At 46.2% G+C, this 70,356-nt stretch overlaps 1 protein-coding gene, 1 long non-coding RNA gene and 2 other non-coding genes across 7 annotated transcripts; 1 reads left to right on the top strand and 3 right to left on the bottom strand.

Annotated features, from left to right (window-relative positions):
• Positions 1 to 11,186: 11,186 nt before the first annotated feature.
• LOC116577752 lies at positions 11,187 to 23,634 on the bottom strand. Of its 2 annotated transcripts, none has more exons than XR_004280607.1 (3): positions 23,432 to 23,634; positions 12,015 to 12,178; positions 11,187 to 11,741 (listed from the first exon to the last, which is right to left on the bottom strand). It is a non-coding gene; the product is annotated as an uncharacterized LOC116577752 (long non-coding RNA). The 2 variants fall into 2 exon arrangements; XR_004280606.1 differs by lacking the exon at positions 23,432 to 23,634 and adding an exon at positions 21,012 to 21,099.
• Positions 22,662 to 67,661, top strand: B4GALNT2 (beta-1,4-N-acetyl-galactosaminyltransferase 2). 3 transcript variants are annotated; one of them, XM_032321406.1, is made up of 14 exons: positions 22,662 to 22,692; positions 23,548 to 23,618; positions 23,741 to 23,819; positions 44,671 to 44,702; positions 45,872 to 46,060; positions 46,615 to 46,752; positions 54,227 to 54,333; positions 55,546 to 55,583; positions 57,024 to 57,204; positions 58,343 to 58,429; positions 62,704 to 62,891; positions 63,708 to 63,848; positions 66,467 to 66,686; positions 67,176 to 67,661. In XM_032321406.1, the coding sequence occupies exons 1-14, from the start codon at positions 22,666 to 22,668 to the stop codon at positions 67,379 to 67,381; spliced, it is 1,704 nt and encodes a 567-aa protein (XP_032177297.1). In that variant the 5' UTR covers positions 22,662 to 22,665; the 3' UTR covers positions 67,382 to 67,661. The 3 variants fall into 3 exon arrangements, with proteins under 3 accessions (XP_032177297.1, XP_032177298.1, XP_032177299.1); XM_032321407.1 differs by lacking the exons at positions 22,662 to 22,692; positions 23,548 to 23,618; positions 44,671 to 44,702 and adding an exon at positions 41,027 to 41,107 and having other exon boundaries at positions 23,718 to 23,819; XM_032321408.1 differs by lacking the exons at positions 22,662 to 22,692; positions 23,548 to 23,618; positions 44,671 to 44,702 and having other exon boundaries at positions 23,720 to 23,819.
• TRNAK-CUU lies at positions 31,275 to 31,347 on the bottom strand. The gene has a single exon. It is a non-coding gene; the product is annotated as a tRNA-Lys (tRNA).
• On the bottom strand, positions 57,805 to 57,908 carry LOC116578586. Its single transcript, XR_004280955.1, has one exon. It is a non-coding gene; the product is annotated as a U6 spliceosomal RNA (small nuclear RNA).
• Positions 67,662 to 70,356: the final 2,695 nt, after the last annotated feature.

The raw sequence follows: 70,356 nt of genomic DNA, 5'->3' as shown, positions 1-70,356 counted from the left end.
GTCCTGGGATTAAATCCCGCATCAGGTTCTCTGCTCAGCAGGAAGCCTCTCTGCCTACTTGTGATCTCTGTCTGTCAAGTAAATAAATAAAATCTTAAAAAAAAAAGGAGGGGGGGGCACCTGGGTGGCTCAGTGGGTTAAAGCCTCTGCCTTTGGCTCTGGTCATGATCTCAGGGTCCTAGGATTGGGCTTTCTGCTCGGTGGGGAGCCTGCTTCCCCCTCTCTGTCTCAGCCTGCCTCTCTGCCTACTTGTGATCTCTGTCTGTCAAATAAATAAATAAATAAAAGAAGAAGAAGAAGAAAAAGAAGAAGAAGAAGAAGAAGATTCCAGAACAGGAAAGACCTGGTATAAAGGCTTCTTAGGGAAAGGAACTCAATGTGCTTGAAAAAAATTAGATAAGGCCTGTGGGCTGGAGTGGAGTGAGGTTGGAGGGAAAATAGAAATTGAAGTCTGGGGGGCTCCTGGTAGCTCAGTCACTTAGTCGTCTCACTCTTGATTTTGGCTCAGGTCATGGTGTCAGGGTCCTGGGAGGGATGGAGCACCCCCCCCCCCCCACTCCCCGTCAGGGTCCATCTCAGCGGGGAGTCGCTTCTCTCCCTCTTCCTCCGCTCCTCCCCCTGCTTGCAAAGGCATACACACTCTCTCTCTCTCCAAAATAAATACCTATTTTTTTTTTTTTAAAAGATTTAAAATAAAAAAAGAAGTTGAAGTCTGAGAAACAGCCAGAGACCAGATATCACAGGCATGGTAAGACGTCTTAACCTTATTCCGAGTCAGTGAGCGCTACTGGATGGTTTTTAAGCAGGCAAGTCTGATCATCTGATTCACCGCGGGACTTGAAGAATGGCTTGTAGGGTAGGAGCAAAAGCAAAGAGACAAGCTAGGGAACTTTTGTCAACAAGATAGTAAGCAAATGCTGGTGATTGTGGCAAGAGTGGCACCTGTGACGGTGAAGAGATGGGAACAGATGTGTCCTCTGGGCTGGGACTCGCAGCTGGATTGGACACTGGAGACTAGGGAGAGGAAGGAAAAAGTATGATCCCTAGATTTTTGTCTTAGGAAATTTTGTCTTGAGAACCTCGTGGGGGGGGAGATTGCGTCCTTTACTGAATCCAGGAAGACTGGGGGATTGTCCCATTTGGGGAAAATTCGGAAGATTTCCATACACCAAGCTCATGATGCCTTTAGTCTCTCAGATGTCAGGTAGACAATCAGCTGTGTCAAGAAGACGACTGGATAGGCAAGTGTTATATAATAAAGCATGTGGTTGGTCTTTGGCCCTGTTTCCTGGGATGTTGCCCCTAAATCCTTGAAATTTCTGGAGGAAATAGGAACCAGTCCTGAGTTAAGTGAGAGCTGACTCAGATGGGGACTGGCTGGAAAGAACAACCACGCCATCAGAGGGTTGGACCTTTGGGCAGGGGAGGCTCAATCAAGAGTTCAACTACTCGATCAGTGAGTCAGTCAGTTATGCCTGTGTAATAAGACAATGAAAATTCTGCAAACCCAAGGCTCATTGAGTTGGCTTCCTGGTTGGTAAACAGATTAATGTGCTGGGAGGGTCATGTCCTGATCCTGTGGGGGAGTGGATGCAGAAGCTCTGCATTGAAAACCTGTCCAGGCCTGGCCCTAGGGGTGTTTCCATTTGGCTGATCCTGATTTGTATATTCTTTTTTTTTTTTTAAGATTTTATTTTATTTATTTGACAGAGAGAAATCACAAGCAGGCAGACAGGCAGGCAGAGAGAGAGAGAGGAGGAAGCAGGCTTCCTGCCAAGCAGAGAGCCCGATGCCCGATCCCAGGACCCTGAGATCATGACCTGAGCCAAAGGCAGAGGCTTAACCCACGGAGCCACCCAGGTGCCCCTGATTTGTACATTCTAACAAAACTGTGATAAGTGTAGAGTTTCCTGAATTTTCTGAGTCATTCTAGGAAATTATCAACTCAGGGGAGGAGGGGCATCGTAAGCCCTGAATTTGTAACTCATTGGTGAAAAGTGTGGGTCGTTTGGATACCCGTGAACTTGGCAGGTGCAGTGAAGGTAGTTTTGAGGACCGTGCCCTTAAATCTCTGAAGTCTGTGCTAACCCGGGGTGGTGAGTGTTAGAATTGGATCTCAGTCTTACAGGAGTTTAGAGACAAGGCAGAGGTAGAGATCTGATAGTCCTTGGCATGGAGATGGTCTTTAATGCCTTGGTCTGTGGGAGATTTCCTAGGAGGAGTGTACAGTTGGAGAGAGAGTCTCAGGAATGACCTTGGGGCGGGCCAACATTTTGAGTTTGAGCAGAAAAACAGCCAGTAAAAGAGACTGGAAAGCGCCTGGCAGGGAGAGGAGGGAAACTTGAAGGATGTGATAGGGTAGAAGCCAAAAGAGGAATGGATTCCTACGAGGATGGAACGGTCCACTGTCTTAAAAGTAAGAAGGTAAAGAGAGGGAGTGCAGGAAAGGGACCAACTGTATTTGGCAATATGACCTTCTCAGTGGAGTATTTACCTCCTAAGCATCTTTCCTCTTGGATCTCCAATATTCACAAGGTCCTTCCTTTCTCACCTTCCTCCTTGGTCACAGCGGAAGAGGACATTGAAATTATGCCCCCTGTGCAGGCAAAGCAGCTTTCTTAGCCTCCTTCCTAGCTACAGAAAGTTGGGGGCAGAAAGGACATTTTATATCTCCAGACCCTTTCAGTCCAGGTGGAGGGCAGTATGCCAACATAGCTCTCTCAAAGCAGAATATTTCTTATGTATTTTATTTATTTATTTATTTAAAGATTTTATTTATTTATTTGACAGAGAGAGAGAGATCACAAGTGGCCAGAGAAGCGGGCAGAGGGAGAGTGGGAAGCAATCTCCCTGCTGAGGAGAGAGTCCGATGGGGGGCTCAATCCAAGGATCCTGGGATTATGGCCTGAGCCAAAGGCAGAGGCTTTACCCCACTGAGCCACCCAGGTGCCTCTATGTTTTTAATTATTACCCTTACATTTTTTTTATTAGTTTCAGAGGTGGAATTTAGTGATTCATTGCACACAATATCCAGTGCTTATTACATCACTTGCCCTCCAAACTGCCCATCACCCAGTGACACTGTCCCCCCACTTCCTCCCCTCCAACAACCCTCAGATTGTTCCCTATAGTTAAGAGTTTATTATGGTTTGTCTCCATCTCTTTTTTGCCTTGTTTGATTTTTCCTTTCCTTCCCCTATGGTCATCTGTTTTGTTTTAAATTCCACATATGAAATCATATGATATTTGTCTTCTCTCACTGACTTATTTGCTTAGCACAATATTTCTAGTTCCGTCCATACTCTTACATTCTTTTTTTTTTTTTTTTAAAGATTTTATTTATTTATTTGACAGAGAGAGATCACAAGTAGGCAGAGAGGCAGGCAGAGAGAGAGAGAGAGAGAGGAGGAAGCAGGCTCCCCGCTGAGCAGAGAGCCCGATGCGGGACTCGATCCCAGGACCCTGAGATCATGACCCGAGCCGAAGGCAGCGGCTCAACCCACTGAGCCACACATACTTATCCCTATATTTTTCCCATCAAAATCTAATGGTGACTGGTCAAAACACCTCTTCTCCTTTTCTGAGTGAGATAAGATTCTTGGCTTTTTTTTTTTTTTTTTTTTTACTATATTCTAAACGTTCCCTCTCCATATCTTATGCTCTTGCTTTCTGATATTTAAATTTACAAATATTTACATATCATTCAGTAGTGTTTATAACAACAATGTAGACACACCAGTATATTTTATTGATTTTTTAAAAGACTTCATTTATTTATTTGTCAGAGAGTGAGACTGAAAGAGAAAGAGACCACAAGCAAGGGAAGTGGCAGGCGGACAGAGAAGCAGGAGCCCGACATGGGACTCCATGGAAGGAACCTGGGATCATGACCTGAGCCGAAGGCAGAGGCTTTAACCCACTGAGGCACCCAGGCGCCCCTCACCTCACTTTTAAAGTTACATGTAGGATTCTAAATTGACAGTCATTTCCCCGTGGTGCTCCTTGGGTCTCCAGGTGTTTCCAAGGTACACTTGCAGAGCCTTCTGACCTCTCTTGTTGCTAATACACAGCCTGCTTCCAGTCTGGACAATATTCCCTTATTAGAAATCCCATAGTGTTTGTCTCCTTTCCTGGTATTTTTACATTTTCCACTTGAACCTTTGATCTTTCCCAGCCTCACCACAATAGGTTGATTTGTTTTTATTTTTCCTGCTCAGAACGTGGTGTGTCCTTAAAAAAAACAAAACAAACAAACAAACAGCATTTTATTTATTTATTTATTTAGAGAGAGGGGGTTGGGGAGGAGTAGGGAGAGGGAGAGAGAGAGACGCAAGCAGATTCCTCACGGAGCATGAAGTCCAGCCTCGGGGCTCGATCTCATGATTCCGAGATCATGACCTGAGCCAAAATCAAGAGGACACTTAACTGACTGAGCCACCCAGGCGCCCGCTGGCGTGTGCTTTTCAAAGGGAGGATGCATCCTCCTTTCTTCAGTCCTGGGAAATTCTTAGCCATTAACTCTTTGAATATTCCAACTCCCCACTTCTGCTCTGCTTTTTTTTTTTTTTTTTAAATTTTTTTTTAAATTTTTTTAATTTTTTTTAATTTTTTAATATATATTTTTAATTTTTTTAATTTTTTTTAAATTTATTTATTTATTTTTTATTTTAATTTTATTTAATTTTTTATTTTTTTAATTTTTTTATTTAAAAAAATTTTTTTTTTTAAGATTTTATTTATTTATTTGACAGAGAGAAATCACAAGTAGACGGAGAGGCAGGCAGAGAGAGAGGAAGGGAAGCAGGCTCCCTGCTGAGCAGAGAGCCCGATGCAGGACTCGATCCCAGGACCCTGAGATCATGACCTGAGCTGAAGGCAGCGGCTTAACCCACTGAGCCACCCAGGCGCCCCTGCTCTGCTTTTCTGATAGAATCCCCATTTGATGCCTTCTGGACTTTCTCACTTAACCTTCATGCCCCTTAACCTACTTGTCATTTTTGCCCCTAGTTCTTGAACTCTCTATACAGCATTTTGGGGAATTTCTTCAGAACTGTCTTCAGTGTTCATGGACTCTCTTTTCAGCGAAATCCAAATTGTTTTCATTTCTCCACTAGCTTTTGTTTTAATGCTTTTTTCCCACTTTATAGGCTTTCCATTGGAATCTTTGTCACATCTGCCTGTTGTTTTTTTCTATAATGTTCTGGCTTTGTTTTAAGGATTGAATGTGTCTTTATTAACTTTGGAATATGCAAACATACTCATTTTGTTATTTATTTTATTTTATTGTTTATTTTTTATTTTTAAAGATCTTATTTATTTGAGAAAGAGAGAGAGGCAGAGATAGTGAGAGAGAGCGCCAGCTGGGAGGAGAGGGAGAAGCAGGTTCTCCACTGAGCCGGGAGCCTGACACCAGACTGAATCCCAGGACCCTGGAATCATGACCTGAGCCAAAGGCAGACACTTAATTCCCTGAGCCACCCAGGTGCCCCTAGTCTGATTTTTAAGAAATCAGTAATCTCTATGCCCAACATGGGACTCAAACTCACAGAGTTCCGAGCCAGCCAGACAACACGAAAGTTATGTTTTAATTGGGTATTACAGTGTTACTGAAATGATGCTGATTTTTGCATGTGGATCTTATCCATACTCATTTTAAAGTCTGTTCCCAATTGTCTTACCATTTCTTTCTTTCTTTTTTTTTTTTAAAGATTTTATTTAGGGGCACCTGGGTAACTCAGTGGGTTAAAGCCTCTGCCTTCGGTTTAGGTCATGGTCCCAGGGTCCTGGGATTGAGCCCCGCATCAGGCTCTCTGCTCAGCAGGGAGCCTGCTTTCTCCTCTCTCTCTGCCTGCCTCTCTGCCTACTTGTGATCTCTGTCTGTCAAATAAATAAATAAATAAATAAATCCTTAAAAAAAAATTTTAAAAAATAAAGATTTTATTTATGGGGCACCTGAGTGGCTCAGTGGGTTAAGGCCTCTGCCTTCGGCTCAGGTCGTGATCCCAGGGTCCTGCGATCGAGCCCCACATCCGGCTCTCAGCTCGGCAGGGCTTCCCTTTCTCTCTCTGCCTGCCTCTCTGCCCACTGGGGATCTCGGTCTGTCAAATAAATAAATAAATAAATAGGTTATATTTATTTATTTATTTATTTGACAGACCGAGATCCCCAGTGGGCAGAGAGGCAGGCAGAGAGAGGGCTGGAGCAGGCTCCCTGCAGAGCAGAGCCTGATTTGGGACTCAATCCCAGGACCCTGGGATCACAACCTGAGCCGAAGGCAGAGGCCTTAACCCACTGAGCCACCCAGGAGCCCCTGTCTTACCATTTCTAGTTCACAATTATTTGTTGCATCTGCTAGCTATCTCTCATGGTGCTGGGTTTCCTTATACACTTTATAGTATTTATCTAGGAGTATGTTTCTGGAAGAGTATCTCTTTGGGCATTCCTTCTTGGGGGAGACTAATTATTATCCTGGCTTGTGAATATGTCATATTATAGTGGTGACTTTTAATTTTGTAAAAATTTTAATCTCTTAAGTTTATTTATTTATTTTTAGTAAACTCTACACCCAACCTGGGGCTCAAACTCACAACCCCCAAATCAAGAGTCACTTGCTCTATTGATTGAGCCACCCAGGCACCCCTCCCTTTCTTTTTTCGTAATAGACTCTCAATATATTCAGGGGTCAATAAGTTCAGACACAAGGCCACATTTCCCAGATGATCTTAAAGGTTGGGGTAGTCACGTGACATAATTCTGGCCAAGGAGATGTCAATGGCTGTCACTTGGTAAGGAGGGGCAGATGCAACCAGCCCTCTCAGCTTTTTATACTTGGTCCTTTCCCATCACCCCCCACCCTAGGAATGTGGAGTTGATGGCTCCAACTTCAGCAGTCATTCTGTAAGCATGAGGATCAGCCTCATCCTTGGGATACTAGAGAGCGGGGAGCTAGAGGAGCCTGGGGCCCTCATATTGTAAAGCTACCAGCCCAGCTCTGAATTACCCTCCTCTAGATTTCAAAATTTCTAAGATTTCTAAATTATTCATGCCACATTTCTGAGAGACTCTGTTTCTTGGAGATTTCAATTCCTAACAGCTATTCACTGTATCTCCTTCCTGTTATCCAGTATATGAACAGCTTGGCTGGGGCTCCAGCTGCTTTCTTGTAAGTGAAAGTGCCCAAAGGCTGGAAGTAGCTTAGGCTCCTGAGGTCATGTACCTAAGCCAAGGCCAGGTATACACAATGCTGAATAATGGGCAGCTTAGCCCTCATTCCCATACATTCCCATAATCTATCATAGATAAGAGTGTGGTCAGAAGCTCCCAGAGCTTTACCTGTGCTTAAATCTGAAGACCAAGGCAGAGCCCCACTTGGGTTCAGCTCCTCTGTTTGGTCCTTCTGCTGCTCCCAGGCCTGGGACCTTACAACACTGCCACCAAATAGCCAACTAAACCGTATGGTATCAGGTTACCAGAGGTTTGCATGATGCCAGCTGGCTGAAGGAAGCACCTTTATAAAATGCAAAGGTTGAAAGTACACTGACCGTGAAATGCAAACAAACTCTACAGACTGATCGCTCAGCTACCTCCGTCTTTATGGAGCCTCTGAATTAGCTACTGGGTCAACACAACTGGTAGTACTCTCCGGGGAGTCAGGTTACAGGCCAACAATGCCATGAGGGTGTCCTTGGAGCAGGAGGTCATTCTGTTCCTTGGCACAGCAGCTCTAGAGAAGTTGGGAGCCGGTGGGGGTGCCCGGGGTAAATGATGGATGGCTCTAAGCACAGATGGGAGCGTCCTATGCAGCTTTGCTGATAATTGTACTGGTTCACTTCATCCCATGATACCTGTATTTGTTCTGGAAGGTCCGGGGGATAAAAATTAAAAACAAAACAAAACAAAACAAAACAAACTACATCTACACCATCCCTGCCCTTGGTTTCTGTCTGGGCCTGTGGCACAGGGCAGAAAAGAGCATATTTAAGTGAGTCTGGGCTCTGAGAAACCAGGAGATTTTCTTAACTTGTCTGAGGGATAGGAGTAGAACCTGGGAGACAGCGGTACATGGACAGCTCAGGATTTGTGAATTGACTGGGTGCTTCGTAAGTATTCCCAGTCCAGGCAAGGACCTGAAATTCATGGGCACAATGGTATCAAGACTGTGGGTCCCTACAGCCCAGAACAGGAGGTGGGTTGAGAGCTGCAGAAACTGGTTGAGAGTGAGATCTGGTTCCCTGGGTAATGTAAGGCTACACGGTAGAGGGCACAAGGATAATCCCATTTAAAAATGGATGTGTGGGGCGCCTGGGTGGCTCAGTGGGTTAATCCTCTGCCTTTGGCTCAGGTCATGATCTCAGGGTCCTGGGATCGAGCCCCACATCGGGCTCTCTGCTAAGCAGGGGGCCTGCTTCCTCCTCTCTGCCTCCTCTCTGCCTGTGTCTCTGCCTACTTCTGATCTCTGTCTGTCAAATAAATAAATAAAATCTTAAAAAAAAATAAAAAAATAAAAATGGATGTGGCACCAGGTGCCCTGAGAGTCTATTTCTTGATTTCTCTCTCGCCCTCTTTGTGTTCCCTTTGCTCATTTGTTTTGTTTCTTAAGTTCCATGTATGAGTGAAATCATATGGCATCCGTCTTCCTCTGATCGACTTATTTTGCTTGACCTAATCCCCTTCGGGCCCACCCATGTCATTGCAAATGGCAAGGTTTCGTTCTTTTTTTTTTTTTTTTTTTAAGATTTTATTTATTTATTTGTCAGAGAGAATGAGAATGAGCACACAAGCAGGCAGAGGCGGAGAGAGAAGCAGGCTCCCTGCTGAGCAAGGAGTCCCATGTGGGACTCGATCCCATAATTTTGGGATCATGACCTGAGCCGAAGGCAGCAGCTTAACCAACTGAGTCACCCAGGTGTCCCAAGATTTCATTCTTTTTTATGGCTGAATAATATTCCACTGTAGATCTATACCATGTCATCTTTATCCATTCATCAGTTGATGGACTTGGGCTGCTTCCATATCTTGGCTATTGTAGATAATGCTGCTATGGACATAGGGGTGCATGTATCCCTCTGAATTAATGTTTTTGTCTTCCTTGGGTAAATACCTAGTAGCGCAATTAGTCAATCATAGGGTAGTTCTATTTTTAACTTTTTGAAGACCCTCCCAACTCTTTCCCCCAGTTTGTATTCCCACCAACAGTGCAAGGGAGTTCCTTTTTCTCCAAATCCTCACTGATACCTGTTGTTTTCTTTTTCTTTCTTTCTTTCTTTTTTTTTTTTTAAAGATTTTATTTATTTATTTGACAGAGGGAGAGAGAGATCACAAGTAGGTAGAGAGAGGGGGGAAAGCAGGCTCTCCCCTGAGCAGAGAGCCTGATTCGGGGCTGGATCGCATGACCCTGAGATCATGACCTGAGCTGGACAGAGGCTTAACCCACTGAGCCACCCAGGTGCACCCTGTTGTTTCTTGTGTTGTTGCAAAGCAGTCCCCTTTATTAAAGCCAGACAGTTCAAGTTCATATATACAAAGTGTACTTATTTATGGAGACAGTTCAATTCTCCCTCACACTTTTTCATGGATGAACCGCACTGATTAGAGAAAGATTGCTAAGAAACTGCATTAGCATGGCAATGTAGACATGGGATAATTTACAAATAAAATTTTTAGAGGTCACTTAGCTATGAAATATGACGAAAACTACTCCCGTTGATGAAGCTCTAGGGCCAGTGGCAGGTTCATGACTTAGAAAACAATAGAAATTGTGGAAGGGGTTTCAGACTTTAACAAGGAGCATTTTATTGTTTTCAGAAGTGAGGAAACTTTGTTCCTATTTATGGTAAAAAAATTTATGATCATAACTACTAACCAAGAAAAAATTTTTTTCTACCCATTGGTAGAAAACTGAAATGAAATTTGGTTAATTTCCAGATAGTGGTCCCTGTACCAGAATTCTGTGATATTATTTGGTCACCTCGCCTGAGGTCCAAACCCATAGATTCTCAGATTCCAAATTCTGATGTGGAAATGTCAGATCCTCATAAAATTTCCAGAGCTGACATGGCTTATTCCTAGAACCTTCCATTTTTCTTCCATTGCTAAGACATCAGAAGAGGAGAAATGCAAGAAGAGTCTGAAGACGGTGATTGGTGAATAGCTTTGATCTCTACACTGACCAGTTTTGAGGCTTATGACTGTTTTGTGGGGAGGACACAGTGGATGAAGGTACCATTGCTACAAAAAGTGCTGTGTAATAAACAGCCCCACACTCAGTGGCATAAAACAGTAAGCACTGGGGCACCTGGGAGGCTCGGTTGGCTAAGGACCTACCTTCGGCTCAGGTCATGATCTCAGGGTCCTGGGATCGAGTCCTGCATCAGGCTCACAGGGAGTCTGCTTTTCCCTCTTCCTCTACCCCTGCCCCATGCTCTCTATCTCTCTCTCAAATAAATAAATACATCTTTGGTTTTTTTTTTTTTTTATAGATTTTATTTATTTATTTGACAGATAGAGATCACAAGTAGGCAGAGAGGCAGGCAGAGAGAGTGGGGGAAGCAGGCTCTCTGGGAGCCTGGTGTGGGGCTTGATCCCAGGACCCTGGGATTATGACCTGAGCTGAAGGCAGAGGCTTAATCCACTGAGCCACCCAAGCATCCCTAAATAAATATATCTTAAAAAAAAAAACAAAACAAAAAAACCCAGTAAGCATTGTAAGGACCTGGTTGGCCAGAGGGGGACATTTTGTGTTTATGTAGTGAATTTAGATTGACCCTGCCCCTCCCAGAGGAACTTACTCGCAAAGCCTAGATACAAGGGCGGGTCAGGCCAGGTGAAGACATCCAATCAGTGGGGTGCGCATATATCTACTAGGGTAAATTGAAATTCAATTGGCCACCTGTGTGTTACCTAGCAGTTTTTTCTGTGTGTGGCAGACCTAGCATGACTGTGCAGTTTTCTCTGTGTATTGCAATCTCATTGGCCACCTGTGTATAGCCCAGCTAAACTACCTCTATAAAAGTCTGTGAGGCTGGGAGGGGTCGCCTCTTTGCAAGAGACGGCCCTGACCGGTCAGTTGGTTCTCGATGCTTGGTGCGAAATAAAGCTTTGCTTGACCTTCTCTTTGTATCAGCCTCGCTCCTTTGATTATGGACCCTAACATGCATTAATGATCGCCCCCATGTTCACAGGTCAGTGGGGCACCTGGAGCAGCTCTTCTCACATGTCTCTCGTATTTCTGGAACCAGAGCATCTTTTTCTCTTGACAATGGTAGCAGTCCAGGAATATGAGTAGACCCACGCAATGCGTCAGAAGTCCTGGGCTCATTCTGGCATGCCCTTCCTTCTGCCCCTACTCCCCTGGGCCAATCCCAACACCAGCAGAGTAGGGAAGGATACTCCACGTCCAGCAGGAGGACCCACAGGGTCCCGTCATGGAGGGCACCCATCCACGGAGGGGTGAATCACTGAGAACTATCATGCCGTCGACTCTATGTGGTCTGTCCCTCCGCAGCTGGACCTAAGGAGGTCCATATGACCCCACTCTCTAGATTTAGGACACTGCCGAGAACACACAAAAGTTGAAGACTGAAAGTGTACATTTGATTTAGTAATGCAAAGGTCACAGGGATCTTAGCAGACACCGTTCTTCTAACACTCTGGAGGGGCGTCCTTGACAGAGACATTGAGGCAGGTGTGGCTGGGGGAGGGATGAGGCCAATGAGGTCAGACAACTCTTCAGAGAAATCTGGCTGCAGAGGGAGGAAGGAGAATAGTGGCAGAAGAAAAAACTGGGGAGAAATTTTCTTTTCTTCATGAGGTGTGAACGTGTTTACATATTGCCTGAAGGGGTCCAGGAGAGAAGGAGAAACTACCAGAAGCCCGGGGAGGGGAGTCTGGCTCACAGGTGTCGCAGACTATCCAAGCTCATGCTGTTTTCCTCTTCCTCTGTCCTCTCTACTGCGGAAAGATGTGGGCAGCAGCTCCTCTCATGGGGAGAGTGGGGTAGGCCCTCTTCCTCTTACCTGTCTCATGGCTCCCAGAGCACACATCCTCCAAGTTCCTTCCCAGCGCCAGCTCCAGGGCAAGCTATAGAAGTGTGTGGTGCAGAGAGAGAAGGACCTGATGTTTCAAATCCCCTTCCTAAGAGTGGATGTTCCAAGCTGGGACTCTATGTCTGTCAGGACTCCTGGAAAAACAGAACCAGAAAACCATAGGACATGGTTTATCTCTCTGTAAGATAGAAGACTCACAACCAGGGGTTGTCTCCTGTCATGATTGATGCTGTGAAGCCTCAGGATGGGCAGTCGGCAAGCTGGAGACCCAGGAGAGCTCACAGAGGAGCTCCAGTCCAAGTCTGAAGGCCTGAGACCCAGGAGAACCGGTTGTGGGAGCTCCGGTCTGAGTCTGAGGGTGGGAGAGGACTGATGTCCCAGCCTGAAGCCAGTCAGAGAGGGGACATTCTCTCTCACTCAGCCTTTTTGTTCTCTTCAGGCCTTCAGCAGACTGAGGCCTGCCCACCTCTGCTTCCCTCAGTCCACAGATTCAACTGGGAATCTCAAACGGAAACAGCCCACCCGACACAAGTATCTGAACACCCAGGGCCCCCTGTGGAGCTGACACAGAAAAGTCAGCGCAGATTCTAAACAATCCGGGCATTCAGAGCCAAGGTTAGAACTGGCGGTGCTTGCTTTCAAGGGGAAATGGTGTTGTGGGAATTCTGGAGTCGGTCTCCCTACACATGTCTTTCTTTGTTCCTGGGGAAGACCTCATTCCTTGTTTACTCGAGAAATGAGTTACCAGTGGGAAGTCTAGAATGATGTTCTGGCGATCAGGGCCACTGAGCTCCTATGCTTTGCAGCTCAGCAAGCTCAGCGCAAGTGTGTGTTTTTTCTGTGTCGTGTAAGGGCACACACAGCCCAGGGAGGCGTATTCAGGCGCAGTTATGCCTGGAGAGAGAGCGAGAAAGTGCACAGAAGACGGCATGGAAAGATGTTCTGATGATATTTCAGAAGGGTGTGAAAGAGTGGATGAAATGGCATTAAAGAGACTTTAGAAGCTTACAGATGTTAGCGAATAAGTATGGATTAGTGGATAGTATTTACTCATGTGTCAAGCATAGAAGGTGCTTTACTTGTATGAACTTTTTATATTCTTTTTTTTTTAAAGATTTTATTTATTACTTATTTGACAGACAGAGATTACAAGTAGACAGAGAGGCAGGCAGAGAGAGGAAGGGAAGCAGGCTCCCTGATGAGCAGAGAGCCCTATGCAGGGCTCGATCCCAGGACCCTGAGATCATGACCTGAGCTGAAGGCAGAGGCTTTAACCCACTGAGCCACCCAGGTGCCCCAACTTTTCATATTCTTAACAGCTTTGTGAATGAGGTCCCATTACCATGATCACTTGATCACATGATCACCCAGTATCCGATCACAGATCATGTGATCACAGATCACGGATAAAACCCCTGAAGCACGGAGAAGTTAAAGGACTTGCCCAAGGTCGCACAGCTACAAGGTACACCCAGAATTTGGCTCCAGAATCTATGCTTTTATCCCCTTGACTACCTTAATTGACTGCTCCTTAATAAAGTGAAAGAGATGCAAATTCCTCCCAAGAAGGGAGGAAATTAGATGAAATCTTTGAGGATGAAAGGCACAACACAGGGAATACCATTGCCTTGCATGGTGACAGGTTACACTCGTGCCCTCGTGGTGAGCAGTGCATGAGGTAGAGACTTGTGGAGTCACTGTGTCATACACCTGAGACTGACACAACATTGCGTGTCAATCACACCTTAAGAAAAAGGAAAAAAAATTAGATGCAATCTTGGTGAGAGTGAAGACTTCAGTATATGCAAGTTTTTTTCTAGTTTTATCTTTTTTTAAAATTTTTCAATTCTTAATTTTTCTTTGGCGTACTCCAATTGAATGAAAGGATTAGATAATGGTGTAGTGTGGACTTAAAGGGATAGGTCCTATGAGGACTCTCTAATGATAGGATACAGGTTTGCAATCTCAGCTGGCTGAGTGTTTATTTAAATCAGGGAGTGGTGAAGTCTCAGATCCCAGTGAAAACTTGCCAGCCGGTAAACAACTCAGCCTGCTGAGATGGTAACTCTAGTTATTTCTGGGTAGAGTGAACTAGTTTTCTTAGTAATGAAGTTTAATTCCTGGATAGTTCAGAGGTAAATATAAAGATGAAATAATAAAATAAATCAAACCCATTGTATTTATATTATATTGTTGGGGCCATACTCAGGAATAATTTGTGTTTTAGTAAGTAATGGGGTTATTGATTATTGATGACTTGTTTAGTTATATATTTATTTACTTATTTATAGAGCATGAGCAGGAGGAGGGGAGAGGGAAAAGCAGGCTCTCGGGCGCCTGGGTGGCTCAGTGGGTTAAGCCGCTGCCTTCGGCTCAGGTCATGATCTCAGGTCCTGGGATCGAGTCCCACATCGGGCTCTCTGCTCAGGAGGGAGCCTGCTTCCTCCTCTCTCTCTGCCTGCCTCTCTGCCTACTTGTGATCTCTGTCTGTCAAATAAATAAATAAAATCTTTAAAAAAAAAAAAAAAAGCAGGCTCTCTGCTGAGCAGGGAGCCCGACCCAAGGCCCGAGGAACTGGGGATCATGATCTGAGCTCCAGGCAGAGGCTTAACTCACCAAGCTACCCAGGTGCTCCTAAGAATTGTGAGATTTATTTAAGAGAAATGTGTAACCCTGGATTAAGTTTATAAAGTGATGGGATTTTTTTTTTTAAGATTTTATTTATTTATTTGACAGAGAACACAAGTAGGCAGAGAGGCAGGCAGAGAGAGAGGAGGAAGCAGGCTCCCTGCTGAGCAGAGAGCCCGATGCGGGACTCGATCCCAGGACCCTGAGATCATGACCTGAGCCGAAGGCAGCGGCTTAACCCACTGAGCCACCCAGGCGCCCTGATGGGATTTGTTTTTATTCTTATTTTTAAAAAATATTTTATTTGACAGACAGAGATCACAAGTAGGCAGAGAGACAGGCAGAGAGAAGGGAAGCAGGCTCTCCACTGAGCAGAGACCCCGATGCGGGGCTCGATCCCAGGACTCTGAGATCATGACCTGAGCCGAAGGCAAAAGCTTTAACCCACTGAGCCACCCAGGCACCCCGATGGGATGTTTTAAAAAAGAACTTGAGATTTACTACATTTTATCCTGTTTAATTGATTAGGGTTTCCTGGGTAGATAAGCACTTAGAGACATTTTGCTTGTCTGATCAGAAGCGCTTGAAAGAGAGAAAAAAGTGAATAGAAATATGTTCCCCTTAAGAACGCAAGTACAGGGGCGCCTGGGGGGGCTCAGATGGTTGAGCCTTTGCTTTTGGCTTGGGTTATGGTCCCAGGGTCCTGCAATTGAGTCCTGCATCCGGCTCCCTGCTTGGTGGGAAGCCTGCTTCTCCCTCTCCCTCTGCAGCTCCCCCTGTTTATTCTCTCTCTCTCTATCAAATAAATAAATAGAATCTTTGAAGAAAAAAAAAAAAACGCAAGTACAGGCAGTCCGATGGTTTGACTTACAATTTTTTTGACTTTATGGTGGTACGAAGGAAATATGCATTCAGTAGAAACTGTGCTCCAAATTTTGAATTTTGGTCTTTGCCCCGGGCCAGCAATACATAACCCAATGTTCTCTCATGATGCTGGGTGGAGGTAGCTCCTCATCCACTACCTGATTGTCAGGGCAAACAACTGAGAACCTGTAATCATTCTGTACCTATATGGCTGTTGTGGGTTGCATTTTCAGTACAGTATTTCATAAATTACAGAAGACATTCAACACTTTGTTATAAAAGAGGATTTGTGTTAGATGATTTTGCCCAGCTGCAGGCTGACGGAAGTGCTCTGAGCACATGTCACCTAGGCTGAGCTATGATGTTCAGTAGGTGAGATATATTACGTGCATTTTTTAAAAGATTTTATTTATTTATTTGACATACAGAGATCACAAGCAGGCAGAGAGGCAGGCAGAGAGAAAGGAAGGGAAGCAGGCTCCCCGCTGTGCAGAGAGCCTGATGCGGGGCTCGATCCCAGGACCCTAGGATCATGACCTGAACCAAAGGCAGAAGCTTTAACCCACTGAGCCACCCAGGCACCCTTATTACATGCATTTTTGACTTAGGATATTGTCAGTTTATGATGGGCTTACTGGATGGAACCCCACTGAATGCTGAGGAAATTCTGTAGAAATGTTTTAGGGAATTTAATTAAATAAGATTGTTGTGGAAAAGAAGACTATCCAACCATCCAGAGAGCTGGGCTTCCCTCCTATGGTGGGAGGTCCCCCGATAGCTTGTTGCTAGGGTTGTTGCCAGGAACTGACTGCCCAGCCGGGGTCCAGATTCCCCAGGCTCCTCTGATTAGGTGGCCCAGGAGCCAGCTGTGATCAGTGGAAGGGAGTAGAAGTTATGTGTCCCTTTCGGAAGAAAGAGGACATTTATCTGGCTTATCTTTTCCATGAGTTTCTTTCTATGGCGTGGTGACTTTAGAACCCACCTGTTGGGGATGGATGCTCTCAAAGTTGGAAAGAACCCAAGTCCCTGAATCACTCTGTCACTCAACAGAACGATCCAACCAGGAACATCCACAAGTCTTTACATGAGCAAAGAATAAACTTCTACTGCATTAAGCCATCAAGATATGGGGGTTCTTTCTTCCCTCTCTTTCTTTCTTCCTTCCTTCCATTTTTAAAAAAGATTTTATTTATTTATTTATTTATTTATTTATTTGAGAGAATGACAGAGAGAACACGAGTAGAGTGAGAGGGATGTCAGATTCCTGCTGAGTGTGGAGCCAGATTGAGGTCCTGATCCCAATGACCCTGAGATCAAGGCCCAAGCTGAAGTCAGACACTTAACTGACCGAGCCACCCAGGAGTCCCATGATTTGGGGGTGGTTTCTTAACAGCTATGATGGTACACTGATTGATCCAGTTGTAAATGGGACTGTGTGCTAGCTATTCTCTTCTTCCAGATCTATCTGCCACCCTTCACTGCCTGGTCCAGTGTTCCAGGAAGACATAGTCTATACAACTTGTGCTCCCTTGTCTTCCTGCTTCCAATTGGGTTCAGCCAATGAGAGAAACTAGCAAGAGGGTAGAGCGTGGGAGTATTTATTCCTTTAGCTCCCTCCCTGTGGTTGGCAAGAGCTGTGGTTCCCTAAGGCCACTAGTTGACCGCTTCAGATTTCTCACTCCCCACCCTTAGCTTCTCAGCCCAAGGTGGTCCAGTTCCCTGCTGGTGCTAATGGCTGAGGGCTTCACCCTACCCATAGCACTGGCAGTCATTCCTTACTCAAACTCCCTTCGGCCATTTGAGTGAGTAATATCTTTGCCTGTGAAATTGACATCGACGGACATATAGCATTGTTGAAGGAAGTTTAAATATTAATCAAAGTTTCTCTTGAAACAGGATTAAAATTTACTGGATTTTTTTTTAAAGATTTTATTTATTTGTCAGAGAGAGAGAAAGCACACAAGCAGACAGAGAGGCAGGCAGAGGTGGAGAGAGAGGCGGAGAGAGAGGCAGGCTCCCCGCCGAGCAAGGAGCCCGCTGCGGGACTCTATCCCAGGACCCCAGGATCATGACCCGAGCTGAAGGCAGCGGCCTAACCCACTGAGCCACCCAGGCATCCCAAATTTACTGGATTTTTGTTAGCAATATGTCTTAGTTGACTTTTGTCCCAATAGTGCCATATAACAAGCCTTTAGTCTCAGGCTCTTTGGTTGAAAGACCAACTGTGGTTCAGCAGATCTAGGCTGGGCTCAGCTGGGGAACTCTGCTTTCGGCTGCTGGTCGTGGGTTCCAGGTGGCTCTGCTTCCTGGCTTTTCTTCTGGAGCTACAGCTGAAGGGACAATATCTGTCTGGGACAGTCTCTTCTAATGGCAGATTGCCGGAACTCAGGAGATAAAGCAGATTCACACAAACATAGTGCAGCCTTTGCTAACATCAATTTGGCCAAAACAGGTGTTATGGCCAAGCCTCAGGTGGTAGCTGGGGCCCACCAGGAGGCAGGGCAAGGGTGTGATGTGTAACTCTTACAGGGGAACAAAGCCTCAGAAGTGATCAGTCAGCAAATAATAACATCTGTTCATTGAAAACAGAGCTTGCACTTGAGACTTCACTAAATTCAATATTAATTTAAACCCTAGCAATCACAAAGAGACTTCTCAAAGCACAAAAGCTTCCCTTCAAATAATAATTGCTAACACTTACTGTGGAAATATCACTTCCTGGACACTGAAGTACTTTACATGTATCAACTCAATTCTTTTTTTTTTTTTTTTTTAAGGATTTATTTATTTATTTTAGAGAAAGAGAGAGGGGGTGAACAGGCTGGGGGGTGGTGGAGGTGTTGGAGGAGGTGGACAGGAGAGAAAGAAGAGAGAAACAGACTCCCTCCTGAGCACCAAGCTCAACCTGGGGCTCAATTCCACAATCCTGAAATCATGACCTGAGCCAAAATCAAGAGTCAGATGCTCAACCAACTAAGCCACCCAGATGCCCCATCGACTCACTTGATTCTTAAAGCAACCTCTCAAGATAGGTACTATTATCATATACATTTTTACAGCTGAAAGTACTGAGGCACAGAGATGTTCAGTAACTTGTCCAAGGTCACAGAACAGGTAGGGGGCAGGAGCAGAGCTAGGCTCTAGGGTTCATATTTTTAAATTTTTTTAAAATTATTTTTTCTAGAGTTTGTCTTCTAACCAGTATGCCATACTGCCTCTTGAAGGCATCCAGACCATTCAGAAGACATCTGAGAAGCAATCTGCAGCCTCTCAAGTCTGTGTTCCCTTTTGCCCTGGTCCGCATAAGTCAAGGTCAAGGTCAAGGTCAAGCTGAAGCCAATAGGGCAGCATCCTGTCCTGGCTTCACTGTTCCAGATGTGGCTCTGCTTCTTCCTGACTTTCTTTCTGTCTCTCACAAGACACCAGGCAGCAGGGCAGGTGGGGGGCTTCCTGGCCGACAGAGGAGGCACCAGTCCCTCTGGGTCCCCCAGCAGGGCTCTGAGATCACCTTCTTCATGTGAGAGTGAGCCAGACCAACACCCAAAGCCTACTGTTGTCCTGAGCATCGCAGGATCTGGTAAGATCCTTTCCTTCCTTTCTCCGGCAGACAGTTTTTGAGTATCAACTACGAACCAGCTCTCGTGCAAGGGGATACAACGGTGAGCAAAACAGAAGGGGTGCTGTTTTTCAGGGAACGTGGGAACCAGGCAGCAGACACACATACACGCGTGCACGTACTCACACGTGACTACACAGGCATGAGAAAATCCTGGGTGCTACAGAAACACCAAAAGAGGAACCTGACCTGGTCTGGAACAGGCCTCTCTGAGGAAGCGACATTTAACCAGAGGCTGAAAGTAAAAGCCAGGCCACAGAAGCATAGGGGGTGTGGCGGAGTTTCTGGGGGAGAGGGAAAGGCATGTGAGCCCTGGAACAGCCTTCACAGCTCCTTGAGATCCTAGCTCAGTCTGTTGAGGACCTTCCCCCTTGGAGGGTCTAAGTTCGTGCTCTCATAACTTAGTCTCAAGCAAATGATACCACTTCCTTTTCCTGTGGGATCATGACAAGTACGTGTTGGAGAAGGTAGGTGACCAAGAGGATGTGACCTTTGGTTGACCTTCAGGCTGAACCTGAGCAATTAGGGGTTCCTTCTCCCCTCTCCTGGCCCTGGAATATATGCTCTGTGCACTGCCCCCACAGCGAGGGCTGTTCCAAAGACCACCTGAACAGTGCAGGCGACCAAACACAGTTTAAGGCCCCTGTGGTATAAACTTTTTTTTTTAAGATTTTATTTATTTATTTGACAGACAGCTTGAGAGGGAACACAAGCAGGGGGAAGGGCACAGCGAGAAGCAGGCTTCCTGCTGAGCAGGGAGCCCAGTGGGATGCAGGGGCTCCATCCTAGGACCCTGAGATCATGACCTGAGCAGAAGATAGAAGCTTAACGACTGAGCCACCCAGGCCAGGCACGCACCCCGCCCCCACCCCGAACATATAAACTTTACCAGCCTGGGGAGGAGATGCACAGAGCTTCTTGCCTGCAGTGGACTGTGTTCTGCAAGTTCCCTCTTTTTAGAACTGCCACCCACCCATCTGGAATGGTCCGCTTTTTCTTCCATCTCTCCTTGTCTCCCATGTTTGGGGGACATGAAGTTTGGGAATGAAGATCAGAGTGTTTCGTCCCTATCCCTTCTGTCCCCTGAACACCTGAACTTTTTCTTCCAACACCCATTTATTGAGCATGAGCAAGGAAGGGCTGGATTTGGGGAGGAGGGCGAGGAGTGCCTTCGGGTAAGAAAACAGTCCCGGGCTCCAGGCAATCATTCACTCAGTGGACTTATTCTGAGCCACCCTGCCCCGTGTGGAGCTCTGGGAGTTCCAAAATGAATAGGACCCAGTCACCTTTCCCTGGAGCTAAGAAGTGGCTATCAATCACCAGCACTTTGAGACGGTGTCAGAAATCATCTGACTTCCTTCCTCGCTAAGCTCCCCTCCTCTTGGCCAAGAGCACTGTTTTAATTGGACCAGGATGCAGAGCTGGCTGAATCAGTCTTTCACAGAACACCTTTGAGAAGGCTTGCATAGGACACCAGGATCTGCCGGACGCAGGTGAGGTCCTTGCCAGCCACTCCAAGCTTCTTCCCCAAGGGACAAGCAGAAAAGAGCCTGATTATCAAAGATAAAGAGTTTGGCCATTGGCCAAGTGACACCAGTGGCAGAGATGTTTGTCCTGGGACCTGGGAGTGGCTGGAATGACCAAGCACAGAGGTGACTTAATTACTTAACAACCTACCAGTTTGTTCAAGTGGTAGCCTGCTCCGGGCCCACAGCCAGGGAGACGTGGAGGTCACATCCTGGTGGTAAATAGTAACCGGCCACAGTGACGAAGCCTGAGGTCACCCGCAGGGAGAGGCTATCCCCAGATCAACCCCAGGCAGCATCTGGAGTAAGATGCACACCAGCCCGACCACCTACCCATCCGTGCTCCAAGTGGTGGTCACGGGCCATCTCTCCTCTCCCCCTCAGGGCAGCAGCGAACACCAACCAGGGACCACAGCCTGCCTCCGCCACATAAAGCTTGGTGTTAGAGCTCCTGGTGGGTCGGGCTGAAACCCAGCAAACATGACCTCACTTAGCTAACTTGCCAGGCAGAAGTTATAGTTGAATGAACCCAGACCCCACTTCTGAGTCCTGAGAAAAGTCCTCCTGTTTAGGGGTGCCTGGGTGGCTCAGTCTGTTAAGTGTCTGCCTTCGGCTCAGGACCTGGGCCTTGATCCCAGGACCAGCAGGATCCAGGGAGCCTGCTGCTCCCTCTCCCTCTGGCTGCTGCTCCCTCTACTTGTGCTCTCTCTCTCTGTGTCAAATAAATAAATAAAATCTTTAAAAAAAAAGTCCTCTTGGGGCACCTGGGTGGCTCAGTGGGTTAAGCCACTGCTTTCAGCTCAGGTCATGATCCCGGGGTCCTCGGATCGAGCCCCGCATCGGGCTCTCTGCTCAGCGGGGAGCCTGCTTCCCCCTCTCTCTCTGTCTGCCTCTCTGCCTACTTGTGATTTCTGCCTGTCAAATAAATAAATAAAATCTTTAAAAAAAAATAAAAAATAAAAAAAAGTCCTCCTGTTTAGGCGAAGCTGGTGAGGCAGGGGGGTACAGCAAAGCCAACCTGGATCCCCCTTTAGAGACCCAGCTCCTGGGAGCAGGTCCTAGCTCCATCATGGGCCACAAAAGTTTGAACAAATCATGAAATCTTTCTTGGGCTGGGTTTCACATCCGAAAGGCAGCGCATGGCATTATCACAAGGGTTGAATTAAGGAGGATAATGTATGTGACAGTCTTTTGTAAGCAATGAGGTCTCTGTACTACACGCACAGGGTTAAGTAGAATTGCTTTCTTGATTAGTCTTGTCCAGGAAAGCAGAACATCTCTTCCCCAGCTGTTTCTAGAAAGCAGTCATCTGTATTGCTACCTCAGTACTCCCCTCAGGCAAGGTTGTCTTTTCTGCTGGCTGCAGAGAAGCTGGGAACTGAACTTGGGACTCACCTGTACTGAGATTGTAACTCCCTTTGGCATTTCTTTCTACTCTTTCTGGACTTACCTGGTTTGACTAATTGGAGTACCATTTTTTTTTTTTTTTTAATTTGCAGGGCCTTGTATTGTATACATCTGTCTTAAATCCCTTTTGGGACACAACAGGGTGTAATGAAGTACATCCTATATCCAAATAGAAACACCAGTCCTTTGGCAAGACTTTGCCTGCTATTGTTTTGTTTACTTAAAAAAAGGTAGGTTTTGCAATGCGGTCTGGACTTACCTGGTTTGACTAATTGGAGTACCATTTTTTTTTTTTTTTTTAATTTGCACGGCCTTGTATTGTATACATCTGTCTTAAATCCCTTTTGGGACACAACAGGGTGTAATGAAGTACATCCTATATCCAAATAGAAACACCAGTCCTTTGGCAAGACTTTGCCTGCTATTGTTTTGTTTACTTAAAAAAAGGTAGGTTTTGCAATGCGGTCTAGGTCATGGTAAAAACACAATACAAGCCCACTGGAGCTGAACCATTGCTGAACCACAGTGCCCAGCACTGCGCGTGGGTCGTGAAAAGGGTCCTGCCATATTTTCATCTGAAATGCACCGGGCACTGGTGGCCACACAGGTGTGTTAGGGGGATTCAACCCACTCCAGCTTCCCACCCCTGCGTCTCGTGCCTGAACAGTCCCTGTGGGGGTGGGGAAGGGATGGAGGCGGGGCAGAAGCAAAACCCGGCGAACGGATATGTGAGCTGTCGGCGGGGCCCCGCGACTCGGAGTTCGCCTGCACCCAGCTTCCATCGAAGGAAGAGGGAGGGGCTGCGGTGGTCGGGAGACTGGACTAGGGGACCGCACGGATTGTGTCGCTATGTGAGGGGGAGACGGAAGTCCCTTTACCAGCCTAGGAGGAGAAGAGGCCCCAGATACAGGCTGGAAGATGGCCGGAGAAGGGCGGGGGGTGGGGGGGGTGTGGGGTGGGGAGCGGCGCTGCTGCCTGGAGCCGGAGCGCTCGGCCTCGGGATGCGCAACGAGGACCCGCCCCGGCAGCCCCGGGAGGAGGGAGGAGCGAGCGACTCTGTGACCGCGCTCCTGTCCCGCCTCCTCCAGCCCCTGCCTATTCGGGGTTCGGGGTACGCGCTCCATCCGCGCGGCCCCCGGCAGAGAGGACCCCTCTGTCCACTTGGTCCCCCGACGCGTTGGAGACTGGCCGGCTCGGGACAGAAAATGCTCCACTCGCCGGGGGGGTGGGGGCGCTGCCCAGTCGCCCCGATGCGGTTCCCACCCCAGCCCCTCCACCTCCTGGCTGGTCACCCCACTTTGCGTCAGTTTCCCCGTCCTAAAAGTGGGGCTAATGACTGTACTCACTCTCCTCTTAGGGCCGTTGTGTAAGTGGCACAACGCAAAAAAAGCGTGTAGCGCTGAGAAAGTCCCTAACAAGTATCACCAGCGGGGGCTGTGGACCTTCTCCCCACCTTCTCCAGATCCCCAGGGCGTGGGCCCGTGTAGGATTCGGGGGGTCCCCAAACGACGACACCGAAGCTCTGGCGGACGGGTATCCGGCTGGGCGCACGGCGGAAGCGGGGGGTTGGCGGGGGTTGGCGGGGGTTGGCGGGGGTTGGCGGTGACGTGGGAGGGGACCGACCGGGACTCTCCTCGTTTCCTCCACCAGCCCAGTTCCCAGGAATTTGCCTGGGGCAGTCGGCGGGGTGGCCGGGCCAGCGCCAGGCGGCGGTTTCGGGATGACTTGGTGCAGGTGAGTGTCCGGGGCGCAGAGAAAAGTAGGCGGTGGGCCCTGGGCGATGGGCGCGCCACGGGGACGCCGCGGTCTCCGGACTGAGCCGGACCTGTCCTCCCACGTAGCGCGGCGGGAAGGGGACAGGACGCCGTTTCGAGCCCCTGCTCTTTCTGGATCGCCGCATCCCAGGGAACCCTGATTTTACAGTCGGAAAATTGGACATGGAGGTTGCCTCTGGTCCCGGGGAAGGTGTCGCTCGGGTGTCCCAAACGTGGGAATCGGGGGGCGCCTGGGTGGCTCAGTGGGTTAAGCCTCTGCCTTCGGCCCAAGGTCATGATCCCAGGGTCGTGGGATCGAGCCCCACGTCGGGCTCTCTCCTTGGCGGGGAGCCTGCTTCTCCCTCTCTCTACCTGCCTCTCTGCCTACTTGTGACCTCTCTGTCTCTCTCTGTCAAATAAACAAATAAAAAATCTTAAAAAACAAACAAACAAACAAACAAACAAACAAACAAAAAAACGTGGGAATCGGTCCGCGGGGCGCGGCTTGGGACGCGGGCGCTCCACCAGGGGACCGCAGGCTCCCGGCGGACGGGAAGCTGAGGTCGCTCGGAAAACAGCCGGAGCAGTGGGGGAGTTTAGAAAGTCGGATTTCAGACGCCCGGGGCGCGCAGCCTCGAGGCAGAGTGGGCTTCTGTCTGTTCCATAACCCGGGAGCAAAGGAGCCCGAGGACTAGAGGAACAGTCACGGGGGCGGAGGGGGTGGTGATGTGGCGGGCAAGGAGACATGGAAGTCTGCTTTAATTTTTACAGCCTACAAAAAAGGATCAAAATACATTCTGTGCCTTTTTACCCCCAAAGTTTATTTTCTTTGTATTTTTCAATATTAGAGCCATTATTAAACACTGACAAGGAAATCATCTTGCGAATCTTGCAAAAGAGTGTTCGTGCGATGATGAATGCTTTATAAGCATTCGCACGAAGCCGGGGTTCTACGGAGGATGTGGCGAGGGGAAGGGAGGCAGCCCCGCGTGCAGAAGTGTTCCGGCTTCCATTCCATGTTCCCTCTCCCTCCCCAGCATCCCCCACTCCTCGTTTCTTAATGTGTGACTGAGCAGTCCCGGCATCAGGCTGGGTGCCAACGAATTTAAAACTGGCAAGGCCTTGGCAGGTTTGACTTTTCCTTCACTCGTGGACAGCTGGAAGGCCCAAGAGGTCTTGGTTTTAACTGACATTGTTTGCTGTGGTTATAGCCCTGATCTTAAGGCAGCTGGCCTGCGCGGCCATGGGGGAAGCTAATCTTTCTTTCAACGAATTTTTTTTTAACTTTCGCTTGCCTTTTTATGACTCCCTTTTTTTTTTTTTTTTAAGATTTTATTTTGACAGAGAGAGATCGCAAGTAGGCAGAGAGGCAGGCAGAGAGCGAGGGGGAAACAGGTGATCCTGGCTCTATCCCCTGACCCTGAGATCATGAGCTGAGCCTGAGATCATGACCTGAGCCGAAGGCAGAGGCATAACCACTGAGCCAGCCAGGCTCTCCTTTATGATTCTTCTAAGAAGTACTCTCTACACCCAACCTGAGGCTCAAACTCAGGACCCAGAGAGCAAGAGTCCCAGTGCTCCACTTACGGAGCCAGCTAGATGCCTCTAGTTTGTCTGTTTCTTTCTTTCTTTCTCTGCCTTGTTAGTTCGTTCGTTCGTTCCTTCCCTCCTTCCTTCTTTCTCTCTCTTTTTTTTCTTCCTTTCTTTTTAAAATAAGAAAATGTGAGATTTGGGGGCACCAGGGTAGCTCAGTGGGTTAGGCACCCCAGACTTAATCTCAGCTCAGGTGGTGATCTCAGAATGAGTTTAGCCCTGTTGGGCCTGGAGCCTACTTAAAAAAAAAAAAAAAAAAAGTCTGATTTTGGAATGGGTATTTTTGTTTTTGTCCTCTAGAACAGGCTAGTCCACTTGACACATGCTGCCAACCCCAGAAATGATCGTTACAGTGTCAGGTGCTAAACTCAGTAAATTGGTGAATTCATCTCATTTCATACACTGGATCACTTTTTTTTTTTTTCAAGACATCCTTCCTGCTGAGCAGAGAGCCTGATGTGGGGCTCACTGTGGGTGGGGGGGGGGGGCTCGGTCCCAGGACCCTGAGACCATAACCTGAGTCGAAGCCAGAGGCTTAACCCACTGAGCCACTGAGGCGCCCCTGTGGATCACTTTTTGATTAGGTGTAGACCCTGTTCTAGATTGACTCTAGATTCTCCCTGTGGAGAATATTCTCTTATTATGTCCACTCTACAGTTGTGGAAATTGAGGAAAGAAGACGTCCAAGGAATGCATCGGAAGGAGCAGATTGGAATTCAGCTCCATTTGAGACTAAAGCTGATGCTTTTCAATTGCTTGGGACATTTTATTTGTAATATTTCACTCAACAAATGTTTGATAATCTGCTCTTTGCTAGGCATTGTGCTGGGTACTAGGAACACAGCTGTCCTCACCTCTTGGAGAAGTGGTAACTTCAGCATATTTCATTCCCAGCTGTTCTTCTTCTTCTTTTTTTTTTTTAAGTAGCCTTCACCCTCAGCATGGAGCCCAACGTGGGGCTTGAACTCACAACCCTGAGATCAAGAGTCCGATGCTTAAGAGTCAAATGAATAATGGACTGAGCCACCCACCTGCTCCTCTTAGCTATTTATTTTTAACACCCCCTTCCTCTACAGGACAGAATTATTTGCAGTAATAATCATGTAATAATAATATTCTCTTGCTTTTTCCATTTAAAGACAATTGAAGTAAACTGTAATTCCTAAAGATACCAAAATTGGACAAACTATTTTAGGTATGAATTAAAATGGGTGCTTATCGAACAAAATATTACACTTGGCAGTTTGTGCCGTTTGGCTGCTTTAAATCTTAAACACTAATGAAAAATCAGTGGGCACACACACATAATGACAGAATTGAGGTGACTGAAGTTTGGTTTACTCATCTTTAAATTAGATGACAGGGAGGGGTTCCTGCTGGGTGGCTCAGTGGTTAATCGTCTACCTTTGGCTCAGGTCATGATCTCAGGGTCCTGGAATCGAGTCCCGCATTGAGCTCCCCGCTCAGCGGGAAGCCTGCTTTTCCCTCTCCCACTCCTCCTGCTTGTGTTCCTTCTCTCGCTGTGTCTCTCTGTGTCAAATAAATAAATAAAATCTTTAAAAAAATACAATAAAATAGATGACAGGGAGATAGAGGAGGGATTTGCTTCGTTCATTCCACGCATGGACCTGGTATTGTGGTACCTCCGGGTCTACCCCCTAGGGGCTTAAAAAAAAAAGTGTGCTATTCATGTGTGTTTCACATCTGCTGCTTAAATGGAGGAATAGGTAAGACCACATGGTTTACAACCAAGCTGCGCCCTAAGCCAGTTTGAACTATTTCTCCATTTACCCCGGTTGCAAGCTTACCTTTGAAAGGAACGTATGGAGCTGAGTCGGGTGTGTGTTGGGAGCCAACTACATAACTGAGTTGTTTAGATCAAATTCCATGAAAAATATGATTTTTCTAAAGGATAAGCAATAAATGGTGCTGTTTTGAAGCTCATGTGTATTATTAAACTGTCATAGTAAGTGACGTAGACATAAAATAGCAGTTCTCAACCATTTTTGTCTCAGAAACTTTTACACTCTTAGAAATGATGGAGGACCCCCAGGAGCTTAAAATTAAAAAAAAAAAAAATTTACGAGAGGCAAGGGAGGGGCAGAAGGAGAGGAAGAGAGAGAATCCCAACATGGGGCTCGATCTCAAAACCCTGAGAAAAATGACCTGAGCCAAAGTCACGTGTCCAGATGTTAACAGACTGAGCCACCCAGGTACCCCAGGAGCTTTCATGGATATGAGTTGTATTTATTCCCACTATGACATGAGACATTAAAGCTGAGAAAGTTTATTTTTATTTTTTGAAAGATTTTATTTATTGGATAGAGAGAGAGAGAGAACACAAGCAGGGGGAGCGAGAGAGGGGGAAGCAGGCTCTCTGCTGAGGAGGGAGCCTGATGCAGGGCTGGATCCCAGGACCCTGGGATCATGATCTGAGCTGAAGGCAGATGCTTAACTGACTAAGCCACCCAGGTACCCCAAAGCTGAGAAAGTTAAAAAAAAAAAGTATTTGTTAAGGCATTAAAAATGACAATTCTCAACCTACCAGATGTTAGCATCGTGCATTTTATAACTTTTTTTAAAAAGATTTTTATTTATGGGACGCCTGGGTGGCTCAGTTGGTTAAGCAGCTGCCTTCGGCTCAGGTCATGATCCCAGCGTCCTGGGATCGAGTCCCACATCGGGCTCCTTGCTCTGCAGGGAGCCTGCTTCTCCCTCTGCCTCGCCTTCCACTCTGTCTGCCTGTGCTCGCTCTCACTCTCTCTCTCTCTGACAAATAAATAAATAAAATCTTAAAAAATATATATTTATTTATTTATTTGACAGAGAGACAGATCACAAGTAGGCAGAGAGGCAGGCAGAGAGAGAGAGAGGGAAGCAGGCTCACTGCTGAGCAGAGAGCCCCCAACGATCTCTACCTCTTAAGTAGTCATACCTTAGTGTACCCCCTTCCCACAGTGGCCAGGGTGACCGATATGCAAAAAGCATAGGTCACCTCTAAGGTAGGTAATAAAAGACACCGTGGCTTTCATCTTGATGGTACATCCCCTCTTAAGTCATCAGCTCTGGCGAAGCCATCTGCCCTGTTGTGAGTTGCCCACAGAGTGCCCCGTAGAGGCAAACCAAAGTCTCCAGCCAGTAACAGCTAGCAAGCACATCAACCAGTCCCGGTCAAGCCTTCAAATAATTAATTTTTCATTAAAATGCATGATGCATGGGCGCCTGGGTGACTCAGTGGGTTAAAGCCTCTGCCTGCGGCTCAGGCCATGATCCCAGGGTCCTGGGATTGAGCCCCACATTGGGCTCTCTGCTCAGCGGAGAGCCTGCTTCCTCCTCTCTCTTCCTGCCTGCCTCTCTGCCTACTTGTGATCTGTCTGTCATATAAATAAATAAAATCTTTAAAAAAAAATAAAAAGTTTATCTTAGTTAGAGTGCCCTTTGGTACATTAAAAATTGGCAAATATAGGATTATTCAGACTTTTTTCTTTTTTGGCTGTGTCTGTTTTTGTAAGTTGTATTCTGTAAGAGTTTTCTTAATTCCTTTGCGTTTTCAAGTGTATTGTCAGAAAATCATCTGCCAGTTGACAGAAAGAGATCACACATAGGCAGAGAGACAGGCGGAGAGAGAGCGGGAAGCAAGCTTCCTGCTGAGCAGAGAGCCCGATGCGGGACCCAATCCCAGGACCCTGAGATCATGGCCTGAACCAAAGGCAGAGGCTTAACCCACTGAGCCACTCAAGCACCCCTCTGGTTTTTCAGTGTTAAGTAATGACGCAGGGAACATATGGTTGCCTATATCTCTTTACCTCTATATGTCTATGTGTCTGTCTGTCTAGACATATATGTCTAATTATATGTAGTTGTTGTGTGGTTTGACAAGCCAAGATTCTCAACCTCCTTGTATTGTTTGTTTGTTTCTTTCTTTTTTTAAAGATTTATTTATTTGTTTGACAGACAGAGATCACAAGTAGGCAGAGAGGCAGGCAGAGAGAGAGGAGGAAGCAGGCTCCCTGCTGAGCAGAGAGCCCGCGATGCGGGGCTCGATCCCAAGACCCTGGGATCATGACCTGAGCCGAAGGCAGAGGCTTTAACCCGTTGAGCCACCCAGGCACCCCCTTCTATTGTTTCTCTGTGTGAACTTTTGTTAAACTTGGCAGCCTCAGGTAATTGTGTCCAGGAAAGTTCTGTGTCAGTAGATTTGCATGCTCACACGAAAGGGCTGGTCCGAGCAGGCATCTACTCCCGTGAAGTGGTTTCTGCTTTTCGGGCGTGTCCTGGAGAGGGGAAACGGATCCTTTTTTCATGTGTTCAGAGGCATTTTTAAGAGGCCTGCCTGACTGAGCAGCCTTCAACCTTGACAAGATCAAACAAACTAAACCCTTTGCAGGTTCAACAAAGATGAGAAAAGGCGCTCCCCGCGGTTGGTTGAAAACACAAGCAAGGAAATAATTCACTTCTAAAGACGATTGTTTAAAACTGTGCAGTAGCCAAGCCTTCCAAATTTGGTTCCCTTCCTATGTGACAGCCAATGACAGGCTTTATCAAAATTCAATACTGCATCGCCGGGATGAAACCAGACTTGTTTTGAATGTTAACCTTTGCCACCGTAACACATATCCATGCTGATATTTTTCTTTTTTTTAAAAAAATTATTTATTTATTTGACACAGAGAGAGAGAGAGAGACAGTGAGTACACATACAAGCAGGGAGGAGGGGAAGGGGCAGAGGGAGAAGGAGAAGCAGATTCCCCGCTGAGCAGGGAACCCGATGCAGGGCTCGATCCCAGGACCCTGGGATCATGACCTGAGCCAAAGCCAGACGCTTAATGAGTAAACCACCCAGGCACCCCAAAAAAGGAATTTCTTCTTGCGAACCAAATATTTTACAACTTTGAGGTATCTGTGATTTGGCTTTTTGTCTTTAAAATCTACCTCATTTGATATTAATATAAAGATACCAACTTTATCTTGGGTACTTAGTTTATTTATGTTCCTTTTTTAATTCTCAACATCTCTCTATATATCCATGTGTTTTAGATGTGTCTCTTGCAACACCTCATATAACTGGGCTTCTTTTTTCCATCCAGCCTGACTATCTTTGTATTTTAGCTGAAACATTTAACTCATTTACTTTGGTTTAAATCTAACTTTCTATTTGTTCCACCTGATCTATGTTCTTCTCCCTTTTCTTGCACTTTTTTTATTGCTTATTTTTTATCATTCCATTTTCCTGTGTATTAGCTTGAAAGTTATTCACTGTTTGTACTGTTTCCATGGTATTTACACTATAGGTTGTAACGTATTCTTGACCTATGAGAGTCTAAAATTACATGGTATTTTTTATCTTCCTGGGCAACGCAAAGACTTCACAACACTTTTCTGCCTTTCCTGACTTATTTTACTTTTTGTGTGTTGTTGTTCTATGACATACAAAACGGTATTACGGCTTTATGTAGACAGTAGTTACCTACATTTTCCCCACGTACTTGCCATTTGATTTCTCTTTATTCTTTTCCTTATGACCTTCTATCGGGGTTAACGTGCCTCCTGTAGCTCCTTTAGTGCAAGTACGCTAGTGACAAATTCCTCAAACCGCTATTCGTCTGAAAATGTTTTTTTTTTTTGAAGATTTTATTTATTTATTTGACAGACAGAGATCACAAGTAGGCAGAGAGGCAGGCAGAGAGAGAGAGGAGGAAGCAGGCTCCCTGCTGAGCAGAGAGCCCGCGATGCGGGGCTCAATCCCAGGACCCTGGGACCATGACCTGAGTGGAAGGCAGAGGCTTTAACCCACTGAGCCACCCAGGTGCCCCCAAGATTTTATTTTTTTAAGTAATCTCTACATCCAACGTGGGGCTTGAACCTACGACCCTGAGATCAAGAGTCTTACACTCTACCAACTGAGCCAGCCAGGTGCCCCTTTCCAGTATTTAAAGTCCTCTGTTCTTCTGCCTCTCGTGTTGGTGGTTGTCTCCTGCTCTGTCTTTAGTCTTGCCTAATTGTTTAGTGTAACCATCGAGCTGTCAATACTTGTTATTTTTTTGCTTCTTAAAATTCCATCTGGTTCTTTTTTATATTCTTCAATTCTGTGTTGAAATTCCCAAATCAGGGTGCCTGGGTGGCTCAGTGGGTTAAGCCGCTGCCTTCGGCTCAGGTCATGATCTCAGGGTCCTGGGATCGAGTCCCGCATCGGGCTCTCTGCTCGGCAAGGAGCCTGTTTCCCTCTCTCTCTCTCTCTGCCTGCCTCTCCATCTACTTGTGATCTCTCTCTGTCAAATAAATAAATAAAATCTTTAAAAAAAAAAAAAAAGAAATTCCCAAATCACTAACTTATAATTCTTCAGTGTCCTTAGTCTATTTATTTTACAGTGTGTCTGAGAACTTCAGTCTCTGAAGAGACCTTGTGATTTGGTTTGATTTTGCCTTTCTTGCCGCATTAGACAATGTAATCTCCATATGTGCTAAATATCATCTTTACAAAATACGTTGCAGAAATCATCTGAGATGTAGGCTGCTGCCAGAACCGAGGATTCGTGTTTGGCTCTGCTAGGCACTGGGAGCAGGGGCAATGTGTGGTTGCCTCAGTTCAGCTTCCAAGAGACGGTGGGCAGCCCAGCCAGCCACGCCTGAATCCGCTTTTCCTGGAGGAGTCCCTTGAAGTTCCCGCACAAAGCGACGGGCTTCACTTGGAACCCCCATCCCGACCTCTACCCATAGTGGATCTTGGACTCTAATATCTAGTCTTCTAATTCTGAAAGGCTGAGAACAGCATGCCCAGCCTCTCAGCTGCCCCCTTAGGAATCGGTAAACACAACCAGAGGGAAAAGGAACCTCATTCTTGAGCTTCCGTTACCCATCCAGTCCTGCCCCTGTAATTCATTACCTTGGTAGCCATCTGAGTGCTTCAGGCAGATGTGTTTTGGTTTGGGTTTTGGTTCAACTTTTCCAGTTATCAGCAGTAGGAAAATTGGTCCAAATTGCTCTGTCCTCTCTTGCTGGAAGCAGAACTCCTTTGCCCCTAAGGCATTAGGATGAGGGGTGCCTGCGTAGCGCAGTGGGTTGAGCCTCTGCCTTCGGCTCGGGTCGTGATCCCAAGGTTCTGGGATCGAGCTCTGCATCAGGCTCTCTGCTCAGTGGGGAGCCTGCTTCCCTTCCTCTCTCTCTCTCTCTGCCTGCCTCTCTGCCTACTTGTGATCTCTCTGTCAAATAAATAAATTAAATCTTAAAAAAAAAAAAAGTTTCTAGGTTGAGCCAGCAGGGGAGGTAAAAGCTCCATGAGACTGATTTTGGAGTCTTTTTTTTTTTTTTAAAGATTTTATTTATTCATTTGACACAGAGAGATCACAAGTAGGCAGAGAGGCAGGCAGAGAGAGAGAGAGGAGGAAGCAGGCTCCCCGCGGAGCAGAGAACCCGATGCGGGACTCGATCCCAGGACCCTGAGATCATGACCTGAGCCGAAGGCAGCGGCTTAACCCACTGAGCCACCCAGGCGCCCTGATTTTGGAGTCTTATAGCAAAGGTGGGGTATAGCTAATTTTAATTGCGTCCAAGAAAATAAAGATGATATTATTTGTACTTCTAATATGGCAAAACAATTAATAGTTATTATTATAGAATTACAGTTGATCCTGGAACAAAGTGGGGGTTAGGGGCACTGCCCCCCCACCCCCAACTTCTGCATAGTGAAAAATCCACATAGCACTTTTGACTCCCCCCAAAACTTAACTACTAGTAGTCTACTGTTGACTGGACGCCTTCCCAATGGCATACACAGTTATATGTATATGTGTTATATAATGTATTCTTAGAGAATACCTAATTTTTTCTTTTTTCTTTTTTGGTATTTCTAGGCTATATGGTTTGTCTGTGAGTTTTTCATATTGTGGCAAATCTCCCGAATATTTCCCATATCTTTACTGAGAGAAATCTGCGTATAAGTGGACCCACACAGTTCAAACCCGTGTTGTTCTAGGGTCAGTTGTGTGTAATAATTCATAGTTATTAGGTATATAATTTGAATGGGTTTCTGATACTGGCAACCCCAAATTCCTAACTACAGTACGCAGAAGCAGTGTGTATGTACCACTTTTACCTAAAATCTCACCAGAACTTTTTGGTTGTTAATTTAATATGTATAAAAAGGCTATTTCAAAGTTACTTTTAATTTCAGTACTTTTAACTTTCAAGTGAGAACAAATATTTTCCTATGTGTTTGACAGTAAATATATCTATCATTGGGTTAGTCCTTTTTTTTTCATCTTCTGTGCCCATTTATTCATTGGTATCTTGATGTCTTTTATGTAAGTGAATTGAGATTAAACCTCTGCTCCCATATTTGTTAGGAACCATTTCAATAGTCCAATAGTCCTATTTTTATTTCAGGGGTGTTTTTCACTGTATAGGTATTTTAAATACATTTTTAAAAGATTTTATTTATTTGTCAGAGAGAGAGCACAAGCAGGGGGAGCAGCAGGCAGAGGGAGAAGCAGGCTCCCCGCTGAGCAGGGAGCCCAACACAGGACTCGATCCCTGGACCCCTAGGATCATGACTTGAGTTGAAGGCAGACGCTTAACCGGCTGAGCCACCCAGGCACCGCAACACTGTGTGCGTATTTTAAAAAATTGGATGCACACTTAAGCATTTTGGTCTTTCCCCTTGTAGGTGTTTCTAGGCTGTAAAGTATTGTGGTTCACAACAAACAAACAGAAATTATGAGATTGCTTTCATAGGCAACAGGAAAATCCTGCCTAACCAGCTTCTATTGTCCGCTGAGGGGCAGGCATCTGGACCAAACCTGCTAGGGTACAAGAGCCTCTCAGGGAAATGAGTATCCCCATCTTCTGACCCGGGACTCAGGCTGCTCCTGCAGTTTCCCCCTGGTCCGAAAGTTCTGTACCTGGAATGTGAGAACTGCTTGTCGGGGTTAAGTGGCTTCACCTTGACCTTGAAGGGACAGGCTGACACCACCTAATACAGATGACTGGCTCCTGTCCTTATTTCTCACCAACTTTAGAAATTGCACGTTGGCGTTTTCTTGAATGTTTCTCAAACAGGGTCCAACCAGGATAGCAAACTCATGTGATAATTTTAACCAGTCCCCATAGCAGGACACAAACAGCGCAGACTGAACATTGTAGAACAAACACTTGTACTTCTAAAATAAAAATTGAAAAAATTTTTAATCAATTATAAAAAATTATCAATTATCCAAAAAATCAAATATCAGAATTTTTAATCAATTATCAAAAAATTGATAGAAGTTCAACTGCTTCATATCTTATTGGTAATCTCCTACCAAACAATTCCCCTTCATGACTGCATCCCAAATGCTATCGCGGGCTGGAACCAGGTTTTGTAAATAGGAACCCCAAGGCTGAGAAACGTCCAATCACGTGGTCCAAACGTGAGTAAGAGGAAGTGAACTCCTATTTTCTGCATGGGTTTCTATAACTTGACTATTTGAAGTGTGTCCCTCCTTGTCTGAAGGCCATTTTAGAAAATGCAGAAGTTACAAAGTAGTGAAAATTCCATACAAAATTTTTATACATACCCCTATTTCTGGGCTTTGGTTTATTCCCTTTACCTATTTGCTTATTCTGGAATCAGTATCATGCTTTTAATAACTATAGCTTTCTAATAATTTTATTCTTCAGTAAGAGTACAGCAGCCATCCCTCTTATTTGTAACATATTCCTTGGTATTCTCGTGTTCCCATTAGAGTCATTTTAACAACAACAACGACAAATCTTTTTTTTTTTTTAAGATTTTATTTATTTATTTGACAGAGATCACAAGTAGGCAGAGAGGCAGGCAAAGAGAGAGGGGGAAGCAGGCTCCGTGCTGAGCAGAGAGCCTGATGCGGGGCTTGATCCCAGGACCCTGAGATCATGACCTGAGCCGAAGGCAGAGGCTTTAACCCACTGAGCCACCCAGGTGCCCCACAACAACAAATCTTGTTGCAGATTCACTGGTTTGGTTGTTCTGTTGAATTTATAGATTAATAGAGAGTGAAGTTACATCTCTGAAATACGGAGTTATTTAGTTAAGAATAAGGAATTTAGGGCAACCCTCTTGGGACCCGTCTCACTCTTGAGAGCTTTTTCTGTATCTTCACTTAATAAACTTCCACCACTTTACCCATATGCACACAAAAAAAGGATAAAGATTTTATGTCCATTTATTCGTATTTACCTAATATCCAAGTACTTTTCTTAATTCTTGATTTGTTCAATGACAAAAATAATTTTTAAAAAAGATTTTATTTATTAATTTGTCAGAGAGAGAGAGCACAAGCAGGCAGAGGCAAAGAGAGAAGCAGGTTCCCCACTAAGCAAGAAGCCCGATGTGGGACTGGATCCGAGGACCCTGGGATCATGACCTGAGTGGAAGACAGCGGCTTAACCAACTGAGCCACTCCCATGTCCCAAATGTAATTCTTGATCACTGCAAAAAGTAAGAGAGAATATAGAAATATATTGATAGAAGAACACGTTGATTGAACAATTCCTCACTGTAATCTGATTCCTAGCACTGACTATAATTAACAACTTGGTGTATGTCATTTCAGATTAAAAAAATATATATTTTATGTATTTATTTAACAGAGAGACCGTGAGAGAGGGAACACAAGCAGGGGGAGTGGGAGAGGGAGAAGCAAGCTCTCCACTAAGCAGGTAGCCCGATGCGGGGCTCGATCCCAGGACCCCCAGGACCATGACCTGAGCCAAAGACAGATGCCCAAACGACCGAGCCACCCAGGTGCCCCTCATTTCAGATTTTTCTTCTGTGACCATAACACACTTTAAATAGACATGTAGTCTTGTATCCAATCCAATAAGGTCCTAGTTTTTTAAAGGCTTTATACTATGTCTATTCAGTAATTTGCTTAAAAAAAAAAATGCATTTCGGGGCGCCTGGGTGTCTCAGTAGTTTAAAGCCTCTGCCTTCAGCTCAGGTCATGATGTCCGGGTCCTGAGATCGAGCCCCGTATCAGGCTCTCTGCTCAGCGGGGAGCCTGCTTCCCTTCCTCTCTTCTCTCTGCCTGCCTTTCTGCCTACTTGTGATCTCTGTCTGTTGAATAAATAAATAAAATCTTAAAAAAAACCCAACAACAACAAAATGCATTTCAGTGTTTATTTAGATATTTGAATTCTCACACTGGGGTTTTGCAAGCCGGTGAACATTTGGCAAATTCTTTCTCCCAGAGAACTGTTAACATACATTCCCAGACAACAGAAATATATAATTTCAACTAGTATCAACGTATATGACTTTTTTATAAACGGATTATCAAGTAATAAAACAAAAACTCTCATAATAAAGCAAATTCTCAAGTATCCAAAAATGAGGTGACACAGCTCAAAATTCGTCTGCTGCTTTCTGCACGTTCATGTAACACCACTTCACTTATACGAAAGACCGACATTGTACTTGCTTTTGTTAGCCAAAAGAAATCCAAAGAGAATTTTTGCTTTTGTGAAAAAAGATGAAAAGCGGAAAAAGGTGAAAAGCAAAAACAGCGTTCCAGGTCTGTTTTCCAAGCCCTCTGTATAGAGGCGGCGTGCGCCCTGAGCCGTCTCAGTGGCGCCACCAAGCACCTTTCCCGGGAACTACACTCAGCATCTCAACATCAAAGGCACCAGACCTTTGCACAGTGTCTGCCACCAACGGATTTATCTCAATTTTATTTTGTGCGTCCTTTAGCAAGAGGTTTGTAAGGTATCGGAAAAGTCTAAGTGTGGTCAGTTTGGAGGTCTGGCAACACTAAAAAATTTTCTATATAAATTCATGATGATTACTTCTTTGCACCGTTTTGCCTTACAGAAGGTCTCACAGAAGGTCTCATATGGTCGCTTGCTCTAGTTTCAAAGAATGGGGCAAACCTGTCATATATTAATTAGACTTCTGCTAAGTTCCTTGCCAGAAATTCACTTATTTTTTTTTTTTTTTGAAGGAGAGGTTGGGATGAAAAGAAAAAAATCGCACTTCAAACAAAAATAAAAGTGGTAAACAACTCATAAAATCATGAGATCAGAGATTTTACGACTAAAATTCATTTTAGTTTCAGTAACAAAGCATCACCGCCTTTTAAAAAATAGTTACTAAATTAAAATATGTATTCTACATGTTCTGCGCAAGACAAAGGCAATCTTTTATTAAAAACATGAATAGCCCTCTCATTGTTTTTCAGGTTTTCCCTGCTAAATTGCATACCACATGCAAACATTAGTGAACTGTATGGCTTTTGTCTTAAGACTTTATGGTTGTGCTTCCTTCCAAACGGAGGTTTTCTTTTTTTTTTTCTCTTATTTTTTCAAGATTTTAAAAATTTATTAGAGAAAAAGAGAGAGAGCACAAGCAGGTGGAGCTACAGAGGGAGAAGGAGAAGCAGGCTCCCTGCTGAGTCGGGAGCCAGATGTGGGACTTGATCCCAGGACCGGGGGACCATGACCTGAGCCGAAGGCAGACACTTAACCCTCTGAGCCACCCAGGCACCCCCAAAAGATTTTATTTATTAAAAAAAATTTTTTTAAAGATTTTATTTACTTATTTGACAGAAAGAGAAAGATCACAAGTAGGCAGAGAGGCAGGCAGAGAGAGAAGGGGAAGCAGGCTCCATGCTGAGCAGAGGAGTGGGGGGGTTGGGGCTCGACCCCAGGACCCTGAGATCATGACCTGAGCCGGAGGCAGATGCTTAACCCACTGAGCCAACCCATGCGCCCCAAGATTTTATTTTTAAGTAATGTCTACACTCAGCGTGGGGCTTGAACTCATGACCCAAAGATCAGGAGTCATATGCTCTACCGACTGAGCCAGCCAGGCACCGCTAAATATATCTTTTTGATGAAATATACCCATAAAACCCTCCTGGTGTATACTGAGGTACAGTGGTAGTTGTCTCGAGAGAAAACATCTGTGGGGCGCCTGGGTGGCTCAGTGGGTTAAAACCTCTGCCTCTGGCTCGGATCATGATCCCAGGGTCATGGGGTTGGGCCCTGCATCAGGCTCTCTGCTCAGGAAGGAGCCTGCTTCCTCCTCTCTCTCTCTCTCTCTCTCTCTCTGCCTACTTGTGATCTCTGTCTGTCAGATAAATAAATAAAATCTTTTAAAAAGAGAGAGAGAGAGAAAACATTTGTGCAATTGGAGCTGCGAGATGAACTAGGTGTTTTTTTGTTTGTTTTTAATAGAGAGATTTTTAACTTAAAAGTACGACTAATCAACCATGGTGTTGGGTAGGTGTCATCTCAAAAAATGGGAGTGATCTTGTTACCTCCCTCAGAAGAACAACTGGTAGTATTTGTTGCCAAAATATAAAATTTAAGCAAAACAATTAGAGCTTTGTACAACTTCTGTCCCCTGCAGCAAGCTTGACAGCGTCTCGGTTGGTAGAGACGTCTCTGATGAGGGTGGTGTTGGTTATCAGTGAATGTGGACTTTCGATATTGCATAATGAGATGCATTAACATTTGGAAGACCAGCATAACTCAGGGCAACGATATTTTCCATATGACCAATGAATGATGCTGTAAAGTCATACATGGGTAAGAGATCAAAGTACAGGGTAGATTAGTGGATTTTAATGTAACAGCACAAAAAAAAATCATTGATATGGTTTTGCATTCCTTTTAATGACTATGAACCTTTTAAGAAATGTCTGGATTTTTGGTTTTGATTTTTTTGTGTGGTATCTGGATAAATAGCCACAATTATCTGAAAAAGTAAAATATTTCTCCCTTTTCCAACAACATATCTGCGCGAGGCCATATTTCCTTCATATATGTCAACCGACAACATGTAACATTGAATGCAGGAACAAATATGAGAATTCCTTCGTCTTCTATTAAGTTAGATGTTAAAGAGATATGAAAACATGTCGAAGTGATGCTGTTCTTATCACTACTTTTTGTTCTGAAACAGGTAGTTATTTTTCACAAAAATATGTTACTTGTGTTAAAGTGTGTGGGGTTTAGTATTCTATTGTTAAATGAATAAATACTTTAAAAATTCCTCCAATTTAATGTCCAGGATGGTAAGCATTGATAGGTGAAATCCACAAAACAAAGACTCTTTGGGGTCCTCAGTAATTTTTAAAATTGTGAAGTCAGGGCGTCTGGGTGGCTCAGTCAGCCGAGTGTCTGACTTGATTTTGGGTCAGGTTGTAATCTCAGGCTGGCAAGATGGAGCCCTGCTTCAGACTCTGCCCTCAGTGTGGTATCTGCTTGGGATTTTCTTTTTTTTTTTTAATTAATTAATTAATTAATTTGTCAGAGACAGAGAGAGAGAGAGAGCGAGTGAGCATAGGCAGACACAGAGGCAGGCAGAGGCAGAGGGAGAAGCAGGCTCCCTGCCGAGGAAGGAGCCCGATGTAGGACTCGATCCCAGAACCCTGGGATCATGACCTGAGCCGAAGGCAGCTGCTTAACCAACTGAGCCACCCAGGCTTCCCTGCTTGGGGATTTTCTTTCTCCCTCTCCCCCCACTCGTGCTCTCTCTCTCTCAATAAAATAAATAAAACCTTTTATTTTTTTTTTTAAGATTTATTTATTTATTTATTTATTTGACAGAGAGAGAGAGATCACAAGTAGGCAGAGAGGCAGGCAGAGAGAGAGAGAAGCAGGCTCCTGGCTGAGTGGAGAGCCCAATCGGGGACTTGATCCCAGGACCCCAAGACCATGACCTGAGCTGAAGGCAGAGGCTTTAACCCACTGAGCCACCCAGGCGCCCAAATAAAACCTTTTAAAATAAAATAAAAATTAAATTGTAATGGGGCGGAGTGCCTGGGTGGCTCAGTGGGTTAGGTCTCTGCCTTTGGCTCGGATCGTGATCTCAGGGTCCTGGGATCGAGCCCCACATCGGGATCTCTGCTCAGCGGGGAGCATGCTTCCCCCTCTCTCTCTGCCTGCCTCTCTGTCTACTTGTGACCTCTCTCTCTCTCTGTCAAATAAATAAATAAAATCTTAAGAAAAAAAAATAAAAAGAAACTTAGGGGACCTATTAGTTGAGGTATGGACCTTCTTTGCATCCTGATTGGATCCTTAATAAAAAGAGAGAGAGAGAGAGAGAGACGATGGGGAGATTTAAATCTTGTGGACACTTGATAGTAATAAAGAATGATTGTTAATTGTTTAGCTGTGATACAGTATTGTGTGGGTGTGTGGCAGGGCAGTGTGTGTAAGAAACTTTGTATCAATCAAGCCTCAGTCAAGGAAACAACTACTATGCATATTACAGAATAAGAAATTAATTATAGGGGCGCCTGGGTGGCTCAGTGGGTTAAGCCGCTGCCTTCGGCTCAGGTCATGATCTCAGGGTCCTGAGATCGAGTCCCGCATCGGTCTGTCTGCTCAGCAGGGAGCCTGCTTCTCTCTCTCTCTCTCTCTCTCTGCCTACTTGTGATCTCTCTGTCAAATAAATAAATCTTTAAAAAAATAAAAAGAAATTAACTATAGAGTCAAGATCCCAGTGTCCTGGGATCGAGTCCCCACATCTGGCTCCCTGCTCAGCGGGGAGACCGCTTCTCCCTTTGTGTGGCTCTCTCTCTCTTTCAAATAAATAAAATCTTTTAAAAATTTTCATTAAAAAATTCATTACAGGAATTGGTATGCTTATGGGACAAGCTGGGGAAGTAGAGGCTCAAAAAAGGACCAGGGAAGTCCTGAACCAGCTTTGGCAAAGTACGTTGGAAGCATCCATCTTCTGGAGGACAACCACAGAAAGAGTTGGTGGAGATGGTTATGGAAAATCATTTGTTCTTTGTGGCTGCTGCTACCATGAGCTCACAGAGGAAGTTCTGGTAGTGAACTGGGTTTCGTTGGTCAGCAGGTCCAGTCAGTGGGAAGGAGGGCTGGATGTGGAGTGGGGAAAAGCGACCAAGTGGATGGAACTTGCCAGTGCCTGGCTATCCCTCACAGCCTCTAAGGAAGGACAGGACAGGACGCCTTTCAGAGCACAATGGCTACAGTTTCACTTCTGCCTCCCAAATTGTATGCAAATTTCTCTCATGGCTGTCCCTCACCTGGAATCACACAGGGAAAGGAGTTCTGGAAATGTGGTTCTGGCTCAGTCATGCATGAAGTACATAGCTACGCCATTACTCTTCAGAGATATCTATAAGAATTCTCACCGGTGCAATCATATGGTGTCAAGATTTGCTTCAAAATGGTTTGGGAAGGAAGGGGAATAGGAAGAAATAGACAGCTCCATTTTGCCCATGAGCAGAAGATGGGTGATGGTTACCTGGAACTTTGCTTGACTATTCTCTTGATGTTCTGTGTCTGCTTGGAATTTTCCTCTAATTAAAAAGTTAATTAAAAGTGCACTCTTGGGGTGTCTGGGTGGCTCAGTCGGTTAAGCGTCGGACTCTTGATTTCTGCTCAGGTTATGATCTCTGGGTCATGAGATGGAGTCCTACGTCAGGCTCTGTGCTCAGTGGGGAGTCTGCTTGAGATTCTCTCTCTCTGCCTCTCTCCCATGTGCTCTCGCTCCCAAATAAATAAATAAAAATCTTTTATAAAGTACACCTCGGGGCACCCTGGTGGCTCAGTGGGTTAGAGCCTCTGCCTTCCGCTCGGGTCATGATCCCAGGGTCCTGGGATCGAGCCCCGGATAGGGCTCTCTGCTCAGTGGGGAGCCTGCTTCCCCCTCTCTCTGCCTACTTGTGATCTCTGTCTGTCAAATAAATAAATAAAATCTTAAAAAAAAAAGTACACCTCTTGCACTTTTCCCCCTTGAAGTATCAATAGACTCATAGATTTCTTTTCTTTTTTTTTAAGATTTTATTTATTTATTTATTTAACACAGAGAAATCACAAGTAGGCAGAGAGGCAGGCAGAGAGAAGGGGAAGCAGGCTCCTTGGTGAGCAGAGAGCCCGATGCAGGGCTTGATCCCAGGACCCTGGGATCATGACCTGAGCCAAAGGCAGAGGCTTAACCCACTGAGCCACCCAGGCACCCCCAGATTTTATTTTATTCAATGTGGTGTAGCTCATTGTAGCCATTGTTCTTGTGTATGCATCAGTTGTCCCAAATATGGCTGGTGGAAGACTAAACTGGCTCTTACTTTTTTAAAATTTTATTTATTTATTTAACAGAGAGAGAGATCACAAGTAGGCAGAGCAGCAGGCAGAGAGAGGGCAGGGGGAAGCAGGCTCCCCGCTGAGCAGAGAGCCTGATTCAGGGCTCGATCCCAGAGCCCTGAGATCATGACCTGAACCAAAGGCAGAGGCTTAACCCACTGAGCCACCCAGGTGCCCCATAAACTGGCTCGTATTTCTTTGAAGATGACTGTGGTCTTCTTAGATAGCTCCTGTCCTTTCTGGCACTACGGCACTCCTTCACTCACTTTACATTTCCCTTACCCCAAACACAGAACTGGGCCAGTTCTCCCAGGTGCTCTGATTTCCTTTAGAGAGGAAGAATGTTTAGAGACCAAAATACAGGTGTTAGGTGTTAGATGTGCTAGTGATTATTAGTGAGGTGTCATTTCTTCTGGGTCCTTTCTTAAATGTTTAACAAATGAAGAATGGATGTTGGATTTTATTAAATGCTTTTTTAAAATTTAGATTTTATTTATTTGATAGAGAGAGATCACAAGTAGGCACAGAGGGAGGGGGACGAAGTCTCCCTGCTGAGCAGAGAGCCCAATGCAACGCTGATTCCAGGACCCTGAGATCACGACCTGAGCTGAAGACAGAGGCTTAACCCACTGAGCCACCCAGGCCCCCCACATTAAATGCTTTTAAGATCATCTGTCGGGGCGCCTGGGTGGCTCAGTGTGTTAAGCCTCTACCTTCGGCTCAGGTCGTGATCCCAGGGTCCTGGGATCGAGCCCCGCATCGGGCTCTCTCCTCAGCGGGGAGCCTGCTTCTTCTTCTCTCTCTGCCTGCCTCTCTGCCTACTTGTGATCTCTCTCTGTCAGATAAATAAATAAAATCTTAAAAAAAAAAGATCATCTGTCAATATAACCATATTCTGAATTTTCACCTGGTGAAATTTATTAATAAATTGCATAATATTGAATTATCCTTGAACTCCTAGAAAGAACTCCCATTTGTTGATGATGAATCATTCATGTAACCTACCATTGTATTCTAGTTGCTAATATGTATTTAGCATAGGTATATAGCTATTCATGAGTACTCATGTCTGTATCACTGTAAAGCTTTTATTTATAAACCGGGCTGGAATTGTTTACTGGTGAAACATGGATCTGAGACTTTGTTGAAAGGGAGAGTAGATAGGCCTTTGATAATTTTCTCAAAGGCTTTATCACAGGTCTGTTGAGGTCATTTGTGTTTTTCTGGAAAGTCATCCCTTTCATTGGGGTGTTCAAGATCCAGGTTTCACTTTGTGTCTCTTGTTTTCTATTCCCCCTTCTCTTCTTGGTTCAGGGGACCAGAATAATCTGATCTCATTTCTAATTCCTGGGGAAGAAATTGTGGTTGACTGGCCCAGCTCAGACCAGGTGTTCACCCTTGGTCTAATCCACCATGGCCGGGGAGTACCTCGTAATGAGCTGAGATCTTAGGTGTTCCCGGTGTGGGTCAGGAGAAAAGTCTTACAGAAGAGAGGTTATAAACTGGGCAGACACCACAAAAGCTGTCTGCTCAGGGCTTAGAGTTAGCAATGACTCCATTTTAGGTTTCTCTAATTCACGACTTTCTCCTTGTGTTGTTCTTAAGTTCCTCTTTCTGCTTTTCTTAGCTTTGTTCCTTTGTCCTTTTTTCAAGCTCCTTTTTTTTTTTAAAGATTTTATTTATTTATCAGAGAGAGAGGGGGGAAGAGAGCGAGCACAGGCAGACAGAATGGCAGGCAGAGGCAGAGGGAGAAGCAGGCTCCCTGCTGAGCAAGGAGCCCAATGTGGGACTGGATCCCAGGACGCTGGGATCATGACCTGAGCTGAAGGCAGCTGCTCAACCAACTGAGCCACCCAGGCGTCCCTCCTTTTTTTTTTTTTTTTTAAAGATTTTTATTTATTTATTTGACAGAGATCGCAAGTAGGCAGAGAGGCAGGCAGGAGAGAGGAGGGGAAAGCAGGCTCCCTGCCAAGCAGAGAGCCCGATGTGGGGCTTGATCTTGGGATCCCGGGATCATGACCTGAGCCGAAGGCAGAGGCTTAACCCACTGAGCCACCCAGGGGGGCTCCTTTTTTTCAAGCTTTTTATTTGATTGCTTAATTTATTAATTTTGTGTCTCATAGTTAGAAATTGGCATTTAAAACTTCAATTTTTCCTCTCAGGACAGTTTGAGTGTGTTCCATAGTTCTGGAAGGTAATGTCTTTATTATCTTTATATTTTCATTCTGAGGTCCATGATTCAAGGGTTGCTTTGGAAGACCTTTCTAAAATCTCCATGCTGTTGGGGAAGCGGGCTTTTCGTGAGGTTACATTTTTGATTGTGCTGTCAGAGTACATGATCTGAACTATTTCTACTTGATTACAGTTTTCTTTGCGTGGCCAATTTTTGTAAGTGTTGTAAGAGCTCTTTGATATAATATGAATTATATCATTTAGTTGCTGTACTATTTTATATATTTTGGAGACTTGATTTGTGAAGCACTGAGCTGCAAGAGTGTTAGGTGTTAGATGTGAGAATGTTGGAGTCTAAGACTATCTTTGTATTTGTAATCCTTCTGCCTTTTTTTTCTTTTTTCTTTCTTTCTTTCTTCTTTTTTTTTTTTTTTAATGAAGGCTCCGCACCCAGCGTGGAGCCCAACACGGGGCTTGAACCCACTGAGATCAAGACCTGAGCTGTGATCAAGAGTCAGATGCTTAACTGACTCAGCCTCCCAGGTGCCCTGCTTTCTGTACTTTAATGCTATTGTTCAGTGGATAAAGTTCATGACCACTACATCTGTTTTGTGGGTCATGTATTTGGTCATTGTAAGTGATCTTTTTTGTCCTATTTAATACTTTTTTTTTTTTGGGCCTTGAATTCAACTATGCTGACATAAATATTGCAAACCTTACTTTCTTTTTTGTCCCCCTTGGGGTGTTTTTGCCCATTCTTTTTTTTTTTTTTAAAGATTTTATTTATTACTTTGACAGAGAGAAATTACAAGTAGATGGAGAGGCAGGCAGAGAGAGAGAGAGAGGGAAACAGTCTCCCTGTTGAGCAGAGAGCCCGACGCGGGACTCGATCCCAGGACCTGAGATCATGACCTGAGCCGAAGGCAGCGGCTTAACCCACTGAGCCACCCAGGCGTCCCTGTTTTTGCCCATTCTTTGCTTTGTGATTTTTCTGAGTCTCTTTGTTGCGGCTTGATTCTTTACTCTCTTTTTAAAATGAGAAATCACTTTTGGTAAGCAGTATAAGGTATTTCACTTACGTTTTTCCTCAAGTTATTATTCCCACGAACATTACACAGTCAAGTCATTTATTAGGTGGTCAAGAAAAAAAAAAAGATGTTAACGGAATTTGTTCTTTTTGTCTTCTAACAGGTCTGAGTTTCCTTGGCTTCTCAAGATCTCAGTGTTACTCTTAGGACTTGGCATTGTTGTATTTCTACTCAGAAGTGTGGAGTTCAGTAGCCCCAAGCCAGAGCTCCCTCATTCTGCTCTGCCCGACCAGATCCCGAAGCTTCTACCTGAGGAACGACTCAAGAACCTCTTTACCTACGAAGGAATCTGGTGAGAGTCAATTTATTCCACATTGGTCCGATGTCTCCCTTGTTCTTCTGATGGTTTACTGTGCCCAATTTATTGCCAGTTCCCTGCCTTCCCGAACCTGTGCTTGTTGTTCAAGTGATCCAAACTGGGGGACCTGGAGAAGGGCTGGTCTGCAGGGTGCTGTGTGCTCTCTACAGCACCGAGCAAAGTCCCTTAAAACTACAAAGGGTGTGTTTGGCTAAAACTGTAAGAAAGATGCTGCCTTTCTGTCCCGCTGGCCTCCTCTTCTGGTGAGGCCCCGATGCCATGGGCATTCACATGACTCAAGTTCAAAGCCATTTGGTGCTGGAGATAATTCTAGAGAGCGGGCTTTCTTCCCCTTCCCCTTCCTCCACCCGACCCCTGTATCCCTGGGAGGGAGCGCTGCTGGGATTCCAGAATCTCCTCCTGAGTAAAGCAAGTGAGTATATGGAAAGGAGATTCTCAGGGTGAAACTCACACTGATTAGACCCCGGGGTCTCTCACCCACCAGCCCACCCGCCCACTCCATGGTCACAGTCCTTTTCTGGTTTTAGGCTCTTCCCGAAAAACCAGTGCAAATGCGATGCTACCTCACAGCCGGGAAGCTACAACTTTCAGGATGCCTATGACCAGACTGAGCTCCCAGCGGTGAAAGCAAGGAGACAGGCTGAATTTGAACACTTCCAGAGGAGGTAATGCAGACTGTGAGGGCTCTTTGGTGCTGGGGGAGAGCAAAAGCTCTCTCTACTGTGTCCTGAGGGTGTGGGTCCCAAGAAAACAGGGAGAAACTCCTCGATTGCAGGAGTCCCTGGCGGACACTGTTAGGAATAAAGCAAGGAGAGAGAACAGAGAAAAATGGTCCATAAATGAAGATTTACCAAACTTTGGATGTCTAGAACATTTCATAGTAAGAACAGAGCAAAGGAATGAAAATAGTCTGGGATGTCCATGTGGTGTAGGTGGCACAACTCCGGCATCCAGACCTTCACAGCAGGTGACTTTGCAGCAGGTGCACCTCTAATTCATTTACGTTGGGAGCATATGTCCCCGTGCTATATGCAGGGCCTAGAATGACACACCTGGAGTGTATAGGCCAGGGTTGTTGATTGAAAAGAGCGATGATCATCGACTCTGATGGGCTTATATCAAAAGGGTGTTTGTCGGAAGGATGTTGGAACCTCCTCAAAACCATAGGTGATAGGATGACCAGGCTAAGAAATCAAGAACCAAGGAGCACAGAAGGGCTGGACAGGCCCACCCTTGCTCCCTCCCTTCCTTTCTTCCTTCCTTCCTTCCTGGAATCATTTATGAGTTATAGCAGAAGGTATGCCATAATAAAAAAGAAAAATAAGGGCGCCTGGGTGGCTCAGTGGGTTAAGCCTCTGCCTTCGGCTCAGGTCATGATCCCAGGTTGCTGGGATTGAGCCCCACATCGGGCTCTCTGCTCATCGGGGAGCCTGCTTCCCCCTCTCTCTCTGCCTACCTCTCTGCCTGCTTGTGATCTCTCTCTCTGTCCAATAAATAAATAAAATCTTAAAAAAAAATAAAAATAAGAGCACCATGATTAGGGACTTGAACTCTAGAATAGGCTGGATGGCAAGTGACTTCACCTCCTAGTACTTAACCATCCTCATATGGAAATTATAATAAAGATACTTCTTTCATAACCTTTGAAGGCTTTGGAGTGTGCATTGTATTAATATACAAAGAGCTAGTAACTCATGAAGGGCCTGAAATATACAAGCACTACAAAAATAACACCTGCTGCTATTGTTGTGGTTTGCTATTAAAATTGTTGCTCTTCTGGTTCTCCCAGGAGACACATAATTCATTAAGAGATACACAAATCACCTAAATATTAGATCATTGTAAGTGCTTCATGGAGACGTAAATTAAAAATAGGTGTGGTAGAATGTTTCTTGATGGCATAAAATTTAATGGGATGATGAAGGAAGGTGACCTTGAACTCTGATTTGTATATCAAGCAGGAGTCCCCACCAGCTCCTATAAAGGAGAAGCTCTGAAGGAAGAGTTAATCCAGGGCCCAGAGCCTTGGGCATGGGGTGCTTTCATGATGGCTGGATGACAAACAAGCAGGTGATGGCTGTCGGAGCCCTGGTCGCTCAGGGGAGGGCTGGTGGGATGAGCCCAGAGAGAGGCCAGTAAGCCGGGAGGTGGAGCATACGTTTTGCTTTCTGAGTAATGCAAAGAATGGAACCATTTTTTGGTAAAGATCTCATTTGTTTATTTAGAGAGAGCATGAGTGGTGGGGAGGGGCAGAGGGAGAGGAAGAGGACGAGAGAGAACGTCAAGCAGACTCCACGCTGAATGCAGAGCCCAGCCCAGGGCTGATCTCACAACCCTGAGATCTTGACCTGAGCTGAAAGCAAGAGTCCAAGGCCCCACCGACTGAGCCAGTCAGGCATCCCAAGAACTGAATGGTTTTTAGAAGTGGCAAGTTCTTAGAGATAATTTCGTAAAATATCGCTCCGGTTTTTTGTGGAGAATTACATCCTAGGAAGGTATAGGGGAGGCAGGGAGACCCGGTGCTTAGTTGGTGGGAAGGTAAAGGTTCGTCTACTGCTGGAACAGTGGTGTTTGTGCCTCTCGGATGCACCGTCCCCAGGTGCCCAGTTGGCTGAGCCTGAGTCATGAATCAAGGAAGAGAAAGGGTGAGTTGGGCCCTCCAGGGTTGATTTGGGGACTCAACTACCACCTCCCCGCCCCCCAACTACATACAAAGGGGAGACCCCACAGAACAGAAATGGGGGCACCAACAGGAGGCAGCATTGGAAGTCAAAGAACCAGTGGGTTAGACAGAGGATTCTGGCATGGATTTGAACCCTGCCCCCACGTAGCTGTGTGAGGAGCAACAGGGCTCCATAGTTAACAGTGTGGCCAAGGGAGGTTGACCGGCTGCGTTTGGGTCCTGCATCCTCCACATCCCATCCAGATGACCTTGCGCAGGCTGCCTACCCTCTTCTGTAAAAAGGGCGCCTGGGTGGCTCAGTGTGTTAAAGCCTCTGCCTTCAGCTCAGATCATGATCCCAACGTCCTGGGATCGAGCCCCGCATTGGGCTCTCTGCTCCATGGGGAGCCTGTTTCCTCCTCGCTCTCTGTCTGCCTCTCTGCCTACTTGTGATCTCTGTCAAATAAATAAATGAAATCTTAAAAAAAGGGAGGGGATAGTAATCATACCGAGAGTTGTTGCGACATGTAATGAATGGTGTGAGGGAAACAGGCACATTCTTGCAGGACGATGGCTTCTGTCTTTGGTCTGGACAGTGTGGGGCTGCTGGGAGAAGGAGGTCAGGACTGTTCCCAGCAAGGAACATCTCAGGTGTGCCTATTGCAGGAGGTGCGTGGTGGGGGGAGGGAGAAGAGGCAGGAAGCTTGGAAGACTCTGGAGACAGTAAGATGGGGCAACGGAGGAGGTAGGAGAACATGAAGCAGAGGACTCATAGGAGGGGGTGTTGTCTGGAGGGAGCTGGGCAGAGGAATTAATTATAAGAAGGAGCATTACTTCAAGCAGGGAAGGCTATGAGCTGGTCGTGTCCTCACTTGGCCTCCTTTGCTTGGGGAAATGCCCAGCTCTCCTGGGATTATACCTGGCAACGCAGGTACCAGAACAAACAGCCCAGTAATAATCAGTGATGTGAACCAGGCCTCCTGTCATCTTGGCTGTAGCCAGGAAAGAAGATGCTCAGCTCCCTCTCCACCCCCCGCCTCGGATCTTTCTCTGTTAGCCAGAGAAACAGCCAGAACACCCCTAGCAAGGCGCTGAGTTAGATGCAGAGACAGAGCTGATCTAGAGCCTGCTCCCAGGGAGCTCACAACAGAACCAAGAGGGTGGAGTCAGCAGGTCCTCCCTGTGTCCCTTCCACTCTCCGCGTCGCCCTCTCTGCCGCCACTGTAACATACCAAGAGCTGTGGGGTGACCGTGGGCGCTCCGTGGCCCCCAGGGTGTGTTCAGCTAACGGTGTGGATCCCAGGAACTCTGTCCAAAGCTCGGTGTTGCGATAGTAGTCAGGGGAGTAGTCAGTCTTAGGAGGGAGAGCAGTTTCCAGTTCTGAGAATTTTACAAAAGGAATGTTCCAGAAGGTAGGATTCAGAGCTGCCTCATTCCTGTTCCTGAACGGGTGACGTAGTATTCTAGTTCTTGGTGTCTTGGTCTGGGTTTTCCCCCCTCCAGGAATGGGATTTTCTTAGTCTCTTTGTGCCCACTTGAGCACAGGGGCAAAGGGATCACATAGAATAAATAACACAGGGGCGCCTGGGTGGCTCAGTGGGTTAAGCCGCTGCCTTCGGCTCGGGTCATGATCTCAGGGTCCTGGGATCGAGTCCCGCATTGGGCTCTCTGCTCAGCAGGGAGCCTGCTTCCTCCTCTCTCTCTGCCTGCCTCTCTGCCTACTTGTGTTCTCTGTCAAATAAATAAATAAAATCTTTAAAAAAAAAAAAAAAAAAAAAGAATAAATAACACAGAATCTTTGGCCCCTGGCGAATGTCACGTAAGCTGACAACTCTCTGCGAGTGTAAAATGGAGATGATTCATGACTTACATGCTCTCTGCTGTGTGCGGGAGCCTGGCAAAACCCTATTTGGAGATCATACCTGTTATCCTTGCCTGGGGAGTGCAGGTCTGATGTGGGAAGGCGGGCGTGGGAACCACCCTGGTGCACGCACCACCCCTGTGTGCTTGGTCTCCGCCACCTGTTTGTATCCTTGAAATCATGAGCTCGCTTGATGCTGGGTCAGATCTCTGGTTCATTTGAGTCTGATCAGCTCCGTATGCTACTTCACTTAAAAAGTAGTACGGGGGCGCAACTGCGTGCTCAGTCGGTTAAGGAACAGCCTGGGGCTCAGGTCATAATTCTGGAGTCCCAGAATCGAGTCCCGCATGGGGCTCCCTGCTCAGTGGGGAGTCTGCTTCTCCCTCTGACCGTCCCCCCTCTCATGCTTACTCTCTCAAATAAATTAATAAAATATATTTTTTAAAAAGAGTAGTACACAGATAATGCTTTTCTGTTTATATATTTGGGAGAAAGAGAGCAAGCTAGCATACACAGGTCAGGGGTGGAGCAAAGGGGGAGGGAGAAGCAGGCTCCCCGCTGAGCAGGGAGCCTGAGGCGGGGCTCGATCCCAGGACCCTGAGACCATGACCCAAGCCAAAGGCAGACACTTAACCTACTGAGCCACCCAGGCACCCCAGATAATGCTCCTTTTAAAAAAGTCCACTTGAACCGACCCCCTCAACTCTCCTTGCTCCCCTGCCTTATATGATAGGCTCCCTTGCCAACCCAATCTGCCCTTGGGAGTTTGGTATAGATTACCTCACACTGTTTTACACAGCAACACACACAGACAAACACACATAATCACATACATATGTGAGTGTAGCTATAGCCACATAAACATATACTCTTGGGGTTTTGTGTGTATTGTTAAATTTCATGTTAATTCCAGTGTAGTTGACACACAGTGTTCTTTTAGTTTCAGGCGTACAATACAATACAGCGCTTCAGCAACTCTATACACAACTCCCTGCTTCATCCCCTTCTCCTGTTTCACCCATCTGCGTGTGTGGTTTTAATGTAATTGACACCATAAGAACAAATCACTCTAGAATTTGTTTTTTTTTTTTCATTCAATTTGGTTATTTTTTTTAAGTTTTTTTGTTTGTTTGTTTTAGAGACTGCTTGAGCAAGGGAAGGAGGCAGAAGGAGAAGGGGCAGAAGGGGAGGGAGAGAGAGAATCTCAAGCAGGCTCCACTAAGAGCTTGGAGCCGGACACGGGGCTCAAACTGATGACACTGAGATCATTACCTGAGACAATACCAGGAGTTGAATGCTTTACCGAGTGAGCCACCCAGGAGTCCCCGGTTAAGTACATTTTTAAGAGCCGTTTATATGTCTAGTTCTTTTCTTTTATTTTTTTTTTAAAGATTTTATTTATTTAGGGGCACCTGGGTGGCTCAGTATGCTGGGCCTCTGCCTTCAACTCAGGTCGTGATCTCAGGGTCCTGGGATGGAGATGGGCTCTCTGCTCAGCGGGAGGCCTGCTTCTTCCCCTCTCTCTGCCTGCCTCTCTGCTTGCTTGTGGTTTCTGTCGAATAAATAAAAATTTTAAAAAAGATTTTATTTATTTATTTGATGTATATAGAGAGATCACAGGTAGGTAGAGAGGCAGGCCAGGGTGGGGGGTGTGGTGGGGAAGCAGACTCCCCGCCAAGCAGAGAGCCCAATGCGGGGCTCGATCCCAGGACCCTGAGATCATGACCTGAGCCAAAGGCAGAGGCTTTAACCCACTGAGCCACCCAGACACCCTAGTTCTTTCCTTTTAATTGCTATACAGCTATGAATACAATGAATTTTATTAAGCCATTCTCCTATTGAATGATATTCAAATTTGGGGGGAATTTTCATTATTACATTTACATAATTTATAATAATCATCTTATGTTATATTTACATTCTTTCCTTATTTCCTTCAGATGTGTATAAAGATGTTCATTTCAAAGGAACTGAAATGAACCTCCTTATGCATGTTGTTGCTTACACAGGCAGGTGTTTTCCCCCTTAACTAGCATCTGAATCCCTCATTCATGAGAGGTGCTTATTTCTGCTTTTAATAAATACGGGCAAATAGTATTCAAGAGTGTCTACATTAATTCACATTCTCATGACGAGTGGGTATCTTAGATACCCACTACCTAACCAATACTCCTTATCATTACATTTTGAAACATTAATGAAAAAAGCCTTTCCTTGTTTTTTTTTTTTTTTTAAGATTTTATTTTATTTTAAGCAATCTCTACACCCATCGTGGGGCTTGAACCTACAATTAGGAGTCACTAGCCAGGCACCTCCAGTTCATAGTTTTTATTTTGTAATTTATTTGTATTTGTATTTTTATTATTTTAAATTTTTATTTATTTATTTATTGTCAAAGAGCAAGAGAGAGAGACCATACAAGCAGGAGGAGTGGCAGGCAGTGGGAGAAGCAGGCTCCCCACTGAGCCAGGAGCCTGATGCAGAACTCGATCCCAGGATTCTGGGATCGTGACCTGAGTCAAAGGCAGACGCTTAACCGACTGAGCCACCCAGCTGTCCCCAGTTCATTGTCTTTAAAGTTGTATTTCCCAGGTTAATTCTGAAGCTGAGCTTGTTTCATTTATGCATTAGCCATTTGCTCTCCTTCTTTTAATTGCCTATTTATATCATTTCCCATTTTAAAATTTCATCTCTTTTGTATTCCCATAAATATTCACTACAGTAGTCTAATCATTCTTCCAGGGCATCTAAACGATACCTTTGGCTACACTGGATCGCCAAGGGCTGCATTTCAACCGTATTACCTTAGTCCGCCAAAGAATCAGTCTCACTGACTCGTGATGTGCTTACCCTTGACTGAGGTTGTTATAACCACAAAACCATATGAAAATCATCACCGTGTTTGCTCTGAAAATACTGAGGCAACAAATCACATTTCTTGTGATGTATTTTCTTTTTGAGTTCAGCGCCAGGAAAAGGTTTATTTGCCTCTGAAGTTGTTTGCTTTGTCCTGTTGATAAGACTGGAATATTGACCGCCCGTAGCTTTACACCCTGACTACCAGGAAGTTCACCTGTGACCCTGGCATTCATCTGATGCAACTGGGTTTGCCCAGATGGTCTTTTACTTTGTTTCTTCTTCCCCTGCTGGTTGTGTTTTTAATTTTGTATGTGCTTTGTTGTAAAGGGCCTGGACTCTTTTTTTTTTTTTTTTTTAAAGATCTTATTTATTTATTTGTCAGAGAGACAGAGAGGAGCGAGAGTGAGCACAAGCAGGCAGAGTGGTAGGCAGAGGGAGAAGCAGGCTCCCGGCTGAGCAAGGAGCCCGATGCGGGACTCGATCCCAGGACGCTGGGATCATGACCTGAGCCGAAGGCAGCCGCTTAACCAGCTGAGCCACCCAGGCGTCCCATGGGCCTGGACTCTTGTGGAGTTCAAGGCTGGAGGGAATTCAAGGGTGAATAAAGGAGGGAAGGAATAGAGGGGTGAATGAGGCAGTCTACTTTCAATTTCTCCCCATTGGCAGCACAGAGCTCCGGGTACAGGTACCACTTTCAGAACTAACCAGGGAGGCGCGTGAGAGCAGCTGCTGACAGTTCCGGTTCTGTTTCCTGCAGAGAAGGGTTGCCCCATCCACCGCCGCTGCTGGCTCAGCCCAACCTCCCCTTTGGATACCCAGTCCATGGGGTAGAGGTGATACCCCTGCATACAGTTCCCATTCCAGGTACGTAGCTCTCCATGTGGAGAAAAGCCAGACAACTTTCTTAACTCTTCTTAAGCAAAATGGGGGAGTGGAAGGGAACAGTCATTTATTGAGTACCTGCTGTGTACTCAGCATAATGCGGGAAGCTTGACATGATTTCACTTAGTGGTTAGTCTCAAAGTTTCCACCATTGGGGATCACCCTTAGGTGCTATGATGTCCCCGGGGATCCGGAATCACACAGAAGAGGACAGAAATCTGTGTGCCTCAAGGAATCTTAGCACATGATTGGCTTTTTGGTGTCCTCCAGCATCATGAGATCAGGCAAAGATGTGCCCATCTCCTGGGAGAGCATATTGAAAAGAATATTTAATGTTGGTTAAAACTCCCCTCCACAAGGGATTTCTACACACTTCTCCAGTTCAGCACCACATTCCTGGGAGGTAAATGTTATTTTGCCAATTTCACAGATGATGTAAGTTATCTAAGGCCCCATAGGGAGGCTCTATTTGAAGTAGAACTTAAATTCACGTATTATGAGCACAGAGATAGATTCTAAAGTACATACATTTGGATGAATTGCTTTAGTCATTTAAATGATTTGAATAGTCATTTAAAAAGTAATTCACCATTTTGGATGAGTCCTTTTTTGTTGTTGTAAAATATGCGTAACATAAAATTTACTATATTAATCATTTTTAAGCACACAGTGTTGTGGCATTAAGTATCTTCTCAGTGTTCTGCAACTGTGACCATCATCTATCTCCAGAAATTTTTTATCTTCCCCAATTGAAACTCCGTACCCATTTAGCTCTGCCTTCCTTCCCCCCTCCTGCCTCTGGCAACCACCGTTCTGTAGCATGTCTTATCTCGTCTCTACCAGTTTGACTATTCTAGTAACCTCATATAAAGATGTTTCATTACTTATCCATTGCTGCCTTCCGTTCCATAACAGAGATATCCGGAAGGGGCGGGATTAATTCACAGTACCCGTCCAGGGCTAAGGATGGGCATCGGAGGCTTTAGGCCCACTGGAATTTGAGAAGGACCATGGGACACCACCCAGCAGGACCCCAGGGAGCGGGGAGTGGTCAGCAAACACTCTGCATGGGAGATGAGCTTGGAAGGGATTCTGGAAGGATGTAAGGGAGTCACCAGGAAAGTAGTGAGCATCAGGGAGCCCTTGGCCTTCTCTCAAATGGTGTTTTTTATCCTTTTCTCCTGTGTCCTCCAGGTCTCCAGTTTGAAGGACCAGAGGCCCCCATCTATGAGGCAAGTCCCCTTCCCAGCCCCCTTTTGCACTTGGCATCACTGCCCAAGCCCCGTCCCCAGTGGTGACCGGTCTCAGATTTTGACAGAGTGCTCATCCAGATTCAATATCTACCATGAGTCTGAGGTGGGGAGACGGGGTGGGGTTGCCTCCAGAAGGCATGATTTTTCCAGCTGTCTGAGTGGCCGGAGCTCCAAGGAGGACTTCCAGAAACCCAGGTCAGTGCAGAGGCTTCTGTTTTTGCTGCAGGAAAAAGCCGTCGCCACAGCCCTGGCTCGGGTGCCTGTTGCCTCCATCGGGTTTAGCACCGGCCAGCAACACGGGGACTCTGTGCCCTGCCTTTCGTTCCTGCTTAATGTAGCTCCAAATCCAGCCCTTGTGCGTAGAGCTGATGGGGTGGAGGGAGGCAAAGTGAAACTAGAACCCTAATCTAAAAAGTAGTCTGGGAAATGTAGTTTTAGTTTTCCCACTCTGCACACCAGAGGTTGGAGTGGGTGATGAGTCTGTACCTGAATTATTTTATATGCATCAAGATATACTTAACCACCTTTCTCCCCAACTAGAATATAAGCCTCTTGAAGGTGGGGAGTTGATTTTATTCACTACTTTTTTCCCAGGACCTATAATTTGCATCTCAGAAAACACCTGTTGGCTGACCGAAGTGTTTTCAGCAGGTGTGGGGGAACCCACTGTACTTTTCATAAAAATATCCGGCTGCCCAGAGGACGAGAAGGCAGGAGAGGAGATGGGCTTTAGGGAGTAGCAGTGGGATGGAGAGAGGGGACCAGTTCTAGCTACATGTTGAAGGTAGCCGCAACGGGACTCATGCAGAGCGGGAATGACCTCCATTAGGGACCGCAACAGTTGAATGGATGAAGGTACCATTCACAAGGCAGGGGGAACCAGGAAGAGGGTGACAAACAGGTGTATAGAGAAAAATCAGTGGCTCGGTTGTGAAGATTTCAGGTGCCTGTGGCACTCCCAGCGGAGCAACTGGCCAGGCAGTTGGATCTTAAGAGGAGAGCTGGAGACACACATTTAAGTCATTAGCATATGAATGGTATTTCAAGCCGCCACCTCTAGTGAGAAGGTGTTGAATAGGAAGAGAAAAAGGGCACGAAGCCAAACCCAGAAAAACTGTTTTGGGAGGTTAGACAGAGGTGGAGGAGGAAGTCGGAAATTAAAAGGAGCAGCCAGCAGGAGTAAGGAGAAATCTAGAAGAATGGGATCCTGTAAGCCAAGACTCAAGAGACCAGTGACCTTTGAACACACGAGTCCCCAGGACCTGGTTGTCCTTCTCTGGGGACAGAGCAGCAAACGGCTTTGGCGCCAGACTCCAGCTCCCAGGGACGCTAGGAGGCGCCTCCTCTCTGCCCCCTGCTGGCCATCCTGGGCATGTGCCTTCCCTCGCATTTAGCGTCTTTCTGCCTCATCGGCCTTAGGTCACCCTGACCGCTTCTCTGGGGACACTGAACACCCTCGCTGACATCCCAGACAGTGTGGTCCAGGGCAGAGGCCAGAAGAGGCTGACCATTTCGACCAGTGACCGGAAGCTTTTGAATTTCATCCTCCAGCACGTGACTTATACCAGCACGGTGTACCAGCACCGCAGGGTGGATGTGGGTGAGAGCCTGTCCTAAGCAAAATGCTTAGGAAGTGGGAAAACACCACTGGGCCCTCTCAAAGTCTTCATCCTCCAGGAAGCCTGCCTGCATTTAGAATTCTGTACTTACTCTTGTTTCCAACTGTAGACATCCAACTTCTCAATTACTGTCCCCAACATTACTCCCATGCTGCCACTGACCCTATAGCGTGACTTGAAGAAAATGCATTTCCCTATGAGGGCAGATCCTTTGTGCTCTGCACCTGGAAACCAGCTGGCTCTGTTCCCCATTATCCGTAGCTCTCAGAGCTGAAGACTTCAGCTGTGAGAGAGGAGGGACCCAGTCTGCGCATCAATATCTCGTCCTGGGCATTAACAGAAAAAGAGGGATGTGGGGGAATTAAAGTCATTCTTTTCTCTTTTGACTAGCTACCTAAGATGCATTCCCAGGACACCAGCAGAAAAATGAAACACGGGATAGATTATGCATGACCATGAACTAAAGAGAGCACCCTCTCTACTTACAGATTCCCAAACATCTCCCTTCACCAATTGACCCTGTGAGATAAAACAGGGCGGGTGGTGGTATCCTGGTTTTGTAGCTGGAGAAGGAGAGTAAGTGATTTACCCAAGGCATTTCGAATTTGTGTGGAATCCCTGCTCAGGGGCCATGATGATCTCTGTATCTTTCCAATTTGAGTATTTGTGCTGCCGAAGCAAGCACTGATTTACCCAAGTAGTTCAGATAATAAATGGCAAAGTAAAACTTATTCCAGGCCCTCTGATTCGAGGCCTACTCTACCCCACCAGACTCTCACAGTGGAAGAAATGCGAGTTAAGGGGCATTCAGCAGGAGGCACCTGATGCCTCAGTCAAGAGTCAGCAGGTGACTCTTGTTCTCAGTGTTGTGAGTTCAAATCCCATGTTGGGCATGGAGATTATTTAATTAAAAAAAAAAAAAAAAGCACTCAGCCAGTTACCCCAGGGACACACAACAAGTCAGGAGCCAGAATGCTGTCAACTCAGTGGGGTCTCCTTCCAGGCAGGACATTTCTTTACTGAACCTTCACTCCCGTGCTGCAGATCGTCTACCTTGGGGCAGTGTGGAGAGTGACCTAGACTCCGTGCTGCCCTCCTTGACCTTATTTCTCCCTCCAGTGAGTCTGGAGTTCGAGTCCTCGGTGGTCCAGTTTCCAGTGACCATCCGCTATCCTGTCATCCCCAAGTTATACGACCCCGGACCAGGTAAGGCCCTGGCTCCTGGGGGATGTGGGGTGGAGTCATGTCGAGCTAGTTGGTGAATCTCAGAAGAGATCGGCTCTTGAGGCCAAGGAGGAGAGTTGATGAAAATAACCACTCTGGTATGATTCCTGATAAATGAGAAAAAAATTCTAATATTCTCATATTGCTTAATTGTATTTAACTTATTATGTGGTTGTGTTTATTCTGGGAAAAAAAACCAACCATTATAACATCTTAATAAGTAATAGTAATAAGCACAGAGCAGTATTGCACCATGGCTAGATAATATCGTTGGGGTCGAATTGGAAACTCAGAAACAGATACGTTGGAGTATCTGTGAGAAAGGTAGCTTTCCAAATTAAAGGGTGCAGAGATGATGATTCAAGAAGTCACATGGGACAACTGCACTGATAAAGGAAGATAAAAAGATGAATCTGTCTTATGGCTCACACCAAGAGAAATTCCAAACTGATCAACTATCTCATATATATTTTTTAAAGATTTTATTTATTTATTTGACAGAGAGAGATCACAAGTAGGCAGAGAGGCAGGCAGAGAGAGAGGGGGAAGCAGGCTCCCCACAGAGCAGAGAGCCCAATGTGGGGCTTGATCCCAGGACCCTGGGATCATGGCCTGAGCCAAAGGCAGAGGCTTTAACCCACTGAGCCACCCAGGTGCCCCAACTATCTCATATTTTTAAATGCTAGAAAAAAAAAAAAACCATGCAGTTTATTTTTTTAATTTTTTAAGATTTTATTTATTTATTTGTCAGAGAGAGAGAGAGAGAGAGAGACAGCGCACAAGCAGGCAGAGTGGCAGGCGGAGGCAGAGAAGCAGGCTCCCTGCTGATCAAGGAGCCCGATGCAGGACATCATCCCAGGACCCTGGGATCATGACCTGAGCCAAAGGCAATGGCTTAACAGACTGAGCCACCCACCCGTCCCAAACATGTGCAGTTTAAAAAAAAGAAACAAAAAACTTAGAGTGTAAGACCTTTCTAAATATGACATAAAACACAAAGGCCAGGGGGCCCCTGGTTGGCTTAGTTGTTAAATGTCTGCCTTCGGCTCAGGTCATGATCCCAGGGTCCTGGGCAAGGTCCTGGGATTGAGCCCCACATCAGGCTCCCTGCTTAGCTGGAAGCCTACTTCTTTCTTTCCCACACCCCTGCTGGTCTTCCCTCTCTCGCTGTCTCTCTCTGTCAAATAAATAAATAAAATCTTAAAAAAAGCAAACAAACCAAAACCACAAAGACCAGAAAGAGAAGACTACACACATAAAATACATAAAAATTTTAAATGCTATTTGTGCAGAAACTCACCAAAAGCAAAGGCAAATGACAAAGAACAAATTGGGGAAAAAAATATCTTCAACACACGTTAAAGTCAAAGGTATACTTTTTTTTTTCAAGATTTTATTTATTTATTTGACAGAGAGAGATCACAAGCAGGCAGAGAGGCAGGCAGAGAGAGAGGAGGAAGCAGGCTCCCCACAGAGCAGAGAGCCTGATGCGGCGCTCGATCCAAGGACCCTGAGATCATAACCTGAGCCAAAGGCAGACACTTAACCCACTGAGCCACCCAGGTGCCCCCAAAGGTGTACTTTTACTTTAAAGTGCCTGTGAATCCATAAGAACAGTTAATAGGCTTGTGTGCCTGTCTGGCTCCGTCAGTAGCGCTTGTACCTCGTGATCTGGGGATTGGGGAGTTCAAGCCCCACCTTGGGTGTAGAGAGTACTTAAATAAGCAAATGTTTTTAAAGATTTTATTTATTTATTTATCAGGGAGAGAGAGCACGAGCAGGGGAGCAGCAGGCAGAGGCAGAAGCAGGCTCCCCACAGAGCAAGGAGCCCGATGTGGGACTCGATCCTAGGGATCATGACCTGAGCCAAAGGCAGATGCTTAACTGACTGAGCCACCCAGGCATCCCAAATAAGTAAATGTGTTTGTTTTTGTTTAAACCACCTAAACAAAACAAAACAAAAAGCCAAACACCTAGTAAGCCAATGGAAAAATGCACAGTTGGCAACAGATGAAATTCAACGGTACTTTTCGCTGTTAGAATATATGCTCAGTCTCATACTAAAAAAAGTGCAAATGAAAAATACATTCATTATCAGAAAGTACTGGACAAGGAGTGGGGAGGGGCAGGCATTCTTACAAACTCCTGCTGGGAAATGGAAATGGGCACAGCCTTTCCGGAGGCAATTTGGCAATACCGATCAACATTTGGAACGTGCATTCCCTTTGGCCCAGCAATTGTACTTCTACAAATTATCATACAGATATTTTTATCTGTGTGAAATGACATGTTTGAGGTTCTTTACTGCAGCATTGTTTGCAAGCACAAAAACCTTAGAAGTGGGATGCACCGATCAGATCAACTGTGGTCCATCCATATAACGAAATTCTGTGCAGAGGCATTCAGAAGGAGGGAGGAGAAAACACAGGGGAAGGCTTTTTTTAATACTGATACAAAATGAGAGAGGGAAGAGGAAACTATTGTTTCCATAAAAAGAAAGAGGGGGAAGAATATATATATGCCATTGCTTGAACATTCTTATTTTAAATCGGTTTTGGAGTTCTCTGTCATTTTCTGTCTGTCTGGAGTGGGTACATCTGTATACGGGAGAGTCATTGGCTGTCGTTCATGCTAATTTCCTTTAAGTGCTCTGTAATTTTTGTGGGTGAGCTCATCGTGAGTAGGAGGCTGTGCTTGTTTGTTTTCTTCTCTTCCCCTTCTCTCTCCTGGCTCCTTCCCATCTCACAGCTTTAGCCTTGGATCTGATCCCTGTCTCCTCAGCCTTCTGGCCTACTTTCTGATACTGGAGGCTCGGGATTCCTGTCTCATGGTGGTATCGGACTTATGAAAGAGCCCGTTGCTGGGCCTGAGGATGGCTTGGCACAGGTCGTGGCTGTGAAGTGATGTCATTTCTGTTTGCACCTGGAGGTGTGTGCAGGGGTGATGGCTGTTCTGGGGTTCCTTGCCTGGCAGGTAGTGGTGAGGGGTGGAGGGTGTGCCACCTAGCTCTAGTCCATGACTTCAAGCAAAAAGCCTGGTTCTGGACCCACACATCCCGTGAGATATCTTAATTTCATTACCCTTCAGAATCAGCCTCCTCTGTTACTTCTGATCCCAGAATGCAGGAGGTCCCAGCTCTGCTCACTGATCTTTATTTTTATTCCTTGGAAGTAATGTGTATTTTTGTGCATCGTTCTATCTTTGTATTTTTATCGTTGCTGTATATTGGGAAAAAATAGGGACTCTCAAACAGAAAGCTACACCACCAGCTTAGCCAGGAGTCCCCCAATCTTGACTACATCCACGCTCCTGGTTCTCTCTTTACTGTAACAAAAGAACCCAACTTGGCACGTGGCCCAAGAAAAGGTGTCGCCCTCGACCCGCAAGGACGACAAGAAGCCCCAGTTCAGATGTATCTTCTCTCTCTTTATTTCCGCAAGTCTACACACTTATATATGCTTACATGACCAATCAGCGAGCAGGGTACAGGAGGGAGCGAATCAGGCTGTGCACCTAAACGAACAACTTCGCTAGCAACCAATGCTGTTTACTTCCTCTTTGGGCGTTCCGCTTAGTCTCACGAAGCAATCCTAACCTGGCAACTAGCCAGGCGCCATCTTTTAATGGCAGAGGCCGCCCTGGCCAGGGGCCAGCCTCTGACAAAAAGGGAGGATATAATTCACTTGGCATGTCCTTGAACACAATTTACTTGACTCTTCCCACCAGTCATTTTTCCCTCATGCCCTCAGCCCCCCGGGGGAGCTGCTATAATGGTACAACAGGTATTAAAAAGAGGATTCTGGAAGGACGTCTGACTTCTGTCATTCTGAGAAGGAGCTCTGCGGTGGTGTTCTGGAGCACTTGCCCACAAGCCACTGGTAGGGTTGTGGCTTTCAGCCAGCATTAACTCTTGAACCCCTTGATGGGCAGAGCTCTGTGCATCTCAATTCCTAGTATTAACACGACAGCAAGATCCAAATAGTTTCGGTAAGACAGAGCATTCACACTGATGGGAGGAGATGGCATAGTCAAGCCAACAGAACCAGGGAAAGAAATTCTAGAAGACACATACAATTTCAACAAGCTGGCTGTGTTTTAAATACATTTATTTTCTGTTCCGACTAACAAATTCTTACCAAGTGCTGTATACTAGAAGCATGAGGGTGTGGCATAAAGAAATCACCAGAACAGCTCAAGTCAAGTCAGTGAGGCTTCCCAAAAGGCAGCGCTCTGATACCCCACCCTTTCTCGTCCAGAGAGGAAGCTCAGAGACCTGGTGACCGTTGCCACCAAAACCTTCCTCCGTCCCCACAAGCTCATGACCATGCTCCGGAGCCTTCGTGAGTACTACCCAGACTTGACAGTGATCGTGGCCGATGACAGCAAGGAGCCTCTGAAGATTAATGACAACCATGTGGAGTATTACCCCATGCCCTTCGGGAAGGTATGTCCCGCCCACATGGGGAGGTGTCTGGGTCCCGGGAAAGAGCTCCCTGGAGTCATGTTCCACCCCGGATGGGGATGCTTGAGTGGCTTTCCCAGGAGGGCATGATGCCGGAGCAGAGGGGATGCGACTTTCCTCTGAGTCCCTTCGCCGACTCCAAGTTCACAGGGAAATCGGACCACCCTCACATTTCTGCATGGATGAAGTGGTTAATCTGTCTTTGGTACAGACATTAATTGAGGTCCTTCTATGTGACTTGAGGTGTCTGACATTCTAGGGATTCCTCACATGCAGAGAAACTTGTGATCCCTAGGATTCCTCCCAGGCTAGAGGCTTGCGCAGAGACTCGGGTGAAAAAGGACTTCCATCCTACCACACTGGTCCTAGGACCAAGGGAGAACTTCCTAGTCCTTCCCCGCCCCCCGCCTCAGCCTTTGATTCAGGGAGTCACTGTCCTTCCTCCTGTGTCTCTGAGACACGAGCTCCCTTGAACTCAGTGGTTTTCAACTGCTGTTTGGGGTGCAGCCTGGCGGTGGGGAATTTATTTTATTTTTTTCTTTAAAGATTTTATTTATTTGACAGAGCTCACAAGAAGGCAGAGAGGCAGGCAGAGAGAGAGAGAGGAGGAAGCAGGCTCCCCGATGAGCAGAGAGCCCAATGCGGGGCTCAATCCCAGGACCCTGAGATCGTGACCTGAGCCGAAGGCAGAGGCTTAACCCACTGAGCCACCCAGGCGCCCCGCCTAGAAAGCTCCCAGGTGATTCTAAAATGTGGCGGGGGATGGCAACCGCTGATCTGACCTCATTATACCCGCAGGGCTGGTTTGCTGGTAGGAACCTGGCCATCTCTCAGGTCACCACCAAATACGTTCTCTGGGTGGACGACGATTTCCTCTTCAACAACGACACCAAGATTGAGGTGCTGGTGGATGTCCTCGAGAAAACAGAATTGGACGTGGTAAGGGAGAGTGGCCAGTTTCACCCCAGTTGCAACCTGTAGAGCCGGCCAGGAGAGGGAAAGGGAAGAAGGGGGGTGGGGGGAGTCTGGGAAGGGTTGGGGGAGGGGCTGGGGAAGGAGAGGAATAAGCTTGGTGGGAATCAGGAGCTGTGTGGTTTCGGCTTCTACCTTCAAATTTTCTTTTCTCTGGGCAAATTACATCCCCCCCCACCACCATATTAACCCTCGTTTTGTTTTTAAAATGGTGTGTTGATATAAAAAAAAAATACATGTTGGGTCCCCCAAAATTGGGTACCCCAATAATGGGTCCATGATTAGAGGAGCGAGACTGATACAAAGCGAAGGTCAAGCAAAGCTTTATTTCACGCTAAGCATCAGGAATCAGACCAACCGTCAAAAAGACCGGTCGGGCCGCCCCTCCAGAGAGTACGACCCCTCCCTGCTTTCCAGACTAACCTTTATAGAGCAAAGGCCATGTGGTTGGGCCTGGCCACACACAGGTGGCCAATGAGATTGTAACACACACAGGAAACTCCACAGTGATGCTAGGTGACCAACTGAATTATAATTTACCCTAGCAGACACTTGAACCAGCCTATCACACCTTGGTTAGGATTGGTGCCAAAAGGCTCCCAAAGGGGGGGGGGCATACTCCTTGGTAGCTAGGAGACAGTATGCCCCCCCACTGACTGAATACCTCCACCTGGTCTGACCCACCCTTGTATTTGGACTTTACTGGGACTGGTTTCCCAGACTTGCTTTTAAATAAGTTCCCCTGGTGGGGCGCAGGGTCAATTTAAGCTTTACAGCAAAATGGCAGTTCAACCGGGGTGGGGCTGCTCTGGCTGAATAGGCCCTTATATGCAAATGGTACAAAGTTCTAAAAAGCACACATAGGCCTCATGACATTTAAAAAAGAAGAAAAGAATGAGAACATCAAAAGTCATTTGCTACATAGAAAAGAAAAAGGCAGCTACAGTTAATAATAGTGTATTGTATTCTTGAAATCTGTGAAGAGAACAGATCTTCAGTCTTCTGGCCAAGGGCACAAAGAGATGGTTACAATGCAGGTGATGGATATGGTAATTAGCTTGATTACAGTGGTTTCACTACAGGGTTTCACTACACATGGTTTCACAATGTGTAGATATGTGGTCTACACATATCAAAACATCAAGCCCTACACCTTAAATATGTAGGATTAAAAATATATGTACAATTTTAATGTGTTAAAGATAGCTCAATAAAAGCTGTTTCTAAAAAACAAGAAAAGAAAAACAGGAAATAGATAAGAAAATCAGTGGCATTGAGATCATAGTTCTCTCTTCCAGGAGGACAGTCCCCAAGGCATCTGTATTGACTAAGATATCTCCTGGCTAGGGGCACCTGGGTGGCTCAGTCGTTAAAAGTCTGCCTTTGGCTCAGGTCGTGATCCCAGGGTCCTGGGATCGAACCCCGCATTGAACCCCACATTGGGCTCCCTGCTCAGCGGGAAGCCTACTTTTCCCTCTCCTACTCCCCCTGCTTGTGTTCCCTTTCTCGCTGTCTCTGTCAAATAAATAAAACCTTAAAAAAAAAATACCAAAAAGAAAAGACCAGGGTATCTCCTAGCTACTCTTCCAGAGAGCTGATCACAGTACATCAGTGGGGTAGAAAGCAGAACTCCCGCCGTGTGAAAATCCAAGCTGGCCCTTGACTTTGCTTCCAGGATCCTCCTGGACCGGCCTCCTTCCCTTGGTACTACGCCGTCCTCATAGTCCTCGGCTGCGTGGCCAGAAGAAAGGGGGAGAGAACATGAAGGACAAGCATTTGTCTTTGTAGAATGTGCGAGAAGTTGCAGACATTCCTTCTGAAGATTCACATCCCTTCAGTCAGGACTTAGACACATGGTCAGACCTCACAAGGAAAATGGGAAAGAGTCCGTCTTTACTGGTGTAGCTGGCTCTCTTCATTTAGTCCACTTAACAACTCGGAGGGTCTCTTTGCTAAAGAAAGAAGGAAGGAACTAGTGACGGGGGGACTAAGAGCCACCCTAGAGGATTATGAGGGTTCAGGACTCATCCTGTTGTGCTGGGGCTCACACGTAGAAATGCACAGATCTTCCGTGAGTGCGTGAACAGACAGCTCAGGGAGGAGAGCCAGGAGCAGAGGAGTGGGAGGAAGGCAAGCTTGAGACACACGGCACATGGCTTGTTGCAAGAAGCCTGGCCGTGGGGACTCCACCAAAGGACCCGTGTGCATGCAGGCTGCTGCTTGTCTGCACGCAAACACTGCTTCTCCTCGTGAAAGGGAGTGACCTACCTTCTGGAAAAAGTGAACTTGCTGTTGGGTGAGTGGAGCAGAGTCGTGTGCCCTTTGGACTTGGTGCTTTCTGCTCCTACCAAGGAGATTTTCTGCTGTGAGCAGGATGAAAAGATCAAGAGACCCAGCCATGGTGTTTGGAAGATGGTGGCTGCAACAGCAACAAGAGAGTACCCAAGGACTGGTATGGAGGGTAGATACAGAACAGGTGTGATTCTTACTGTAACTCAGGTTCAGTCCAGGAAGGCTTCCTGGCAGAGGCAACGTGGATATCAATTCTATGTGCTCTAACATGCGTTTCTCTGCCCACCGGTTAGGTAGGTGGCAGTGTACTTGGAAATGTGTTCCAGTTTAAGCTGTTGCTGGAGAAGAGTCAGAATGGGGACTGTCTTCACCGGAGGCCAGGCTCTTTCAGAACCCTGGATGGTTTCCCCCGCTGTGTGGTGACCAGTGGCGTTGTCAACTTCTTCCTGGCCCACACGGAGCGACTCCAGAGAGTTGGCTTCGACCCCCGCCTACAGCGGGTGGCTCACTCAGGTGGGGACAAGCTGAGTGGGGAAGGTGCTGGCCCGTGGACTAACCTCAGCAGTTTGTCCTTTCCAAGAGCTGCGAGTCACTGATCATGGTCGTTGCCGGCAACAGTGGGCTCGTCTCCCTTTCCCCCAACGAGGGAGCTCAGGGTCTCTCTTCCCTCCCTCCTTCCTCTCACTGTGATTTCTTATCTCCTGTCTGCTGCTCCCCTGTGAGACACCTTCCCCTGCAGCTCTGTCCCCTCCCTCACTACCCTCTGATTCCTTCAGTTCTGGAGTTTGCTGTTCTGGGTTTTTCTGCCTCTCTGGCCACACCTCGGAGAAATGTGCTTACTTATTTCCTTCCCAGTCATCAGCCTGGGCAGGGGGCTTTGCCTGACGCTCAACTTCCCCATGGGTACACACCGCACCCTTCCCTACCTGCCTCTCCCCCCCCAGACCTGGAATATGGCCCCGGGGTCTCTGGCTGAAGCTTACGCTCTCCCTCTCTTGGCAGAGTTCTTTATCGACGGGCTCGGGAGCTTGCTCGTGGGGTCATGTCCGGAAGTGATCATAGGTCACCAGGCCCGGTCTCCGGTGGCCGACCCAGAGCTGGCCGCACTGGAGAAGACCTACAGCGCATTTCGGACCAACACCAAGGAACAGGTCCAGTTCAAGCTGGCACTCCACTACTTCAAGAACCATCTCCTGTGCTCTTCCTGAAGGCGCCTGGGCATCAGAAAAGCTCTAGGCTTACTGGGGTTGGGTACCTAAGACAGTGGAACTGGGGGTGGGTACCTAAGACAGTGGAACTGGGGGTGGGCCACCTGATGAGATGAAGGAGGACAAGCTAGTGGGTGGGGCAGAGGGTGGGGCTCAGTTACTACAAATACCCACCAGAGGCTCATTAGAAATGGACTAGTCCTGGGGCCACTGGGTGGCTCAGTGGGTTAAAGCCTCTGCCTTCGGCTCACGTCATGATCCCAGGATCCTGGGATCGAGCCCCATGTTGGGCTCTCTGCTCCGCAGGGAGCCTGCTTCCTCCCCTCTCTCTCTCTGCCTGCCTCTCTGCCTACTTGTGATTTCTCTCTCTGTGTCAAATAAATAAAATCTTTAAAAAAGAAATTAAAAAAAATAAAAAAAGAAATGGACTAGTCCCCGAGAAGGGCGACAGAAGCCCATCAATAACAATCGTTATTTGTATGATGCAGTACCGTTTATGGAACACCTACCTGCACATCCCCTGTTGGATCTCCTGCAGATGAGTAGAGTATGGGTTGGCTTCCGTAGTCATTCCTTAGGAATGGCTTTGGGGTTTTTGAGGGTTATTTGGGAGAAATGATACTGTAGTCAGAAATATCCTCTCTGGGGCACCTGGGTGGCTCAGTGGGTTAAAGCCTCTGCCTTTGGCTCAGGTCATGATCCCAGGGTCCAGGGATCGAGCCCCATATTGGGCTCCCTGCTCAGTGGGAAGCCTGCTTCTCCCTCTCCCACTCCCCCTGCTTGTGTTTCCTCTCTCGCTGTGTCTCTCTGTGTCAAATAAATAAATAAAATCTTTAAAATTTTTTTTTGAATTGGGTCTGCAAAGCAAGTCTCTGTGGATGGCTGGACTTCAGACATCACACTCAGGAGCTGACGACGTGTCCCTTGCACCATGTGACAGGAGCTGAGACAGCCAGCCTTCAGCCAAGGGAAAAAAAAAAAAAAAAGGAAAAGAAAAAAGCAACATATGCACAAAGAGGAGCTGAAACAAGAGCCTCCTGACAGCCTTCTGGTTCTTTCCTGAGGTCTGGCTACAGTCCTGCCCTGGGATTTTGTGAAACACTATACCCTTATAATTCTTCCTTTTTGCTTAACCTAATTTGAGTTGGCTCCTGTTACTTATAACCACAGTGTTCCGAATAATACGACCATTCTGTGTGTCTGCCTGTTTTCAAAACAGAAAAGCGTAACTAAAAAGTTTTCTCCTTGGGTGGTTTGGAAGCAAAAATCAGGAAACAGACGATAAGAGCCACACGGACCTCCCTCCAGTCTTGCATTTCAGACACAAACCCAGCAGCCCGGACCAGACCGACGACAGAGGTTTCCTTCCAGGACACTGCAGGACAGTGAAGTATCCCTTACAGGAAAGTGACAATAAAGGACAGTGAAGTCATCCTTCCTGAGACTTTGGCCAAACCCCAAATTTCAGGACAAGTTGGTGTAAATCGTTGTACAGGCCTCCAGGGGGAGCTCGAGCCTGCTCTCACTGTCTCCCCTCCACCGGTTCATTCCACATGCCCGGCTCAGGAAAGGAAAACTGCTTCTGTGACTTTCAGCAAAGAGGGACCTGCAGGCCACCAGGCATGTGTGGGTGTGTCTGTTTCGCGTGGCCGGAAGTGGAAATGGGACCGGGATCAGCTTTCTTCTGGGTATTCTCTCCTCCACCCGGGAAGGTCCTGCCCCAACTGTTAGTTCTCTGGATTTATTTATTTATTTGACAGAGAGCACGAGTGGGAGAGGGGCAGGGGGAGATGGACAAAGAAATTCAAGCAGACTCCGTGCTGAGTGCAGAGCCGGAGGTGGGGCTTGATCTCACGACCCTGAGATCAGGACCTGAATTGAAACCAAGAGTCAGAAGCTTAACTGTGCCACACAGGTGCCCCTGTTTTTGATTTTTCATAGACAGAAAGTATATATAAGCCGCTATGAAAAGGTTATCTATTAGAATGCTTTTACCTACAAGTACCAGAGACTTGACCCAAGTTTAAAATTGTGTTGAACAGTGTCGGGTGGGGTAAAGACGTGGGGCAGACCACAGGTGTGCTGAAATCAGGAGGAAGATCAGGGATTCCAAGCCTGACAAGAGGAGGGAGTGCCTTGCTCAGCCCATCTGGCAGTTCCAGGTTCTTCTCTCAAGGAGGGGTAACCTTGTCCATTATCGTCCATATCCCCATCTGAGTGGCCCTGGGGAAGGGTGACCCTTCTGTGGCCTGTCAAAGCTTTATCTGCCCACTTCCTGTTAGTGTCCTTCACGTGCCCAGGGATGGCCGTGAGGTAAAACTCACTGGAAGTTATCAGTGAGATTTTTAAGGGAATTGAATTGCTAATGAAATCTTGTCAGCAATTCCTTAAAACTTAAGAGGTTTTTCTGTCATTTCCAGCCAATTTCAGAAATCTTCCTTAGACATAGTCTTTGAGACTGGGAAACCCATTCTGGTAACCCCAGGATGCACCTCGGTGCCTCCTTTGCCCTCTGGCACTCAGTTAAATGGCTTCTGCCTTGAGGCTGTTCAAAACCTTCCTCTGAAGGACAAAGAGACTGTAATCGGCTCTTTGCTCCCAGGCTTTTCCTCTTTGTGCACAGAAAATAATGAAAACATCGCAATGTAAATAGGCTGGTCCTTTGCGTAACCTGGTAAGTCTCCTGTCTCCGTTGGTGCTTTCTCTTGGGGTAGAGAATTAAGCTCTTCTGGACCTGCAAGGCTCCAAATTACAGGACTTCCAGGAAGCTCGGATTGCAAGCCACTCTTAAAAAAGCCGTCTTATACCTGCTTTAAAACAGGGCACCTTCAGCCTGAAGCTTGTCTTCCTTATGGGACCATCCTAAAGACTACTGCAGGAAATCACTAACATGCCAGCACGCTAATTTTTCCTACCAGTTCTCATTCCTGATATTCTAGAGTCTTGATAGGCACATAGTCTGTTCTGGACACCAG

This window comes from Mustela erminea, chromosome 18 (genome assembly GCF_009829155.1).
Source record: "Mustela erminea isolate mMusErm1 chromosome 18, mMusErm1.Pri, whole genome shotgun sequence".
In the NCBI taxonomy this organism is placed as follows: Eukaryota; Metazoa; Chordata; class Mammalia; order Carnivora; family Mustelidae; genus Mustela; species Mustela erminea.
The sequence above is the reverse complement of the archived record's forward strand: the minus strand, read 5'-3'. Positions and strand labels throughout refer to the sequence as shown.

Coding starts and splice junctions, on each gene's coding strand:
- B4GALNT2 (XM_032321406.1), top strand. CDS start 22,666: ATGCACCGGGCACTGGTGGCCACACAG. Junction 22,693..23,547: donor GGGCACTGGTGGCCACACAG/GTGTGTTAGGGG, acceptor CACCTTCTCCAG/ATCCCCAGGGCGTGGGCCCG. Junction 44,703..45,871: donor GTGTTCCATAGTTCTGGAAG/GTAATGTCTTTA, acceptor GTCTTCTAACAG/GTCTGAGTTTCCTTGGCTTC.